Source organism: Palaemon carinicauda, chromosome 2, assembly GCF_036898095.1.
Source record: "Palaemon carinicauda isolate YSFRI2023 chromosome 2, ASM3689809v2, whole genome shotgun sequence".
Taxonomy (NCBI): domain Eukaryota; kingdom Metazoa; phylum Arthropoda; class Malacostraca; order Decapoda; family Palaemonidae; genus Palaemon; species Palaemon carinicauda.
The window spans coordinates 42,267,847-42,339,935 of record NC_090726.1 but is presented as its reverse complement, the minus strand read 5'-3'; the positions used below and the strand labels follow the sequence as shown (position 1 = coordinate 42,339,935).

Genomic DNA, 72,089 nt, shown 5'->3' with positions numbered 1-72,089 from the left:
GGGTTAGTGCTAGTATACACTAATTCTAACTCTAGAAGTTAGAACCCTTCTCCTCTGGTTTTCCTTTAGTAAGGAAATTCTAATATTAATATTGGGGGAGGTCACAGCAATTGGCTGGACAGGAGGTACATGTGTCTTCCCTATTTCCTTTCTAGCTTACTATCCTAAGCTATAATGGTTAAGATAATACCAAAAATTAATGCATGACATTTTAGTAATTTATCAAGTGTGATAAATTACCGCATACTCACTTCAATTTCCTTTCTTTACAGGAGGACCAGAAAGTGAAGTGTGAGGTTACTTACTGTAACCACAAAAGTAGGAACTTTTGTGGTCACACTATGTGCAGGTCTCATGCCGCCTGCGTAGTGACAACCGAAACCTTGAGGTATTGGGACCCAGAGGACTGTAACGTCTGCTCAGCCTTGGTGACCGAGGGTTTCGGCGACCCCAAGTCAACGGAGTCGAGGGATGCAGCATTCGAGAAGCTTCGGAAATGGGTACGAGGGTTCCAAAAGAACTCTCCTGGACCGTACCTCCCCAATGATAGGATACGAAGCTTGCTGTTCCCGAAGGCAACAGCTGATGCCGTTGTACCCCAGGCATGACCCGGGCCTCCCTGCGTCCAGATCGCAGTCGAGGCTGATGTCAGTGAAGCCATGCAAGGCATGGACATCCACCAAGAGGAAAGGATGTCAGAAGTGTCCACGGACATGGAGAAGGGTCTTCTTAGAGACGATCCTGAAGAAGAGTCTACTCTACCACCCGGATGAGATGAGGACTACGACTCGACAGAAGCGAAGGAGCCCCTTCTGCCTGTGCAGGCAGGCAGCAGAGCCAACACCTTCTACGTCTTCGGCTCCTACCCTTCCATTAGACGCGATGGGTCACGCAGTTTTGGCCCACATTACCACCCTAATGGAAAACGTACGTAAGGAGAACGTAGGTATGCAAGAAAAGATGACGAGAGTTTCGTGAAGTGACTCGAATAGTCACCTCCCGAGGTTCTTACAAGCGACCCAAAGTGCAGGACCTGCCACCCTGCTCCGAGACCAATCTCTGGAGGTATGCGGAGTTCATGCCAATCACGAACGGAAAACTCTACATCTCGGAGAAGTTGGGAGCCGTCCACCCGGACGACATTGAGTTTTGGCCTAACTTTGTGGCTTATCCGGAGTGCTTCATCCGGCTGAAGAATGAGACAGCGTTGAGAGAAGAGACGTAACCAAAGGAGGTCATGGTATTCGACCACGACAAGGCACAGGCTCTCTTGACTAGTAGCCTGAATAAGGCAGGATACACTAACTCACGAGTTTCTGCACTGAGCAAGAAACACCCTATCTTTCTTGCTCATTCTTCGAGAGCCTTCCCCTTCACGTTGAAGGCTTTTATGAGTGTCCTCAAGGCCGCTGAGGCAGGCAAACCATGCCCTACACTAGAGGAGTGTAGGCCTTTGTCTCTGGCCTTGCCCACAGATGAGAAGGAATGGAAGGAGGTCCACCTAACCTTCTCAGTAGGAAAGCTTGACGATGACATCGCAGGACAGCAGTTCAGTGAGAACCTACCAAAGCTATCGGACTTTCTTTTGCGAAGGGAGCAAGAGACAAAGAAGAGGCTAGCCGCTTCTCTTTCCCTCAAGAACTGCATAGAGAAGTGTGCAGGTCACAACAGCACCCCAGATATGCTCACGGTCCTGGCCAAGATGCACATAGACACCCTCGTAAAGGACCTGTACGCCTTTGTGAAGGCCAGGAGAGCCTGTAGGGAGTTCGTGTTTGCTAGTGCAATGGTGAAACATGAACCCAGGAAGCTGATTTCTTCCAATATCTGGGGTAAGGACCTCTTCCCAAAAGAAGTGATCCAAGAGGTAGTGGAGAAAGCCACCACGGAGAATAGGAACCTTCTCCAAAAGTGGGGCATCTCTTCAAAGAGGAAGTCTTCCCCGGATGCTGGTCCCCAACCCAAGAGGAAGACAAAGAAGCCAAGACTACTTTCTCGGCCTGCTCAGCAACATCCCACGGTCACCATGACTGAGATGCCCCAAGTGGTCGCTCAGCCACAGACCACCTTCCAAATGGTGCCTCAACAGCTGGTTGCCCAGTCACCAGCTTTCAGCCCAGGGTTTGAGAGGCAAAAGGAAGAGGATCTCGACGGGGCTCCTCAAGACATCCCTCACGAGGCAGGGGAGGACGCGGTCAGGGTGGCTAGCCCTCCGGACCATCTAAGCAATGAGATGCTCCAGGTAGGAGGGACTCTCCAACACTTTCGGGATCGTTGGACCTTCGATCCCTGGGCCCACAGCCTAATAAAAAATGGACTAGGATGGAAATGGAACAGATCTCCACCTTCATTTCCACAATTCTTCCAACACTCCACCCCCTTACTGGAAGAATATACTTTAGAACTCTTGAATAAGAAGGTTATAAGGAAAGCAAAGTCCATCAAATTCCAGGGAAGGCTGTTCTGTGTTCCCAAGAAGGACTCGGACAAACTCAGAGTCATTCTGGACTTGTCTCCACTCAACAAATTCATCGAGAACAAGTTCAGGATGTTAACCCTTCAACACATCAGGACCCTGTTACCGAAAGGGGCGTACACAGTCTCAACAGACCTGGCAGATGCTTACTGCCACCTTCCAGTCAGCCGGCACCTCTCCTATTACGTAGGATTCAACTTACAGAAGACAAAGTATGTCTTTAGGGCCATGCCCTTCGGACTAAACATAGCCCCAAGGATCTTCACGAAACTTGCAGACGCAGTCGTTCAACAACTACGCCTAGAAGGTGTTCAGGTAGCAGCGTACCTGGACGACTGGCTGGTGCGGGCAGCATCCAGAATGGCTTGTCTGCAAGCATCCAAGAAAGTGATCCAGTTCCTGGAACATCTGGGATTCAAGATAAACTATAAAAAGTCTTGCCTCTCTCCAGCTCAGGAGTTTCAATGGCTGGGAATCCATTGGAACTTGAAGTCACACCGCCTCTCCATTCCACCAAAGAAGAGGAGAGAGATCGCAGGTTCTGTCAAGAGACTACTGAAATCCGACAAGATCTCAAGACGCCAAAAGGAAAGAGTACTGGGCTCTCTCCAGTTTGCAGCAGTAACAGACCCAGTGCTAAGAGCACAGCTGAAAGATGCGTCAGGAGTCTGAAGAAGATACGCATCAAACGCTCGAAGAGATCTACAGAGACCGGTACCGACCTTACTACGATCACTTCTCAAGCCGTGGTCGAAGGTCAAGAGCCTAACAAGGACCATTCCCTTACAACCACCTCCCCTATTGGTGACCATCCACACGGATGCCTCGACGGAAGGATGGGGAGGTCACTCCCATCAAAGGAAAGCCCAAGGAACCTGGTTATCCCTGTTCAAGACCTTTCACATCAATATTCTGGAGGCTATGGCAGTCCTCTTGATGCTGAAGAAACTATCCCCTCACAGATCAGCCCACATCAGGCTGGTCTTGGACAGCGAAGTGATAATGAGATGTCTGAACCGACAAGGCTCGAGATCGCCCCATATCAACCATGTGATGTTAGCCATCTTTCGTTTAGCGAAAAAGAAGAGATGGCACTTATCGGCAGTTCACCTACAAGGGTTCCGCAATGTGACGGCGGACGCTCTATCCAGGCTAAAGCCGATAGTCAGAATGGTCCCTAGACGCAGACTCATTCTCCTTCATCTTGAAGAAAGTCCCAGAACTGCAGATCGACCTTTTCGCGACGAGCGACAAAAAGAAACTACCTCGATATGTAGCCCCGTACGAGGACCCTCTGGCAGAAGCGACGGACGCCATGTCCTCGATTGGAACAGATGGACCCAGATCTACCTGTTCCCTCCAACAAATCTCCTGCTGAAGGTCCTCAACAAGCCGAGATCCTTCAAGGGAACTGTAGCAGTAGTGGCCCCCAAGTGGCCCAAGAGCAATTGGTTCCCTCTGGTGATGGAACTGAAACTGAAGCTGGTCCCTCTACCAAACCCAGCTCTATCCCAATTGGTTCAGAAGTCGACTGTCTTCGCTTCATCACAGAGAACCCAAAACCTTCATCTCATGATTTTCTCACCTTAGCAGTCAAGAAAAGATTTGGGATCTCGAAAGGCAGTATAGACTTCCTAGAAGAATACAAGTCAAAGTCAACCAGAAGACAATACGAATCGTCTTGGAAGAAGTGGGTTGCTTTTGTTAAAGCAAACAGGCCGAAAAAAATCTCAATAGACTTCTGGCTGTCCTTCTTCATCCACCTTCATGAACAAGGCTTGGCTGCCACCACGATAACTATGTGTAAGTCAGCTTTGACTAGACCTCTTCTATACACCTTCCAGGTGGACCTGGCGAACGAAATCTTCAACAAGATTCCGAAGGCATGTGCTAGACTTAAACCAGCAGCCCCTCCGAAGCCCATTTCATGGTCTCTGAACAAAGTCTTACACTATGCTTCAACCCTGAACAATGAAGATTGTTCTCTCAAGGATCTAACACAAAAAGTGATATTCCTGTTTGCTATAGCCTCAGGGGCTAGAGTTAGTGAAATAGTAGCCCTATCAAGAGACGAGGGGCATATTCAGTTCACAGAAGTGGGAGAGCTGAATCTCTTTCCTGATCCTACTTTTCTTGCCAAAAATGAGCTACCCACCAAAATGTGGGGTCCCTGGAGAATCTGCCCTCTGAAAGATGTCTCTCTATGTCCAGTAGAGAGTCTAAAGGTCTATCTCCGAAGAACTTCAGACTTCAAGGGAGGACAGCTTTTCAAAGGCGAAACCTCAGGATCAAACTTATCCCTAAAACAACTGAGGGTGAAGCTCACCTACTTCATTCGCAAAGCGGATCCTGATAGTACACCCGCAGGTCATGATCCGAGAAAAATTACTTCCTCACTGAACTTCTTTCAGTAGAAAGACTTTGAGCGTCTGCGCTCATACACTGGTTGGAAATCCTCCAGAGTTTATAAACATTATGCGAAGCAAGTGCACGCGTTGAAACATTTTGTGGTGGCGGCAGGTAGTGTGGTGAAACCTGTCGTCTAGTGCTGCGAGGAACAGTGAATTGATTAGGACTGTTTCAATTCGGGTGAAAAGGTATTGACACCTTCCTGTGCAATACCCTTTTTATTAAGTGTCACCCTGGTGACACTAGGACTGTTCTTTTTAGGTGCAGAATTATACCAATGACACCAGTGCCATGTGTACACTTGTACGCAGTGTTGATAGTTATCCAACATTTACAGTGAAATTATCTTAATAATTTTTCAACTGATTTTGAGTGGCAACTAATTTTTCTTCCCTTTCAGGTAGAAAATATTTTTATCTGTTATATGTTGAATGTATAATTCTATTACAAATTTTAATACACCTTCAGTTACATTTGATTATCTATTCAATAAAATGTAGAAAGTGTATTTGCGTCATATTTCACCCCAAATGTACCTAAATAAACTTAGCCGGAGTTTTTTGCTTATTTTCCTAAGTAAAGTTCATACTTAAGGTACTTAAATATATGAACAAAAAGATCTGAATGATATCCATATTTGTTCCCATATGAATACAAACCTTGTGCTTCTACTGCCGAGTACGACATTTCCCTGCAGGGGGCAGGAAGCCCTAACATTGTTCCATGCTTAGTGGTGATGACATATAACGGTATCATCATATATTTCAGTGGTCTGAATGACCTTATAGAAGCTGACCCAAGGTTGAGGCACTTATACAAACCCACAGATACAGTACTTTCAAGTAATTCTTTGGTAAACTTCCATCAGGACGACATGACTTGTGACCAAAAAAAACGGATTTTGAAGCAAAGCGAAAAATCTATTTTTGGGTGAGATGGCCATGTCGTCCTGATGGACTCACCCTCCTTTTCTGAAGAAAAGGATTATGTAATAATCCCCTCCCGAAACTACTCTATCTGTAGCACCATGCTTAATTGCTACAAGGAATGAGCGGCCATTTTGGGCCCTGTAATAGTAGGGGAAAAAGGGTAACTTTGATAACGGCTTCCCTTCAATTTCGCCACTCTTCCCCCTCAGAGCGAAAACTCTATTCTGGGTGAAGATTGCCATGTGTCGTATCAAGATATACGTCCCCTGATATTATGCGATATCCTTAAGAAAAATTTTAAGGATACTCGCACCCGGAGTTAGAATTCTGGAGACCTATGGTCAATTCTCTGGGAGTATCACTGTAGCCAAATATCCCTTGGAAAGCTGCCAATAGGAAGCTTCCATCAGGATGACATGGCTAACTCACCCAAAAATAGATTTTTCACTTTGCTTCAAAATCTGTTTTGCGTGTTTTTTTTTTTTTTTTTTTTTTTTTTTGTATGTTTCGCTCTCCTCTCGCACTGATAACTTGTTTATGCCCGTAAATGCTTGTATCGATCTGCTTGAATTTTTGTGACCTTCTTTCACTGAAACTGTTGTTATCAAAGCTCGCTGTCTGTGGAAGTATAGTTAGTTGCACTTGCGCTGTCTCTGTTACCACATCATAACTAATGATACGCACACCTGCAACGATAAGTTCAGCAAAGGACACACTTTCTTATCTCTCCCTTTTCCAAGGCCCAACTACACCAATTTATAATTCAAACAAACTTATCTTTGACACTCACCTTTCGTATATCGCAGTTTACTAATAACCAGATTAATTAGAATTGGATCACTTTCTTCAATAGTTTTTGTTAATAACTTGCTGCTTTCCCTGCATTACATGCCTTAGAATGTATGCGATAAAATTAATTACTAAAGTTCCTGTAGGGAGTCGGGATCCCTTGCCGTATAGGACCTGAAAAGCAGTACTTAAAAGTAAAGCAAGCAAGTGAAGGTATGATTCTTTTTCATTCAAAGTAGATTATCAGGATATAAAACCTTTCAAGATTCAGTCAAGGAAAATACACAATGTAAATTTATTTAAATGTACCAAAAATGAGGCATTATGACTGTGATTTCCTACTGGAGAACACAAGCCCAAGCAAATTAAGATGTCCTAAGCCCATGAACAGTGATTTACTTTTGATAATTTGAGTTACTTTGCCTTGAGTGTATAATTTCCACAGCTGTTTTTACCCAAAGTAATACAATACCTCCATTCATGTCGGTTCCAACTTTTCATTGCTCATTCTTAAATATTAAACACAAATATAAAATCCAACTCGAGACATTTTAACCAACACACCAACGTACAATACTTCCCATGGTAGCTTATTAATGTCAGTATCTGGCCTTTATCAATTGAAAGCAGGTCAATCAGTACAGTAGTTCTTCATGCTCACAATATGTATAGGGAGCCATCAAGTCCCTTTACAGTTCGAAAATCCGACATGCAACCAATCTTTGGGAACCAATTAACGACATAGGGTGTGGTATTAGTTACAAATACCTTGCACATCACAAGATTTTGTTGGCCAAGACACCAGCTACCCGTTTAGATACTACCAGACAGTACTACTGTACATTGGATCCATCTCTCTGGCTACGGCTCATTTCATCTTTGCCGACACATACGCAGAATAGCCTGGCCTATTCTTTACACATTCTCCTCTTTCCTCATATACTTGACAACACTGAAATGACCAAAACAATTCTTCTTCTCTCAAGAGGTCAACTACTGCACTGTAATTGTTCAGTGGCTACTTTCCTCTTGGTAAGGGTAGAAGAGACTCTTTAGCTATGGTAAGCAGTTCTTATAGAAGGACACTCCAAAATCAAACCATTGCTCTCTAGTCTTGAGTAGTGCCATAGCCTCTGTACCATGGTCATCCACTGTCTTGGATTAGAGTTTTCTTGCTTGAGGGTACACTCGGGCACACTATACTATCTTATTTCTCTTCCTCTTGGTATTTTGAAGTATTTATACGCTTGTTATTTTCAAGTTTTTACAGTTTATATATAAAAGATTTATTTTAATGTTATTATTGCTCTTAAACTTCTCTTGCAGTTTTTCCTTATTTCCTTTCCTCACTGGGCTATTTTCCCTGTTGGAGCCCTTGGGCTTATAGCATCCTGCTTTTCAAACTAGGGTTGTAGCTTAGCAAGTAATAACAATTATAATACCACCTAAGCTACAAAACTGCTTGGGAAAACAGGATACTTTAAGCCCAGGAGGTCCAACAGGGAAAATAGACCAGTGAGGAAAGGAAATAACCAAATATAGAATAGTGTGCTTGAGTGTAACCTCAAGCAAGAGAACTCTAACCCAAGACAGTGGAAAGCCAAAGTCTATGATACTACCCAAGACTAGAAATCAAGAGTTGTGTTTTGAATGTCCTCCTAGAAGAGCTGCTTACCATAGCCAAGTCTCTTTACTACCCTTACGAAGTGAAAAGTAGCCCTTGAAAGAGGAGAAAGTAGAAGGAATAGGCCAGACTATCCAGTGCATGTATAAGTAAAGGAAAAAGGAGCCCTAACCGAAGAGTAGAAGGAATAGGCCAGACTATCAGGTCTATCTATCGAGTCTTTAGTATCCTCCTTGGTCCTAGCTTGGGTGGAGAGGGGGCTCGGGCACTGATCAAATGTGTATATGGTCAGTCTCTAGGGGCATTGTCCTGCTCCGATAGGGCAATGCTAATGTCCCTTGCCCCCATGAGTGACCTATAAACCTGGTTCCCTCTGGTTGTAGCCTTGGTGATGGGGAGTCTTGGGTACTGAACAAATGTACGTCTGCATGATCGGCCTTGAGGAGATTTTGCAACGGTGCAATGACCTGTAAACAACTCTAAAACAATTTCATGTGCTCAGAATTAAAAGAAATCCAAACTCAAAAGTCATGTACAGTAAAATTATTTTTATTAAAAAAATCAAGAAAATAAAAAAACAAATGTGGGCTTAATTCTTTTATTATAAAAGTAAAATGACTAAAAGACAATTATACATTACAACTATCAGCAATTACAATTAAAATATGAATTTCATTAAAAATATTTCCAATGAACAAACACTAAAAAAACACATGCAAAAAAAAAAACCAATATATATCCCCATTGATGAAGGGATTATCTAAATGGAAGACAACCTGTGAATAGTGGTTTTTCACACGCCTTTGTTTAATACACGACACCTACAAGGTGTTCGCGCGAGGGTTGTAACCTCTGCATTCCATGCTTTTATCTTTCTCTAGTATATTTGGAAGATTTATATTAGGAAAGGTATAAGGAAGGACCTTTCTCACCGGGCGTCACAGGCCTCTTCCCAGAAATAGATTTTTCCTTCGTCAAAATCCCTTTTCTAGGTCTGAATAAAGTTTCTCCAACAGAATTCATGTTATGATTTGGTGAAATAATATGAACGTTTTTGAAGCAAAGTGCTGTACAATACACTGTATATAATTTCCTTGGCGATTTAAGTGAACAAATCTTGAAGAGAATACATATCCTTGAATCTAAATTTTTGTCTTTTCATAAACATGCCTTAACCTTCAAAATTAAAATTTTTCTTATGATTTATACATTAAAAATATAGGTAACACCACTTTAGGGAATAAGATTGCATCGTTCTACAATACTTTGGTTGATATAAATATTCTAAAAATTCCAAAAATATATATATTTACACTTACACACACGAGCAAATAAATGAAAATATGAGTACAGGTACATATATTGTTTTTACAAAGAATTTCATATAAGTACAAGTACATATATTGTTTTTACAAAGAATTTCATATAAGTACAAGTACATATATTGTTTTTACAAAGAATTTCATATAAGTACAAGTACATATATTGTTTTTACAAAGAACCTATCACCTCACAAAATTACATAATGTATCCAAAGGTTTTTTTCTTAGTTCACCAAACTTTCAACTGGGCTCCACAAGGCACTAGAAGAGTTGGAAGACCCAGACATGGGAGATGTTGAATGGAGAAGTATTGATTTTAGAGCTCAAGATAGAGACGACTGGGGAAATCTAACCGAGGCCCTTTGCGTCAATAGGTGTAGGAGATGAGTTGGAAGACCCAGACATGGGAGATGTTGAATGGAGAAGTATTGATTTCAAAGCTCAAGATAGAGACGACTGGGGAAATCTAACCGAGGCCCTTTGCGTCAATAGGTGTAGGAGATGAGTTGGAAGACCCAGACATGGGAGATGTTGAATGGAGAAGTATCGATTTGAAAGCTCAAGATAGAGACGACTGGGGAAATCTAACCGAGGCCCTTTGCGTCAATAGGTGTAGGAGATGAGTTGGAAGACTCAGACATGGGAGATGTTGAATGGAGAAGTATTGATTTTAGAGCTCAAGATAGAGACGACTGGGGAAATCTAACCGAGGCCCTTTGCGTCAATAGGTGTAGGAGATGAGTTGGAAGACCCAGACATGGGAGATGTTGAATGGAGAAGTATTGATTTTAAAGCTCAAGATAGAGACGACTGGGGAAATCTAACCGAGGCCCTTTGCGTCAATAGGTGTAGGAGATGAGTTGGAAGACCCAGACATGGGAGATGTTGAATGGAGAAGTATCGATTTGAAAGCTCAAGATAGAGACGACTGGGGAAATCTAACCGAGGCCCTTTGCGTCAATAGGTGTAGGAGATGAGTTGGAAGACCCAGACATGGGAGATGTTGAATGGAGAAGTATCGATTTGAAAGCTCAAGAAAGAGACGACTGGGGAAATCTAACCGAGGCCCTTTGCGTCAATAGGTGTAGGAGATGAGTTGGAAGACCCAGACATGGGAGATGTTGAATGGAGAAGTATCGATTTTAGAGCTCAAGATAGAGACGACTGGGGAAATCTAACCGAGGCCCTTTGCGTCAATAGGTGTAGGAGATGAGTTGGAAGACCCAGACATGGGAGATGTTGAATGGAGAAGTATCGATTTGAAAGCTCAAGATAGAGACGACTGGGGAAATCTAACCGAGGCCCTTTGCGTCAATAGGTGTAGGAGATGAGTTGGAAGACCCAGACATGGGAGATGTTGAATGGAGAAGTATCGATTTGAAAGCTCAAGATAGAGACGACTGGGGAAATCTAACCGAGGCCCTTTGCGTCAATAGGTGTAGGAGATGAGTTGGAAGACCCAGACATGGGAGATGTTGAATGGAGAAGTATCGATTTGAAAGCTCAAGACAGAGACGACTGGGGAAATCTAACCGAGGCCCTTTGCGTCAATAGGTGTAGGAGATGAGTTGGAAGACCCAGACATGGGAGATGTTGAATGGAGAAGTATCGATTTGAAAGCTCAAGATAGAGACGACTGGCGAAATCTAACCGAGGCTCTTTGCGTCAATAGGTATAGAAGATGATGATGATCCAAAGGTATCTTTTATTTCAAGGGACATAACTCACAGTTTAAGCATTTATTATGACTGAAAATGAATGACAATGATGTCATAGCTTGAATTCCTACCTGATCATTACCCACCGAAACCAAATGACACAGCATGCGGGCAAATAAGGGGAAATTTTACCATTGTAAAATGTCTTATCTAAAGAACTGTTGCACTGATAATGAAATAACAAATAACTATACTCGCAGAACTTATCCCACTCCCTGTTGATCACAGAGACGATGACAAGGTTTCATCCAAATAACAGTCTCTACGATGCGATACCGTATCAAAAATCGAGTTTTCAAGATATAAAATAATCTTCAATGGAACTAAAAGTCTAGGGACAAGTGGACAACTGCAAAATGGGAATACGAGAATAAAGCTGAAGTTAGCTAATGTTAGGCTACCTCAAAACCATAGCCCAATCTTGCAATTTATTTACATATGCAAGCAAACACTCAAGAAAAATAATTGAATCTATAGAAGCCAAGAGAGAATAATGTAGCACTGCAATACAAATGACACACCTTAGAAAATGAAAATATCCTCCTACAGATAAGTAAGCCTTAAGAATTGTATGAATGTATTGTGTTGTATACATTACAGAATAATGAACAAGTTCAGTAGTATTTTCTCTATGTACAGTACTCTCCTAATTCTACTTATACAAATGACATTTCCAAAGTCATTTTTCCTATTGTTTATTTCATGTAACTCAGTTTTATAGAACAGTGTCAAAAAACATTTGTATGGAATGTTTTGCACTGAGTTATGGATTTGATTTAAGAATTTGGGTCAGCAATGGGGCTTGGGAGGCCATTAATCGCTACCACGACCCATAACTATTGGGTCAGCAATGGGGCTTGGGAGGCCATTAATCGCTACCACGACCCATAACTAAGGCATACAGAGAACCGAGTGAAACTTATAAGCACCCCTCTATCATCGCTAATATAAGTCATTCAACAATTAAATTCTTATGTTGTCTTTCTAATATATTTATAATTTTAGTTGTAAAGAATGTATAGAATGCAAAAACAAAAGTGATGAAGTAAAACCCAACTTAAACTAGAAAAGCACTCTGGGGGTGCAGACCTCCAACACGGCCGCTTTATTTCTCAAAACCAGCTTGCCTTTCCCAGAATCACTTTGGACCATAGGCATATTTGAAGTCTGTGACATCCATGTGCGAACTTAGGGGTTAATGTTAATTCAGTCGACCCTGACTTTTGACCTAGGACTTTCAATCAAAATGGAATCACTTCCATGTCTCAACATAACATTTAATCCCCAAAAGTTTCACTACTCTATAAGTAAAATTGTGGCCAGGAAGTTGTTCACAAACAAACAGGGGCAAAAACATAACCTTCTCCCAACTTCGCCGGCAGAGGTAGTAATGATATGGATTACCATGAGGTGTGACTTTATATACAAAATCTCATCTTATTGCCCCATTCTTACATAAGTCAGACAGGCGATTTCTCTTCAGACACATCTGTGCATGATGGTCTAATCTTATACTAAGTTTGACTGGAAACCCTTCAAGTATAAGAGTTTTGATGACAAAACGAGTGGGACAGCTATGCCGCTGATCTCCCTTCAGACATTTCTATGTAGAATGACCTACCTTTGTACCATGTTTGATGTAAATCCCTTAGGCAGCAGGGGAGGAACTAAAATGACAGGATAAGTACGCCAACTATATTGACGGAAGAACAAAGCAACCTTTTAACGATGGTTTATGCTCATCATTTCACCGAAATTCCCTCACCTATGTAGGGGAAATTGTAATGACTAAGAGACAGGCATACTGGCTGATGGACATAGACGTTTCAATATGCACATTCATGATTGAAGGTCTACCTTTGTGTGAAGTTTGACAGAAATTACATCAATAGATTATGGTAGCCTATTAGAAACGTCCCTGGGGTTTGAGTCATGCTCAAACTTGTTATTTTCAATATTAAACTTACCCGATAATCATGTAGCTGTCAACTCCGTTGCCCGACAGAATTCTATGGAGGGATACGCCAGCTATCACAATACTAGAAGGGGGTGTACTTACCAGCGCCACCTGTGGCCAGGTACTCAAGTACTTCTTGTTGACACCTCCTCAATTATTCCTCTGTCGTGCTTCCGGCAAGACGTTCTGGGATACGCTTATGGTCTTCGAGTTTATTCACGGATATTTGGTGAAGTATTTTCTCAGATTAACGGCTGTCGCATTACTGGAATCCTTCTTATATTAGCTAGATAGCTTTTATATAGTTCTGATATAACGTTAACGATTTTTGCTTGTTTTTGGAACCCCCTTTGGCTAACTCTTTGGTTTACAAGATGTCTGACATTTCGCAAGCTCCCTCCCATAGACGATGTAGGTCTTGCAATAGACGTATTCCGAAGGCCTCGGTAGATCCTCACACCGCTTGTTCTGACTGTAGGGACAGGCCCTGTCAGTTAGAAAATCGATGTGAGGAATGCGCCGGACTTTCCGAATTGGAATTTGTCCGTCTTTTAAAATATTCAACTAAGTTAGAGAGAGGTAGAGTTAGGAGGAGTTCTTCTCACTCTTCTTTGTTTTCCTCACCTCATGATCCCCTACCTTTTCCTACCCCTGTAGTGGCTACCCCCGAACCTACTGTGTGCCCTCCGCCTGATATGTCAGTTGTTTTGCGTGCTATTCAGGCTTTAGGAGATAAAGTAGAGTCAGTGGTAAGTGACCATAAGTCTCTGATGGCCGAAGTTAAAGAGCTGAAGGTCAAGAGTGCAGTGGGTGGAGTTAGTGCCAGTGCTGTGACGAGTGCTAGTGTCGGTGCAGTGCCTAGTGCTAGTGTTAGTGCCAGTGTGGTGCGTGAGGATTTTTCTGTGCGAGCCTGTCGTCCTCCCAGTCCGGGACCTCTTGCAAGCTCCCATGCCCAGGGGAGAAGCAATGTCGAAGGGCATAAGGGTTCGGCAGGCCTTGTTAGGCGCACAGAACTATCCTCGGTGGTTGCGGGCGTGTCTTCCAAAGACCGTCACTCCCACCTGCAGACGATTGAGCCCGTCTTATTCTCGTCCGCTGATCAACTGTCGGGGAAGAAACGTTGGTCTCAGGTCTCGAGACCGCTTAAACGTAGAGTCCAGTCCGCGAGTGCTCAGCCAGGTTGCAGTCATTGGCTCAGCTCTGACTCGCCTCAGTCATCTGTCGACTGTACTCCGCCCAAGAGGAGTAAGGTTCTGCCACAACAGAGCTCGACTGTTAAGGCTTTACCTCAGTCTACTTTCGTTTCTGCCGATCCCAAGTGGACTCTGCTTCAGTCCATGCAAGCTCAGCTTTCGGACTTGATGCGTGAGTGTCGGGCTGAGAGTGTTGCACCTCCGCCTCCGCCTACACTCCCTCCGCCTGTTCTCGCTCCGCCTGTGCTCGCCCAGCCTGCGCTTGCTCCGCCTGGTCGCAGCGCTATCTGCCAGGCGTACGATGTTGAGCCACTTTCCGAGTTCGCTGTTCCCAGTGGTGTTCAAGCTCAGCCTTCTTTAAGGCAACCTTTACGTTGGGATCAGGAGGATTATTCCACTCTTCCTCCGCCTCTCCCTGCTGCTCCACCAGTGGTGCAACTCTCGGTTGAGGTACAACAACCTCTCCCGTCTATGAGTCAGTCTGCTCAACCATCGCTGCAGCGAGCTCAACCCTCCTCTAAGCAAGCTCCTCTACACCCTGGACTTGCGCCTCAGGAGCCTCAGCTTGCGAGAACTTTACCTTGTTCTGCGCAGCCTCAACCTCATCATGCTCCGCTTATATCACAGGAACAGGAACGGGCTGCTCCGCCTCCGTCCTCCGCTCAGCTAGCGCAACCCTTGGGTTCAACCTCTCTTGCTAGGAGTCAACCTCCTTCACCCATGCGCCTTCCTTCTGCTTCGTCTGTTGTTCAGCCTTTGCAGTCTGAGCCTCAGGTTTTCCCTCAACAGTTACTGGAAGAGGAAACCTCTGTTGTTGTTCCTACCCGTTCTGACTCTGCGGTTCAGCATTCTTGTCCGATCTCTTCGCCACACTCTGGTGATGAGGTGTCGGATGATGAGGAGGCACACTTTGATCCCTCATCGGACGTGGACGAATCCAAGCTTTCTCCACCGTCTATTGATTTTCGTAAGGTCTTGGCTCTACTCAGGGAGATTTATCCAGACCACTTTGTCTCTGCTATTCCCCGCTCTCCACCATCTGAGTTTTCGCTGGGCGTACAACAAGCTAAGTCCTCCTATACTAAGCTTGTCCTAGCTAGATCCTCTAAGAGGGCTTTAAGGATCTTAGGGGAGTGGCTACAGTCTAAACAACACCTTGGCAAGACTTCCTTCATGTTCCCTCCAACGAAGCTCGCTTCGAAAGCGAGCGTTTGGTATGCCACAGGGGAAGCACCAGGCTTGGGAGTACCTGCCTCTGCCCAGGCTGACTTCTCAAGTCTGGTGGACTCGCCTCGGAGAACTGCTATGAGACGCTCGAAGGTTTGTTGGACCTTCTCAGACCTGGATCACTTACTGAAAGGGATGTTCAGAGCATTTGAAATGTTCAACTTTCTCGACTGGTGCCTGGGGGCCCTCAGCAAGAAAACCTCTCCTGCGGACAAAGATTCTGCCATGCTATTAATGTCCTGTATGGATAAGGCCATCAGAGATGGATCGGGTGAGCTAGCGTCGTTGTTTGTATCAGGGGTGTTGAAGAAAAGGGAACAACTGTGTACCTTCCTTTCCGCCAGCATTACACCTTGCCAACGGTCACAACTCCTTTTTGCTCTGCTCTCGAAGTTCCTCTTTCCCGAAGAGCTAGTTAAGGACTTGTCTGCTGCCCTGATACAAAAGGATACACACGATCTTGTAGCCTCATCAGCTCGTAAGTCTAAGGTTGCCACCTCAGCCCCCAAGACTTATCGCTCCCCAGTTGCTGATACACCTGCGACTAGGTTCATACCGCCCTTTCGTGGTAGAGCCCCCAGCCGAGGAAGCTCCCGTCCAGACTCTCACAGAGGCAAGTCTAGGAAAGGATCCAGGACATCAAAAGGAAAAAACTGACTCTCCGTTTCTCCAGACAACAGTAGGAGCCAGACTCAAGATCTTCTGGCGAGCCTGGGAGAAGAGAGGTGCAGACGCACAGTCTGTCAGTTGGCTGAGGAACGGTTACAGGATTCCATTCTGCCTCAAACCACCTCTGACCACGTCACCCATCAACCTCTCTCCCAACTACAAAGAAGAGGACAAGAGGCTAGCATTGCAACAGGAAGTGTCGCTACTGGTGCAGAAGAAGGCAGTGGTTATAGTCCGGGACCATCAATCCCCGGGCTTCTACAACCGTCTCTTTCTTGTGGCCAAGAAGACAGGAGGTTGGAGACCGGTGCTGGACGTCAGCTCTCTCAACGAGTATGTCACCAAGCAGACGTTCACTATGGAGACGACCAAGTCTGTCTTAGCAGCGGTCAGACAGGAGGACTGGATGGTCTCGTTGGACTTGAAAGATGCATACTTTCACGTTCCCATTCATCCAGACTCCCAACCTTTCCTGAGATTCGTTTTCGGAAAGGTTGTCTATCAGTTCCAAGCCCTGTGCTTTGGCCTAAGCACAGCTCCTATGGTCTTTACTCATCTGATGAGGAATGTAGCAAAATTCCTACACTTGTCGAACATCAGAGCCTCCCTCTACCTAGACGACTGGCTGTTGAGAGCCTCCACGAGTCGTCGTTGTCTGGAGAACCTCAGTTGGACTTTAGACTTAATCAGAGACCTAGGTCTATTAGTCAATATAGAGAAATCTCAACTCATTCCCTCCCAATCCATTGTGTACCTGGGAATGGAGATTCGGAGTCAGGATTTTCGGGCTTTTCCATCGGCCCCCAGGATAAGCCAAGCCCTAGAGTGCATCATGAGCATGCTGAAGAGGAGCAATTGCTCAGTGAGACAGTGGATGAGTCTCACAGGGACCCTTTCATCACTGGCCCTGTTTGTCGAGCTAGGAAGACTCCACCTCCGCCCTCTTCAATTCCATCTTGCAGCTCATTGGGACAAGGGCTCGACGCTAGAAGCAGTCTCTATCCCTATCAACCAAGAGATGAAGACCACTCTCCTGTGGTGGAAGCACAACCTCCTTCTCAAGGAGGGTCTATCATTGGCCATTCAGACCCCCAATCTTCATCTCTTCTCAGATGCTTCGGACTCGGGCTGGGGTGCAACCTTGGACGGACGGGAATGCTCGGGAGTGTGGAACGAGGAACAAGGATCTCTCCACATCAACTGCAAGGAACTGCTAGCAGTTCATCTAGCCCTGTTGAACTTCAAGTCCCTCCTGCTAGGCAAAGTGGTGGAGGTGAACTCAGACAACACCACAGCCTTGGCTTACATCTCCAAGCAAGGAGGGACCCATTCGAGGAGCCTTTACGAGATCGCAAGGGACCTCCTCATTTGGTCAAGAGGTCTAAACCTCACTCTGGTCACGAGGTTCATCCAGGGCGATATGAATGTTTCAGCGGATCGCCTAAGCAGAAGGAATCAGGTCATTCCCACGGAATGGACCCTCCACAAGAGTGTGTGCAACAGACTTTGGACCTTGTGGGGCCAACCTACCATAGATCTGTTTGCCACTTCCATCACCAAGAGACTTCCGCTGTATTGTTCCCCTGTTCCAGACCCTGCAGCAGTTCATGTGGATGCCTTTCTACTGAACTGGTCCCATCTCGACCTGTACGCGTTCCCGCCGTTCAAGATAATCAACAAAGTTCTGCAGAAATTCGTCTCGCACGAAGGGACACGGCTGACGCTGGTTGCTCCCCTTTGGCCTGCAAGAGAATGGTTCACAGAGGTACGTCAATGGCTAGTCGACTTCCCCAGGACTCTACCTCTAAGAGTGGACCTTCTACGTCAACCTCACGTAGACAGGTTGCACCCAAACCTCCATGCTCTTCAGCTGACTGCCTTCAGACTGTCGAAAGACTCGCTAGAGCTAGAGGCTTTTCGAAGGAGGCAGCCAGTGCGATTGCCAGAGCTAGAAGAGTTTCCACTCGTAGAGTCTACCAGTCTAAGTGGGAGGTCTTCCGAAGCTGGTGTAGAGCCAATTCAATTTCCTCCACCAATACCTCTGTGATACAAATAGCTGACTTCCTTCTACATCTTAGGAATGAGAGATCCCTTTCAGCACCTACGATTAAAGGATATAGGAGCATGTTGGCTTCAGTTCTCCGCCACAGAGGTTTGGACCTGTCTTCCAACAAGGACCTTCAAGATATTATCAAGTCTTTTGAGACGTCTAAAGAACGTCGTCTTTCCACTCCAGGCTGGAATCTAGACGTGGTCTTAAGGTTCCTTATGACATCTAGGTTCGAACCTCTCCAGTCAGCTTCCTTCAAGGACCTCACCCTCAAGACTCTTTTTCTCGTTTGTCTTGCAACAGCTAAGAGAGTCAGTGAGGTTCATGCCTTCAGCAAGAACATTGGTTTCACAACCGAATCTGCGACATGTTCTTTTCAGCTCGGATTCCTAGCAAAGAACGAGCTTCCTTCACGTCCTTGGCCTAGATCGTTCGAAATACCTAGCCTCTCCAACATGGTAGGTAACGAACTAGAGAGAGTTCTTTGCCCTGTCAGAGCTCAATATTATCTCAAGAGGTCTAAACCTATTCGAGGACAGTCAGAAGCCTTATGGTGTGCCATCAAGAAACCCTCGAGACCCATGTCCAAGAATGGGCTTTCGTATTATATAAGGCTTCTGATCAGAGAAGCACATTCTCACTTAAAGGAGGAAGACCTTGCATTGCTGAAGGTAAGGACCCACGAAGTAAGGGCTGTAGCTACTTCGATGGCCTTTAATAAAAACCGTTCTCTGCAGAGCATAATGGATGCAACCTATTGGAGGAGCAAGTCAGTGTTTGCATCGTTTTATCTGAAAGATGTCCAGTCTCTTTACGAGAACTGCTACACCCTGGGACCATTCGTAGCAGCAAGTGCAGTAGTAGGTGAGGGCTCAACCACTACATTCCCTTAATCCCATAACCTTTTTTAACCTTTCTCTTGAATACTTTTATTGTTGTTTTTATGGTTGTTACGGTAGGCTAAGAAGCCTTCCGCATCCTTGGATTTGGCGGGTGGTCTATTCATTCTTGAGAAGCGCCTAGGTTAAAGGTTTGGTAGAGGTCCTTTAGTAGGGGTTGCAACCCCGTGTACTTTGGCACCTTTGGGTTGATTCAGCCTCCAAGAGGAACGCTGCGCTCAGTAAGGAAGACGAACTTAAATAAAAAGGCAGAGTAACGGTTCTATTCGACTTCCTTACCAGGTACTTATTATTTCATTGTTATTTGAGATAACTGTTATATGAAATATGGGATACTTAGCTATCCTTTAATCTTGTACACTGGTTTTCACCCACCTCCCTGGGTGTGAATCAGCTACATGATTATCGGGTAAGTTTAATATTGAAAAATGTTATTTTTATTAATAAAATAAATTTTTGAATATACTTACCCGATAATCATGATTTAATTGACCCTCCCTTCCTCCCCAGAGAGAACCAGTGGACCGAGGAATAATTGAGGAGGTGTCAACAAGAAGTACTTGAGTACCTGGCCACAGGTGGCGCTGGTAAGTACACCCCCTTCTAGTATTGTGATAGCTGGCGTATCCCTCCATAGAATTCTGTCGGGCAACGGAGTTGACAGCTACATGATTATCGGGTAAGTATATTCAAAAATTTATTTTATTAATAAAAATAACATGTTTCTTGTAGTGTCTGCAACCTCACCATCCTTGTGAGCTAAGAATGGGAGGTTTAGGGAAGCCTATATGTCTACCTCTTGAGTCATCAGCAGCCACTGCGTGGCCCTCCCTGGTCCTAGCTTGAGTGGAGAGGGGGTTTGGCGCTGATCATATGGATATATGGTCAGTCTCAAGGGCATTTTCCTGCTAGCTAGGCCATTTTTACTGTCTCTTTACTCTGTCATTCATAAGTGGCCTTTAAAAATAGATGCAATGAAAAGGTGAGCATGGCAATCACACTGACAAACTGGCAGACAAACAGATAGAAAAAATTGAATGGACTGTTAAAAACAGGAAAGATTCAAGGATGTTTCTGACATCAAGAAGGGCCCACAATTTTCCAACAGTGCTAGAACAAAAAATTTGAAGCATGTTACATTAATACTAAATATTTTGTTGTCATAGGAAGTAAAATCTAAAATGTGCTATATTACCATATCTTTAGAATAATCAAGAACAGTGTCTGTGACACTGAGTGAACTATGGACTGGGAACATTAAATAAATAGCAATATTATCTCAGGTTTGGACAAGGGAAGCTTTCCCACTTTTTAAAAATCAGTTACAAAGTCCTCTTGATAGACTTATCATGGAAATTTACTATCAAAGCCATCTTTACTGATATATAGTATATTTTTAGCAACTTACATTCTATCCAAGTTCTTACAATTGCTAATATCATAACGCATAAATTACCGGTCAGACATTCTCTCTCTTTTTTATTTCTTGCTGCACTGCAGGCACGAATGTCTAATTTTCTTAGTTGAGAACATTCTGTCGGAACATTTCAAACTACTCTATCGGGGAACATTCCACAGGCTCATTACGCTCCAGTGGTGTTCAGTCACGTACTGTATATTTGAAGATTCAATTATTCATTCAGAATCGACATGCAGTATGTTTGTCTGTCTGTCTGTATAGATTGCCTTGCCTTTGGGCAGCCCAGAAAAAGATTGTAATTTGAAATGGAGAGCATTATATAAGTATAAATGAACTTGTAACGTGAATAGGGTACACAGTATGTTGTTTTAGTTAATAAACAATCTAGGCTTATATTTCCACATTTATGAAGTTCTCCCATTTGATTAGTTTTTTGGCTCGACAAACACGAGACAAACATTCAATTGGCGTGTAGTGATTCTGCGTTGATCAGTCAAGCATTTTTGAGGATCAACTTACACATTGAGATTAAGCAAGTGTTCCTTTAGTTAATAAAACGTTCTAGCAATTATTGGAATACTGATAATTCAGGATGATTTAAACAATGTGAATTGAGGTGCTAGTAGAGTAATATCGCTATTATTCCCAATACTATTGTGCAGTATTTGTTTCTGTACAAACACAAAACTTAATCCTTTAAAATAGGAGACTTACTCCTTAGTGGGAGGAAGTTTCTATGAATTAACTGGTAGGTAACATTAGGAATTCCTGTAGTTGAGGGAGATCTCATCCACTAATAACCACTATTTCACTACTTTCAGAAGACACTTGGATGTTTGGAAGTCAGTTAGGCCATATCTATTGGATGTTGATGTGCGTAAAAGAAAATAATTCCTGTTTTTATAAAATGGATGAATTCTAATATGACAATTTCAAAGAAAATTGTATTTTTCCTAACATACTTACCACTGACCAATGTACTGTATTGGATAAGCTCTAGGGCGCACGTTCTCCGACCTGAGTTTTCCCCTCCAACAGGCGTATACCCTACCATGCCCCCTCTCCACGTGCGCGACCCTGACCTCTCTTGTTTCCCAGCATGCCCTAGAGGGACACCTCAGGTGACCTTCCCAGGTTGCCATCAACCATTCTACCCTGGTCCCGGAAAACAAAGGTTCCTATCAGCAGGGTTTACCGCAGGGAAGGAAGGGAAGGGGGGCAATTAAACTATTGGTCAGTGTTAAGTATGTTAGGAAAAATGAAATTTTCTTTGAAATTGTCCTTTGTTCTAACACAAATCCTTCCCACTGACCAATGTATAGGAGCTCAGAATTATGAGGCGGGGAATAGACCCCGGTAGGAGAGGTATGAGGGTCGCGGAGAAGGGTAAGGCCTGTCGAGGGAAAGTGCTACAATAGAGGTGAAATAAAAAAAGGGTAACCAAAGAACTCTCCCCAAGATAACATCTTCCTTCCTGGAGTAGTCCATGGTAGGTTGAGGGGATAGAGATTTGAGATGCTCTACCCCTCGCCGTTCTATATGGATTGAGTCATGTGTAGACCACCCTTAGATCATCTATTGGGCCACCACGACGGGACCGAGCTTGAACCCCTCCTGAGACCTGAGGGGACAGTCCTTGAGGTACTGGGTCATAAAGGCCGACTGTCTCCGCCATACACCTGCTCTTAGCACCTGGCCGACTGCCACGTTCCTTTCAAAGGCCACCGAAGTGCTGACAGCTATGTTCCTTTCAAAGGCCAACGAATTGCCAACATCCCTGATGTCACGAGGCTTGGCACACATTGGGAAGGGTTTACCCTTCGCCAAGTACGCCCTGCGGATTGTATCCCGGATCCAGAAAGAGATCGTGTTCTTCGAGACCGTCCTCTTCACTTTCCCCGTAGTCACAAACAGACTCTTGATAGCCGGGCGAAGGGCGGAGGTCCTTGAGAGATATTTCCGCCAGGTCCTCCGGGTCCGGGTCATTTTTCCTCGGGATGGCGGGGATAGAAAACTCATTGCACCGTGGGTCAGCTACCGCCAGGTTCTGTGTCTTCGTCACGAAGGAGGGGATGAACTTGAAAACCAGCTCCTTCCAACCGTGCGAGTGGGAGACATCCGCTGACAGCCCATGGAGCTCGCCTACCCTTTTGGACGAGGTTGGGGAGAGAAGGAGCACCATCCTCAGGGTAAGCTCCCTGTCCGTAATTTGCCATAGAGGCTGAAATGAAGGCTTCTTCAGGGCGTCAAGGACCTTGACGATGTCCCATGTGGGTGCCTTGAGGGCCCTGGTGGGGCATGCCTGCTCAAACCCCTTCATCAGCATTGAGAGCTGCTTGGAGGGACCTAGGTTCAACCCCTTGAGGAAGAAGACCTGACCAAGGGTCGCCAGGAATCCATTCACTGCTGGAAACGACATGCCCTGAACGAGGCGTAGATGGACCAGGAAGTCCACGATGACTGGGATTGAGGCATTGAGGGGCTCTATGCCCTCCATGGTGCACCATTTGCCGAGGGCCACCCACTTTGCCTAGTACAGTATATGGCTCTCTAGGATTGTCCGAGGTTACCCGTCATCTGACCGGCTGTCCTTCTGGAGTACCCCTCCCTTCTTAGCAAAACGCTGAATAGTCTCCACTCGTGAAGGGAGAAGTTTGGGAGGACTTCGTGGAACGCATCCTCTAGAGCTGCTGCTGGGTCTGGCACTGGAGAACAAAAGACTGGCATCTTTGCGTTCATCCTCGTCGCGAAGAGGTCCAGACAGGGAGAGCCCCACTTTCCTATCACTGTCTTTGTCCACTTCAGCTGAGGCCATCTACCACAGCATTCCTCTTCCCTGGAATGTATCTGGCCATCAGGGAGATGGTGTTGTTCTTGGCCCCTGAAAGGATCTCCACCGACAAGTCGAGAATCCGACGGTGGCCTTGTCGCTCATCAGGGCCGCTCTTCTCCCCACTAATGAGTTTACCTGCTTGACGAGGGCCCTCAGCAATGCCAGAACTTCGAGCTCATTTATGTAGAGGGCCTTTACATCCAGGGATCACAGTCCTGTGGACGTTTGGTCTGGAAGATGAGCTCCCCATCCCTCCCTGGATGCTTACGTGAAGAGGAGGATCTCCGGAGGAGGATCCAGTAGTGAGACCCATGCTAGGGTGTTCCTTGGGTCTAACCACCACTGGAGAGCTTCCCTGGTTGACTGGGCTGGTTGCAGCATCAGTCTTCCTTTAGGGACGAGTTTCTCCAGAGAAACCAGGTGCCCCAATAGCCTTTGCCACTCCTTCAAAGATGCCGGTTCTCCCTTGATGAGAGGCTTCACTATTTATTTTAACCTAACCACCCTGAACAGGGTCCTTTGGGTGCCCGAATAGGCCTCTTGCACCCAAGAGGTTGGATCAGTACCAGGGAGCGGTTGTCTGGGGGCTAAGGCCGCCGCCCCGAGGGCGTAAGGCGGGTCCCCTACCCGCGGAGGGTCAGAGGAGCCGGTCGCAGGCAGCAGAAGAAGGCCGGCAGGCCACGCTGCGCAGCAGATTGACGGTCATGTTGGCCATTTCCCGTTAGGGAAGCTTGAGAGGATTCTGGCTGGTTAGGCCAACGCGTCAGTGGTTGAGTGATTCGGGCCACGTGGTTTCCATGTGGCGCCAATAGCTGGGGCGGAGCACCACCCGCTGAGAGGGCCACCCTCGAGCAGCCGCTTACACCTTGACATTGTCTCTCAAGGCTCCTCCCACCTCCGCTGGTGACCGTGAGGGGAAAACGACGCCTGGGAGCCGTTGAGCGGAAGCTGGAGCCACCACCCCGTGAGCGGGTGAGGGAATATCTACTGGCAGCTGGGCGGAAACGTTACACTCCGTCGGCGGATAGAAAGACGGCAGTCCAACCTGGGCTGAGGCCTGCTGGCCAGGTTGGGCAACTCCAGACCCAGGCTGAGCGGAGGGGAACTGGCCCGGGCAAGATGGCGGCGCCTGAGCGTCGGAAACCTCCGCCTCGTGATGCTGCTAGTCACGGTAGGGGCGCTTGGTAGCCACTGAACGGGAGCTGGAGCTGCCATCCTGTGGGGGGAGTAGTTCCCAGAAGGGAAGTAAGGTGGCAGGACAGGCTGTGTGTCTGCCTGCCAGGTGCCTGGGCAGCCAAGATGGCGGGTGGCTGACCTGGTGCCGCTGACAGAGGCAGAGGCCCATCTGTGCAGGGACCGCTGCCCTTGAGTAGGTGCCCAAACCTGACCATCTCCGTCCCATGGCAGTAAATCACTTCGGCTGAAGCCGATGGCATCAGAGACAAAATTGTTATAACAACACAGTCACAGTGACCGAAGTGGTAATGTACTTGACTGGTGAAAGGCCAGACTGGGGCTTGAGTCCAGCTCAAACTCATTGTGAGCTAAGGATGGGAGTTTGAGGGGAGCCCACAGGTTTATCTGCTGAGTCATCAGCAGTAATCAGCCGGCCCTCCTTGGTCCCAGCTTGGGTGGAGAGGGGGCTTGGGTGTCAATCTCATGTATATATGGTCAGTCTCTTGGGCATTGTCCTGCTCAATAGGGCAAAGTCACTGTCCCTTGCTTCTGCCACTCATGAGCAAAATCTAAAGACCTTTAAAACCTGACAATGATCTATATCAGGTCGCAACTGAGGCAGAACGAAAGGCAGTTGAGGCCTACGTCACAATATAAAGTTTACTATAAGTAAGACAAACTTGATGTACATGAAAAAATGTATTGTCTAAACACACACTTACGTACCTTAAACATATATATACCTGTGTATATATATACATAAAAATATAATCTATATATACATATGCAAATGAAAAGGAAAATATCAATATCAACAACACACGCACACATAGAAATGTTACTGTACTGTACGTGCGTACATAGCTACAAGTATGCATGTCAAACATACTTCCACATATGCACATATATGAAGCAAGAAACTGATCTTTACAAGGGTTCAAAGAAATCAGAAGCATAAACATAAGACCCAATGATGAAAAAATAAATCCCAGAAGAAATTCCTTAATCCAAAGTGACGAATGACCCACGCTAATGATGAAATAATGAAAGTCATAGGTGTGCGAATGTTGCTACAACCTTCATTCAAGGTATATGAAAAATGTTAATACTTCTTAATCATTTCTTCTTCATGCATGAATCAGTATGAGGTTATACGTTCCACAGCACGTCCTCCTGCACTGGAACATCTGGGATGATTGGTACAGGAATAATGGACAATGGTCTCAGTAACAGACCGAGACCAGCACTAACTCAACTTCGTCCCCACCCTGGGCGGGGATAGGGGAAGATGCAGAACACTTGGAGGGATGATATCTCTTGGAAGAAGAACTGTCCTTATTCTTCCCGCTCCTTTCCATGTGGGACACGTCCCTTAAGCTCACAAGGAGAGATCGGCTCCTGGGAGCCACTGAGCGGAAGCTGGGACCATCAACCTGTGAGTGGATGGGGGAGCGTCTATCTGAGGCTGGAAGGAGGCCGCACCCGTGGTTGGCGAGTAGAAAGGTGGGTGGCCGACCTGCCCTTAACACCCCCACTACGACAGTGAAGGGGGGGTTCTCCCGGCCACGGATGGGGAAATGCGAGGGCCCGACCAGTCCTGTTACCTCCTCTGCCACCGTAGGCAGCCCTGGAGACAAAGAAGTTCCCGAAACACTGGGTACTGTCGAACACGCCTAAGAAGGACGAGTCCCACTACCATTCCATGAGGACGACCTGTCCTTCTTCGATTTCTTCCATATCATAGTGGCCATTGGCCACTGAATATCTCTACCCTTCCTCGAGGGGGCACACGTGTCCCTCAGGGAACACACACGACCTGGGCAAGAAGTACACAAAAAATGAGGATCAACCTCCACATGTAAAAGGGAACTGCATACAACTTCCCGTTAACACCAGGGCAATGACGTTGCACATGCACAGATTCCATATAAGGAGATCATAGTAAACACGATACAACTCAAGTAACACACACTACGAGCACAAAAGAAAAACACTAGCGATCGCAAGAGAAGCAGAAGGTCAACCATGCACGCTTATGACCTTAGGTGGAATGGTTGATGGCGACCTGGGAAGGTCGCCTGAGGCATCCCTCTATGGCATGCTGGGAAACAAGAGAGGTCAGGGTCGCGCACATGGAGAGGGGGGTTGGGAGGGTATAGGCCTGTTAAGGGGGGAAAACTCTTGTAGGAGAAAGCGCGCTCTAGAGGTTATCCTATACATTGGTCAGTGGGAAGGATTCGTGTTGGAAGAAACCAAATTTAAACTAAAAAAGTATAACTGCACAGTATTAAGTTTTAGTTTTGTAATAAATCATACAGGTGCTAAATATAATTACTTTCTAAAATACTAAATAACTGAAGATTTCAATTATTCTGGAGGGAGCTCCACTGGTAGGTATGTTTTTTACCTACTGTGCATTCTGGTGACAAGTAGAACAAAATTATGGCTGAAGACTTGAAGCAACTTATTTTACTTTAATATAGGCTTTTATCTTCCATCAATGTAACGTTGTTTTATTTCACTAATACTCCCACACATATCATATTTAAACCTGATATCACAATTGGCAAACACTTTCTTTAAAAAAGATTTAAATATTTGTATCTTGTAAGTCTGAGTAATAAGAAAGTTAAACTCACTTATGTCTAAAATTATGTCCAACTTAGGTAAATGCTCAACATTTCTTAAAACCCAAAATATAAGGGCCAAAATATTTTCTAAATCTATGCTAACTACTTTTCCATGAAGGACAACGTGGCGCGGATAACGACACAGTGCCTTTAAAGACGAACCTACTTCACAAAGATCTAAAGAGAAAACATCAGTCAGAATGATGGAAGTTTTCGGCAGAAGCCGGTTCTCTTCGATCAAGCTTGGCTGACCTGGCTGAGAGTAATAATTACAGGGATCCAAAGCTACTACAAAAACCTTTAGTTTAGGAAGAGTCTTAATCAAATCTGACAGCTGAGAGAGATCATCACCCTGAAACTTAATCTTTAATTCTTGAAGATGGACAGCTTTCTTCAAAAGCAACAAAACCTCATTATCCACTGGACACCGCACTGTAACTAACCGACATGAGGATGATTCGTTAAGCAGCATCTCGAGACAATTCTTTGTGAACCTCAGCTCCTTATCATCTCTGCAGAAAAAGTAATGAAGATCAAAATGAATATCTAGTGGATATTTGACAAAAGCCTCTATGGTTCTGGTTAAAACTTCCAACCTATCAAAATTATTGGAGACACTATAACTTTCTCTATAACAATAGTGGATAAACACAGAATTTGGTACTACATATTGCAAAAACTTCAATGCTCCACGGAAGTTGTATTCTTCATAAAAAGACCAGGTTATATTCTTAATGTAAGTACACATCATCTTTGTGAATAAAGGGTCACAGGCTTCTTCTAATAAGTTGGGGAATTCCTCAAAATTGAGACTAAAAGGGTCTCTTCTTACAAGTATGAACACCAGTTGTTTCCGCCTTGACTCATTAAATTGTTTTTTAGCACCCAGATACCCCAAAAGGTATATAAGCCAATGACCTAATATATTACCTTTTACAAAACACCATACATTGTTTCCTACTAGTACCTGTACACCATTATCACTTATGCTTTTAAAACTATAATCTGTACCATTGCTGTTTCCATGTTCATGTAGAGGGCAGTGATCCTTCTTAGAAAAAAAGGCATTGGTAGACATAAAATAATTCTTGTCATGAATTCTTTCGAAGACATCATCGGGAAATTCTTTAGACAAGGTCTCAATACCAACCCAATTAGATAAGCTAATATAATTGGGATCATATTGCAATAACACCTTTCTCCTACTTTTAAAATAATACATGGCAGTAGTCATAACATCCCAATTTTCAGAGATCATTTTGTTGACAAATGCTCTGGCAGCTAAGAAATCTGATAATGTCCGATGGATAAAGGTAAATTCTTCTCTGATCTCAGAAGGTGTTGCTCTTTCAGCATATACAAAGAAAGCTGACATAGTATCAGTAAAAGGAAGATCGAGTTCTGAACACTTCTCTTCCAGATATTGCACTTCATACTTTTTTAAAGTAAATTCATGATAAAATGAATTACTCCATAAGACCTGGCCAAGGTGATCTAAAAATATTTTCAATTTGTTTTCATGAAAAGATTTTCGTTGATTCAACTTACGAAATGAGTCCCGTGCAATTAACCTTTGGACAATGTGGTCGATTAAAAGGCAATAAAGAGCTGTGCGAGACTTAACAAATGAAACCTTATCCGGGCTGTTAAGCCAAAGTATAACGATAATAGTGATGAATAAAGGAACATGAAATATATCCCAATGTATACGATTGTCCTTTTGACAGAAGTCCATAAAGTTCTGACATTTGATATCCCTTTCACCATCATCAGCTACAGAAACAGAAATTAATCTATTAGCACATTTTTCAACATTGTCTTTAGAAAAACCTCCTAGTTTGACAGTAAGGTAAGTTCCATGCACCTGATTTAGTGCAATTTCAATTTCATTTATAAATTCAGTTCTTGAAGTAATCAATATTCTAGAGTTTGGAAATTTCTTGTGTATTTCTTTAATCACTTGCCTGGTGCTAATACTTGCTTCATCGTAGCCATCTAGGAGCCAAAGTAGTGAGACATTTTTGAGAGCAGACATAACATCATCTGCTTTCAGTTGCTGTGAAACACCATGTAAAAGTTCATCTTTCAACAAGTCTTTGACGCTGGGGCTAAATACGTGCCGTAATTCGACTGGTATAATCAGTTCAGTGTTTTCCATTCCAAGCATTACTGGATGAGACGAAAGCCAATCATGGACTAAAAACCTGAATAAACTTGTCTTACCCATTCCCGGAGGCCCGGAAACTATTATCACATTTGGTAACTTGCCTGATGGTAGTGTTGAAGTAATCAAATGATGCATTTCAATTCTACCTTTACCCTCAATTAGTAGGTCAGTAAATATATGCTCTACATCCAGATTGGAATAACAGGAGTCAATAAGCCAAGAAAATGGATTCAATATTCTCAAGTTCATACCAAGTCTCTGTATGTCTTTTCTTCCTTCTCTTATGAGAACGGCTGTTTGTTCGTTCCTTTCTTTGAGAAGAGCTTCTTTATAGGGTTCCCAACGATCAACGCCACCTAAGAGTACCTCTTCAAAATCCCCTTCCATTTTATTTATGTCAGAAGTTACAGGCTGCCTGCTTCTCAGACCTGCAGTTATAAGAACACTTCTGCATAACTCTTCCATATCCTTGATCTTCTCCTGTAGATCACTAAAAGTGAAAGAAACTTCTTCATGAACACTTGTGTTTCGGTGCTCTTTCAGCTGTTTAAGATTGTATTCAAGAGATCCAGGTGTGCTCCACTTTGAATCGTTTGTGTCGGCTAACTCACAAAGAAGCTGTATAAGTTTGTACATCAGAGTTACATCAAACCCTTCACTAGGTTCATCATTATCCAACTTACTTCTCTGACTTGCGTTGAACTCTCTCCTGTATCTTGCCATTGAAAATCCATCCAAATCTAAAAGAAGCTCCTTAATGGTCTTACTATTTTGGGGTCTAAGTAACAAAAAGACTCTGTGTAATACTGGTCGAACAACTCGACTTATAGCAATCTTATGCCTCAAAATATAGTGGTCATCTGGTAGTAGAACTGGAGTCGTCACAGGAAGAAAAATATAAAGCATCACTTGCATAATCCCTCCAAACCACCTCAGTTTCCTCAACGCAATCTGTAAAACACCATCAATTAACAAGAGTTAACCCGAATCAGAACATTTTTTATGAGTTACATTACTTGCAAGCTTAAAGGAGAAAGTAAAATGTTATCTTTATGAATACAGTACAGTGTTTTGTAGAAAACCAAAATGGACACAGTATCTAAAGCAATTACTTGCTAGAATTAAAACCATTTCTAAGGAAACTGTTCACGGATACTCTCCATGGACTATCACCTATATTCGGTGTAGCCGAGTCATATACAATATCTCTCAAACAAAAGAATCATATCTTGTTCCTCTAACTAGACCCGATCAGACATATCAAACCAATATCTTATACTTTCCAAAGACATTTTCTTCCTACTTTATTCCAAAATAGAGAGTTATGGGGTCCTTTTGACTGGCCAGACAGTACTACATTGGATCTTTCTCCCTGGTTACAGTTCTTTCCCTTTGCCTACACAGACACTGAATAGTCTGGCCTATTCTTTACAGATTCTCTTCTGTCCTCATACACCTGACAACATTGAGATTGCTAAACAATTCTTCTTCACCCAAGGGGTTAACTACTGTACTGAAATTGTTCAGAGGCCACTTTTCTCTTGGTAAGGGTATAAGAGACTCTTTAGCTATGGTAAGCAGCTCTTTTAGGAAAAGGACACTCCAAAATCAAACCATTGTTCTCTAGTCTTGGGTAGTGCCATAGCCTCTGTACCATGGTCTTCCACTATCTTGGGTTAGAGTTCTCTTGCTTGAGGGTACACTCGGGCACACTGTTCTCTCTAGTTTCCCTTCCTCTTTTTTTGTTAAAGTTTTTATAGTTTATATTGGAAATATTTATTTCAATGTTTTTATTGTTCTTAAAATATTTTATTTTTCCCTGATTCCTTTCCTCACTGGGCTATTTTCCCTGTTGGGACCCCTGGGGTTAAAGCATCCTGCTTTTCCAACTAGGGTTGTAGCATGACAAATTCGTAGATAATTTGTATTTTACCTAACTATAAAAACATTAGCTATTTAATAGTGGTATTACTTTCGGCGTAGCTGAAATGACGAACCATTATTTTTAACGAGGGTTAACTACCCACACCGCTAGTTAGCGGGGGTAGGGAGGGTAGCTTGCTACCGCTCCCCCTCACACACCTGTGATTGAGCTCACTTTGCTTGGAGGTAGGACTTCAAGAGAGATAGGGCTGGCAGGCAAGTTTGGTTAAATAGCTAAGGTTTGTACAGTTAGGAAAAAAACAAATTAAACAGTATCTACGAATTTGTCATTTGTTCCGTGACTGGAATACAAACCACGCTATTTCATAGGGGTAACTCACCCATTAGGAAGGGTGGACGTCCCAGCCGGTCTGGCTTTTGGCTTTGTGCAGGGGCCGCTGCCCTTGAGTAGGTGCCAAAACCTGACCATCTTCTCCGTCCCATGGCAGTACTGTAATCCACTTCGACTGAAGCCGATGGCGTCAGAGACAAAATCTTGTTATAGCAACACAGTCACAGTGACCGAAGTGGTAATGTACTTGACTGGTGAAAGGCCAGACTGGGGCTTGAGTCCAGCTCAAAGTCGTCAGTTCCCCTGGTCACTGCAACCTCACCATCATTGTGAGCTAAGGATGGGGGTTTGAGGTCTATCTGCTGAGTCATCAGCAGCAATCAGCCGGCCCTCCTTGGTCCCAGCTTGGGTGGAGAGGGGGCTTGGGTGCCGATCACATGTATATATGGTCAGTCTCTTGGGCATTGTCCTGCTCAATAGGGCAAAGTCACTGTCCCTTGCTTCTGCCACTCATGAGCAACATCTAGACCTTTAAAACCTGACAATGATCTATATCAGGTCTCAACTGAGGCAGAACGAAAGGCAATTGAGGCCTACGTCACAATATAAAGTTTACTATAAGTAAGACAAACTTGATGTACATGAAAAAATGTATTGTCTAAACACACACTTACGTACCTTAAACATATATATACCTGTGTATATATATACATAAAAATATAATCTATATACACACATGCAAATGAAAAGGAAAATATCAATATCAACAACACACGCACACATAGAAATGTTACTGTACTGTACGTGCGTACATAGCTACAAGTATGCATGTCAAACATACTTCCACATATGCACATATATGAAGCAAGAAACTGATCTTTACAAGGGTTCAAAGAAATCAGAAGTATAAACATAAGACCCAATGATGAAAAACTAAATCCCAGAAGAAATTCCTTAATCCAAAGTGACGAATGACCCACGCTAATGATGAAATAATGAAAGTCATAGGTGTGCGAATGTTGCTACAACCTTCATTCAAGGTATACGAAAAATTTTAATACTTCTTAATCATTTCTTCTTCATGCATGAATCAGTATGAGGTTATACGTTCCACAGCACGTCCTCCTGCACTGGAACATCTGGGATGATTGGTACAGGAATAATGGACAATGGTCTCAGTAACAGACCGAGACCAGCACTAACTCACCTTGGTCCCCACCCTGGGCGGGGATAGGGGAAGATGCAGAACACTTGGAGGGATGATACCTCTTGGAAGAAGAACTGTCCTTATTCTTCCCGCTCCTTTCCACGTGGGACACGTCCCTTAAGCTCACAAGGAGAGATCGGCTCCTGGGAGCCACTGAGCGGAACCTGGGACCATCAACCTGTGAGTGGATGGGGGAGCGTCTATCTGAGGCTGGAAGGAGGCCGCACCCGTGGTTGGCGGGTAGAAAGGTGGGTGGCCGACCTGCCCTTAACACCCCCACTATGACGGTGAAGGGGGGTTCTCCCGGCCACGGATGGGGAAATGCGAGGGCCCGACCAGTCCTGTTACCTCCTCTGCCACCGTAGGCAGCCCTGGAGACAAAGAAGTTCCCGAAACACTGGGTACTGTCGAACACGCCTAAGAAGGACGAGTCCCACTACCCTTCAATGAGGGCGACCTGTCCTTCTTCGACTTCTTCCGTATCATAGTGGCCATTGGCCACTGAATATCTCTACCCTTCATGAGGGAGCACGTGTCCCTCAGAGAACATACGCGACCCGGGCAAGAAGTACACAAAAAATGAGGATCAACCTCCACATGTGAAAGGGAACTGCATACAACTTCCCGTTTACACCAGGGCAATGACGTTACACATGCACAGATTCCATATAAGGAGATCGTAGTAAACACGATACAACTCAAGTAACACACACTACGAGCACAAAAGGAAAACAGTTGCGATCGCAAGAGAAGCAGAAGGTCAACCACGCACGCTTATGACCATAGGTAGAATGGTTGATGGCGACCTGGGAAGGTCGCCTGAGGCATCCCTCTATGGCATGCTGGGAAACAAGAGAGGTCAGGGTCGCGCACATGGAGAGGGGGGTTGGGAGGGTATAGGCCTGTTAAGGGGGAAAAACTCTTGTCGGAGAAAGCGCGCTCTAGAGGTTATCCTATACATTGGTCAGTGGGAAGGATTCGTGTTGGGACAAACAAAATTTAAACTAAAAAAGCATAACTGTACAGTATTAAGTTTTTGTTTTGTAATAAATCATACAGGTACTAAATATAATTACTTTCTAAAATACTAAATAACTGAAGATTTCAATTATTCTGGAGGGAGCTCCACTGGTAGGTATGTTTTTTACCTACTGTGCATTCTGGTGACAAGTAGAACAAAATTATGGCTGAAGACTTAAAGCAACTTATTTTACTTTAATATAGGCTTTTATCTTCCATCAATGTAACGTCGTTTTACAGTATTTCACTAATACTACCACACATATATTTAAACCTGATATCACAATTGGCAAACACTTCCTTTAAAAAAGATTTAAATATTTGTATCTTGTAAGTCTGAGTAAAAAGAAATTTAAACTCACTTATGTCTAAAATTATGTCCAACTTAGGTAAATGCTCAACATTTCTTAAAACCCAAAATATAAGGGCCAAAATATTTTCTAAATCTATGCTAACTACTTTTCCATGAAGGACAACGTGGCGCGGATAACGACACAGTGCCTTTAAAGACGAACCTACTTCACAAAGATCTAAAGAGAAAACATCAGTCAGAATGATGGAAGTTTTCGGCAGAAGCCGGTTCTCTTCGATCAAGCTTGGCTGACCTGGCTGAGAGTAATAATTACAGGGATCTATAGCTACTGCAAAAACCTGTAGTTTAGGAAGAGTCTTAATCAAATCTGACAGCTGAGAGAGATCATCACCCTGAAACTTAATCTTTAATTCTTGAAGATGGACAGCTTTCTTCAAAAGCAACAAAACCTCATTATCCACTGGACACCGCACTGTAACTAACCGACATGAAGATGATTCGTTAAGCAGCATCTCGAGACAATTTTTTGTGAACCTCAGCTCCTTATCTTCTCTGCAGAAAAAGTAATGAAGATCAAAATGAATATCTAGTGGATATTTGACAAAAGCCTCTATGGTTCTGGTTAAAACTTCCGACCCATCAAAATTCTTGGAGACACTATAACTTTCTCTATAACAATAGTGGATAAACACAGAATTTGGTACTACATATTGCAAAAACTTCAATGCTCCACGGAAGTGGTAACCTTCATAAAAATGCCAGGTTATATTCTTAATGTAAGTACACATCATCTTTGTGAATAAAGGGTCACAGGCTTCTTCTAATAAGTTGGGGAATTCCTCAAAATTGAGACTAAAAGGGTCTCTTCTTACAAGTATGAACACCAGTTGTTTCCGCCTTGACTCATTAAATTGTTTCTTAGCACCCAGATACCCCAAAAGGTATATAAGCCAATGACCTAATAAATTACCTTTTACAAAACACCATACATTGTTTCCTACTAGTACCTGTACACCATTATCACTTATGCTTTTAAAACTATAATCTGTACCATTGCTGTTTCCATGTTCATGTAGAGGGCACCGATCCTTCTTAGAAAAAAAGGCATTGGTAGACATAAAATAATTCTTGTCATGAATTCTTTCGAAGACATCATCGGGAAATTCTTTAGACAAGGTCTCAATACCAACCCATTTAGCTAAGCTAATATGATTGGGATCATATTGCAATAACACCTTTCTCCTACTTTTAAAATAATACATGGCAGTAGTCATAACATCCCAATTTTCAGAGATCATTTTGTTGACAAATGCTCTGGCAGCTAAGATATCTGATAGTGTCCGATGGATAACGGTAAATTCTTCTCTGATCTCAGAAGGTGTCGCTCTCTCAGCATATACAAAGAAAGCTGACATAGTATCAGTAAAAGGAAGATAGAGTTCTGAACACTTCTCTTCCAGATATTGCACTTCATACTTTTTTAAAGTAAATTCATGATCTAATGAATTACTCCATAAGACCTGGCCAAGGTGATCTAAAAATACTTTCAATTTGTTTTCATGAAAAGATTTTCGTTGATTCAACTTACGAAATGAGTCCCGTGCAATTAACCTTTGGACAATGTGGTCGACTAAAAGGCAATAAAGAGCTGTGCGAGACTTAACAAATGAAACCTTATCCGGGCTGTTAAGCCAAAGTATAACGATAATAGTGATGAATAAAGGAACATGAAATATATCCCAATGTATACGATTGTCCTTTTGACAGAAGTCCATAAAGTTCTGACATTTGATATCCCTTTCACCATCATCAGCTACAGAAACAGAAATTAATCTATTAGCACATTTTTCAACATTGTCTTTAGAAAAACCTCCTAGTTTGACAGTAAGGTAAGTTCCATGCACCTGATTTAGTGCAATTTCAATTTCATTTATAAATTCAGTTCTTGAAGTAATCAATATTCTAGAGTTTGGAAATTTCTTGTGTATTTCTTTAATCACTTGCCTGGTGCTAATACTCGCTTCATCGTAGCCATCTAGGAGCCAAAGTAGTGAGACATTTTTGAGAGCAGACATAACATCATCTGCTTTCAGTTGCTGTGAAACACCATGTAAAAGTTCATCTTTCAACAAGTCTTTGACGCTGGGGCTAAATACGTGCCGTAATTCGACTGGTATAATCAGTTCAGTGTTTTCCATTCCAAGCATTACTGGATGAGACGAAAGCCAATCATGGACTAAAAACCTGAATAAACTTGTCTTACCCATTCCCGGAGGCCCGGAAACTATTATCACATTTGGTAACTTGCCTGATGGTAGTGTTGAAGTAATCAAATGATGCATTTCAATTGTACCTTTACCCTCAATTAGTAGGTCAGTAAATATATGCCCTACATCCAGATTGGAATAACAGGAGTCAATAAGCCAAGAAAATGGATTCAAAATTCTCAAGTTCATACCAAGTCTCTGTATGTCTTTTCTTCCTTCTCTTATGAGAACGGCTGTTTGTTCGTTCCTTTCTTTGAGAAGAGCTTCTTTATAGGGTTCCCAACGATCAACGCCACCTAAGAGTACCTCTTCAAAATCCCCTTCCATTTTATTTATGTCAGAAGTTACAGGCTGCCTGCTTCTCAGACCTGCAGTTATAAGAACACTTCTGCATAACTCTTCCATATCCTTGATCTTCTCCTGTAGGTCACTAAAAGTGAAAGAAACTTCTTCATGAACACTTGTGTTTCGGTGCTCTTTCAGCTGTTTAAGATTGTATTCAAGAGATCCAGGTGTGCTCCACTTTGAATCGTTTGTGTCGGCTAACTCACAAAGAAGCTGTATAAGTTTGTACATCAGAGTTACATCAAACCCTTCACTAGGTTCATCATTATCCAACTTACTTCTCTGACTTGCATTGAACTCTCTCCTGTATCTTGCCATTGAAAATCCATCCAAATCAAAAAGAAGCTCCTTAATGGTCTTACTATTTTGGGGTCTAAGTAACAAAAAGACTCTGTGTAATACTGGTCGAACAACTCGACTTATAGCAATCTTATGCCTCAAAATATAGTGGTCATCTGGTAGTAGAACTGGAGTCGTCACAGGAAGAAAAATATAAAGCATCACTTGCATAATCCCTCCAAACCACCTCAGTTTCCTCAACGCAATCTGTAAAACACCATCAATTAACAAGAGTTAACCCGAATCAGAACATTTTTTATGAGTTACATTACTTGCAAGCTTAAAGGAGAAAGTAAAATGTTATCTTTATGAATACAGTACAGTGTTTTGTAGAAAACCAAAATGGACACAGTATCTAAAGCAATTACTTGCTAGAATTAAAACCATTTCTAAGGAAACTGTTCACGGATACTCTCCATGGACTATCACCTATATTCGGTGTAGCCGAGTCATATACAATATCTCTCAAACAAAAGAATCATATCTTGTTCCTCTAACTAGACCCGATCAGACATATCAAACCAATACCTTATACTTTCCAAAGACATTTTCTTCCTGCTTTATTCCAAAATAGAGAGTTATGGGGTCCTTTTGACTGGCCAGACAGTACTACATTGGATCTTTCTCCCTGGTTACAGTTCTTTCCCTTTGCCTACACAGACACTGAATAGTCTGGCCTATTCTTTACAGATTCTCTTCTGTCCTCATACACCTGACAACATTGAGATTGCTAAACAATTCTTCTTCACCAAAGGGGTTAACTACTGTACTGTAATTGTTCAGAGGCCACTTTTCTCTTGGTAAGGGTATAAGAGACTCTTTAGCTATGGTAAGCAGCTCTTCTAGGAAAAGGACACTCCAAAATCAAACCATTGTTCTCTAGTCTTGGGTAGTGCCATAGCCTCTGTACCATGGTCTTCCACTATCTTGAGTTAGAGTTCTCTTGCTTGAGGGTACACTCGGGCACACTGTTCTCTCTAGTTTCCCTTCCTCTTTTTTTGTTAAAGTTTTTATAGTTTATACCTATTGGAAATATTTATTTCAATGTTTTTACTGTTCTTAAAATATTTTATTTTTCCCTGATTCCTTTCCTCACTGGGCTATTTTCCCTGTTGGGGCCCCTGGGGTTATAGCATCCTGCTTTTCCAACTAGGGTTGCAGCATGACAAATTCGTAGATAATTTGTATTTTTCCTAACTATACAAACCTTAGCTATTTAATAGGGGTATTACTTTCGGCGTAGCTGAAATGACGAGCCATTAATTTTAACGAGGGTTAACTACCCACACCGCTAGTTAGCGGGGGTAGGGAGGGTAGCTTGCTACCCCTCCCCCTCATACACACCTGTGATTTTTGCTCACTTTGCTTGGAGGTAGGACTTCAAGGGAGATAGGGCTGGCGGGCAAGTTTGGTTAAATAGCTAAGGTTTGTATAGTTAGGAAAAATACAAATTAAAGTATCTACGAATTTGTCATTTGTTCCGTGACTGGAATACAAACCACGCTATTTAATAGGGGTGACTCACCCATTAGGAAGGGTGGACGTCCCAGCCGGTCTGGCTTTTGGCTTTGCCCGGGGACTCCTTATTTGAGTGTGTTAGCACTCAAGAAATAAGGAGCCCCTGCACCTCACTAAAACCTTGCTAGTCTGCGGCCTACGCAAGCTGTGTGTGAAGGTATGTAGAAGTGTTACTCGTCCTAGAAAGTTGTTCCGAAGTTCTTTAGATGGAAACTTGTAGACTAGGACTTTCCCAATACCACCTCGTCAGGGTATGGGGACGTAACAGTATTAATCTTAATACTAGGAACACAAGGGAGCATGGTTTACCTGCAATGGTTTGAGGTCAGCTATGCAGAGAACCCAGGATGCTGCTTTCCCCAAGAGAGGGGATGATGAAGAAAAGAATAAGGGCCAGTCAAACCTTTTCATTCATGCAGACTAAAACTGGGTAATAATGCCCTCAACCTTCTGCTATTTGTCCAATAAGGAGCTTCAGGTTTTAAACCAGCTGTTGTGCAGCCACCACAGGACCGATAGAAAAAGTATCGAGTCTCCTGTGGGTCACGTCTTGCAGGTAGTGGGATGTGAATATATTCTGACGTTTCCACACCGCAGCTTGAAGAACCTGCGTCACTGAATAATTTCTTTTGAAGGCCAGGTACGTAGCTATGCCCCTGACATCATGTGCTCTGGGGCGACGTGACGGAGGAGGGTTTGGATTCAGTGCGAGGTCAATGACCCTGCAATGTTCTTGGTGACCCTCCTCTTGGTCCTTCCTGTGCTGACGAATAGTGCTGGCACACGAGGACGGGCTGTGGCTGTTCTCTTGAGGTACAACCTCAAGCTCCTTACTGGGCAAAGTAAGAGATGGTCTGGGTCATCTGTTACAGTACAGAGACTAGAAATCCGGAAGGAGTCGAATCGAGGATCTGCTACTCCCGGGTTCTGAGTCTTAGCAATAAACTCAGGGACGAAGTTGAACGTTACCTCTCCCCATCCCCTTGAATAGGCGATGTCATATGAGAGACCATGAAGTTCGCTGACTTGCTTGGCCAAGGCCAAAGCTAGCAGGAACACCGTCTTCTAAGTCAGGTGGCGATCTGTTGCCTGGTGTAATGGTTCATAGGGAGGTCACTTAAGAGACCTGAGAACTCCAACTATGTTCCATGGGGGAGGTCTCGCTTCCGACTTGGGGCAGGTAAGTTCATAACTCCGTATGAGTAGAGAAAGTTCTAGCGATGAAGAAATGTCCACTCCTTTCAGTCTGAAGGCGAGGCTTAAGGTTGAGCGATAGCCTTTCACTGCCGAGACTGATAGGCGCATTTCTTCACGCAAATACAAGAGGAACTCCGCTATTGCTGGAATAGTGGCATCGAGTGGAGAGATACCCCAACCACAGAAGACTTTCCACTTTGAAAGATTGACCGATGTTATGGTCTTGTCGAGTACCCTCCTCATCAGACAGAACGGGGGAAAGGCGTAAACGCCGATGTTGTCCCCTCGTTGTTGGAAAGCATCTTGCCAGAGAGCCTTGGGGTCTGGGACTGGGGAACAGTACAGCGGGAGCCTGAAGTTCAGGGCCGTTGTGAAGAGGTCCACAGTCGGAGAACCCCACAAAGTCAGGACTTTGTTGGCTACTAGATGATCCAAAGACCACTCAGTACTCACTATCTGAGACGCTCTGCTCAGGTTGTTGGTGAGCACATTCCTTTCGCCTGGAATGAAGCGTGCCGATAGTGGTATCGAGTGGATTTCGGCCCATCTCAGTATCTCTACTGCTAGATGGGATAGTTGCTACGAAAAAGTACCTCCTTGTTTGTTGATGTAGGCCACTACTGTGGTGTTGTCACTCCTCACCACCACAGAGTGACTTGCCAGGTACTGTTGGAACTGTTGAAGGGCCAGAAAGACGGCCTTCATCTCAAGGAAATTTATGTGGAGGTACTTTTCTGACTCTGACCAGAGGCCTGAGGTTGTGTGGTGCAGCATGTGGGCCCCCCACCCTTTTTTTTTGGAGCGTCTGAAAACAGCATCAAATCCGGGGGGAGGACGAGAAGATTCACTCCCTTTCGTAGATTCTCGTCTGTCACCCACCACTGGAGGTCTGTCAGTTCCGCAGGTCCCATGGGGATCTGGATGTCCGGGGAGTCATATGCTTGATTCCACCGGGACTTCAGTCGCCACTGGAGGGATCTCATCCTGAGGCGACCATTGGGAACTAGACGGGACAGCGATGAAAGGTTACCGAGGAGACGTAGCCCCGATTGGGCTGGAAGTTCTTCTCGTCTGAGAAAAGGTCTTGCAACCTTTCTCAGCCTTGCTATCCTGTCATCTGATGGGAAGGCTTTGTGGAGAATGGTGTCTATAATCATGTCTAAGTATACCAGTCTTTGAGTGGGAAGCAGAGAGGACTTCTCGAGATTTACCATGATCCCCAGATCCTGCCAAAGTCTCTGAAGTTTGTCTCGGTGTTGAAGAAGGTTTGACACCGAGTCTGCTAGGATTAGCCAGTCATCCAGATAACGGAGGAGACAGATGCCAATCCTGTTTGCCCAAGGTGATACTAGGGTGAACACTCTGGTAAAGACTTGTGGTCCTGTGGAAAAACCAAAGCACAGCACCTTGAACTGGTATATTCTGTTGTCCAGGCTGAATCTTAAGTACTTCCTTGAAGACGGATGGACTGGGATCTGGAAGTACGTGTCCTTTAGGTCCAGTGTGCACATGAAGTCTTGTGGTCTTACTGCTAGTCTGACCGTGTCTGCCGTCTCCATGCTGAACGGAGTTTGTTTGACAAACTTTTTTAGAGCTGAGAGGTCGATGACTGGTCTCCAGCCTCCAGACGCCTTCTTTACAAGAAAGAGTCAACTGAAGAAGCCTGGGGATCCGTCGATGACCTCTTGGAGAGCGCCCTTCTTCAACAGGGTCTGGACTTCTGCTCGAAGGGCTCGCCCCCTTGCCGATCCCATGGCAAGGGAGTTCAATGATACTGGATTCCTGGTCAGGGGACGTAGAGATGTTATGAACGGGACACGATATCCTAGACTGATCACGGAGATTGTCCAGGAATCGGCCCCGAGTTGCTTCCACCTGTTTGCGCAACTCTGTAGGCATCCCCCCACTGGTGGAAATGCAGGAGCATTTGTGGCCTCGGCTGCTCCCTCTAGGATTTTTACCTCCCCTGGAGGACTTTTTTCCTAGGCTTAGACACCGTTGTCTTCGCTGCAGCTGTCGTCGTAGTGGTCTTGGTTGGACAGGAATGCTGTGGTGCTGGAGGTTTATAGGGCTTAGATGTTAAAGCCCTATGGAGGAGGGAGTCTTGATGGGACTTCCTCCACCTCTCAGCAGCATTTTCCACATTCCTAGGTTCGAACAGAACAGACCCCTCTATGGAGGAATGTCTGAGCCTATTGATCTTGGCGTTAGGAACCTTCTGGTGGAATCTCTCAGCTACTGCATCCCGACATTTCAGGATGGTATTTGCCCGCAAGTTCGAGACTTGGTGGGCAAGAAACTCGATCGTGCACATACCTGAGAGAAGGAACGTTTCCATAGCTTTCCTGGTACATTCCTTGGAGAAATCCTCAGATCATATCAGGATACCTAAGGTCCCCAACCATTTATCAAGCCACGAAGTAGCTTACATAGCACACTTCGCGACCTTCTCGTGGTTGAGGATCTCGGCTGCCGAGAACGAGATCTGCCGGTTGGAGAGTCTCTCAAGAGGGACTCCCCTGGTTAGCTCTTTCAGCGAGTGGTGAAGCAGAAGAGCTGAACAAGGCTCCTCCAGGATCTCGAAGTACCTCCTCTGCTCTACGTGAGGAGGTGGGAGGAGCTTGTTTGTGGTACCGGAACGGTTGGAGGAGGACATCTCGGAGAGCTGCTGGGCGATCTTGTCCCTGGTACTCTTTACCCCTTGAGACCAGGGCAGGGCTGCACTGGTCTTAGAGGGTTTTTGAGTACCAAAGACGCGGTCTAAGACTGCGTCTTAGCCTTCTCGAGGGAGGATCTCCGGGTCGGAAAACCCGTTAAGAACCCTCATTAGTCAGAACCTGCCAAAGTGCGTGTTCTGACTCCTGCTGGTCTCTTCCTGTTGTAGGACTTGCAGCGAAGTCTCCTTCTATCCCCCAAAGGCTTTTCTTGGGGAGAGTCGCAGACATTCCTTGAGTGGCTGGCTGGCTGGCTCCATCCTAGCCCTAGTGAAGGACTTTGGCAATGTTTTGGAGTCTTTAGATTCCTTCCGGGGAAGGATGTAAGACTTCAACATTGATGAGTGTTGCATGTCCCTTCTATTCCCGGACTGTGAGGAACTCTCAGCATGATGAGAGGTTTTCTTCATTGGTGTGATGGGGGAAAATCTCTCTTCGAGTGGTTCCCTTGGTGACGGGAGATCTTCATCCGAAAGGGATGGAGAGTTAGTCCGAGAAATAGGAGGAACTTGCCTTGATGGTCTGAGTGGAATCAGTTTCGCCCTCGGGGAAGTGACCGCATCCAGAACTCCTCTTTTCCTCTTCAAAGGGGTAGAGAAAGCCATGGTTCCATGTCCTAGAGAGGACAGGCTTGAAAGCCTGGGTTACGGCTCTGATCAGGGCGTTGAACCAGGGCTGTTGGCTGACAGACGCATGGTCAGACATACCCCCTGAAGGGAAAGGGACCAAAGGATCCCTGGGAGGAGTTACTGGAATGGGTGGGTTCACCTTAGGAAGTAGCTTTGGGATCCTGAACCCCTCTGCATGTTTCCCTTCTCCCACAATGAGCGGTGTATGCGCTTGCGGGGAGGGGAATGAGGCGATGGCGACCTTGCCGGACGTCGTTTCTGATGGTGCGCAAGCTCGCACATGGGAGAGTATTGGCGCTCGCGCGAGGGCAAGTAATGGTGCTCGCATGAGGGAGAATATTTGTGCTTGCGCGCGGGAGATGGTTGGTGCGCGCGGCCGCGCAGGAGAATCCCGATGTGCGCGGGGGAGAGTGTTTGTGTGCGTCTGTCGAACAATTAGGGCGCGCGCGCAGGAGAATGTCTCCGACCGCGCAGGAGAATGTTGGCACGCGTCTTTAGGAGAGAGAGGGCGCACGTGCGTATCTCTGTGAGTGCGCGCAGGAGAAAGATGGTGCGCAGGTGAGCGTGAGGCTGGTGAGCGCTGACGCACCAGTAAAAGATGGCGCGCAGGTAAGGGCAACAGGGTTGTTGCCTCACCTACGAACTTGCGTGCAGGAGGTTGATGGCGCGCAGGTTTTGACTGGCGCGCAAGATGGCGCTCAGGAGAGCGTGATGTGGGGCGCACATGTTGGCACGCGGGAGAGCGCTGTTGCGCAGGAGAACGTTGACGCGCAGGTAACTGGCGCGTAGGTGAAATGTTGGCGCGCAGGTGGGCGCTGGGGCGTAGGCGCAGGGCGCGTCGGTGCTGAGAGCCCTGGCACGTGTGCGCATGTGTACACGCATGGTAGAACTCTGGTCTAGTAGGCGCGTAGGCACATGTTGGCGCATGAGGTTGTTGCCCTACGTAAGGGCGAGCAAGATGAGTGGTGTGCCGCAGTGTTGGGGCCTGACGAGCTGCTAGTGAGTGCTGGTCAGGTTGCGTGGATGCGGGGTGCGCGGTACGTTGGCGCGCAATAGTGCACTCAGGTGGAGCCTTGTTAGGCCCATGCAGGAACGGTGATGGAAGGTTGGCAGGTCTGTCGGGTAGATGGTCGACGAGTCCTTTAAAAGGACGACCATCCACCGAAAGAGATCGCGAACGATCGGCAGAGAGGTCCAGGACCGAAGTCACAAGACTGGTTGTAGGTGCAGTGATGGACGATCAGTCTAGAGGCTCCTCTGCGGGGGACTGCATAGACGACGTTGAACCAAAGAGGCGCCTCCTCACTGCCAGTGAAGGAAGGCCTCTAAGGCGAAGAGGAAGGTGAGCCTTCAGACGGATGCGCCCTCTGGGGGCCGTTGGATCAGCAAGCTGACCGTCAGCAGTCCTCCAAAGAGGAGTCTGTAAGTGAACTCCCCCCGAGGGAGAGAAACACTAGCAGGAGAGACTGATAAAGAACTTAGTTTCCCCCTCGAAGGATGGTCAGGAACGGGGGAAACTAAGCCGCCAGCTACCGTAGAGCTTGGAGTGGCAGAGGAGATGGGTGACGCCGCATGAGACACCTCTAACACAACAACGTCGACAAGTGTCAGGGGATCTACCTCTGACGGTGACGATGACTGCTTGACAGAAGCACCCAGGCGGATGTAATCAAGCAAAACCTCCTTGGAGGGCGAACCCGTGAGCCCCAAATAGGACCAAATCTGGAAAAGGGAAGTTAGTGACACGGCCTCCCCAGGGGGAGGTGGTGCTGCTTCGCTAGGGGAAGCAACGTCATCTCTCGAGACCCGAGGTTGGACAGAAATAATTCAGTCTACGCTACTACTCGACGGTCTCTCGAAAGAGACCGACCGAGTAGGAGCTTCAGGGAGGTTTGGGCGACGGAAGAAGAGGCCTTGGGTTTTTCTTCCTATGAAGCAACCTTCGAAGGAGAAACATCCCGCCTGGACTTCTTCCGCCGTCGCGAAAACCTCTCCCACTGGGAGGAAAACCACTCCCTATACTCGTTGACACTATCAAACTGTTGGCCCCTGCAAGGACAAAGGGCGTGAGGATCGGTCTTGACCACCGACATGAATGTTCCACAGGGGCGGTCGGGAAGACCAGGGCAGGTGAGCATGGTTGCAGAGGCCAACTTCACGTACACAATCTAAGGAAAAAGAAAAGAACAAAAAGCATTAATGGCTGCCAATTGTCGGCGAGGATGAGAGCGGCAACGTCCGATCACCATTCGAGCCGAAAGCAACGTGAGCTCAATTACAGGTGTGTGAGGGGGAGCGGTAGCCAGCTATCCTCCCTACCCCCGGTAACTAGCGGTGTGGGTAGTTAACCCTCATTAAAAAATTAATGGCTCGTCATTTCAGCTACGCCGAAAGTAATACCCCTATTTAATAGCGTGGTTTGTATTCCAGTTACGGAACAATTAGCATTTAATAATAATAATAATAATAATATAACATTTTGAATAAAAATTACTAATTTGTATAAAACCCATAACTTTTGCTACAGCTTAACTGTGTGGTACACAAAATACCAGACACCCTATTTCTTGTTAAGTGAAATTGATACATATCTCTACAGTACTTATGCCAATGGATCATTAGTTCTAGTAGCTGACCGAATCATTTTTTGTGGTCTGGATAATTCATAGCAAAAAGTAGGGTTGGAAAATGGGAGCTTTAATCACAGTCTAAGTAACGAGAATGCAAGAAACAAAGACAGTATTTATAATAAAAACACAACCCTAAAAATAAAATCTATTATTTCCATACTTACCAAACATGACAAATTCGTAGGTAATTTGTATTTTTCTTAACTATACAAACCTTAGCTATTTAATAGGGGTATTACTTTCGGCGTAGCTGAAATGACGAGCCATTAAAATTTAACGAGGGTTTACTACCCACACCGCTAGTTAGCGGGGGTAGGGAGGGGTAGCTTGCCAACCCCCCCCCTCATACACACCTGTGCTTGAGCTCACTTTGCTTGGAGGAAGGACTTCAAGGGGGATAGGGCTGGCGGGCAAGTTTGATTAAATAGCTAAGGTTTGTATAGTTAGGAAAAATACAAATTATCTATGAATTTGTCACTTGTTCCGTAACTGAAATACAAACCACGCTATTTAATAGGGGTCACTCACCCATTAGGAAGGGTGGACGTCCCAGCCAGTACTGGCTTTTTGGCTTTGCCCGGGGACTCGTTATTTGAGTGTGACAGCACCCAAGAAATGAGTCCCTGCACCTCGATTGAACCTTGCTGCGCAAGGACTGCGGCCTACGCAAGCTGTGTGTGAAGGTATAAAGAAGTGTGACTCTTCCTAGGAAGTTGATCTGAAGTTCTTTAGATGGAAACTTGTAGACTAGGACTTTCCCAATACCACCTCGTCAGGGTATGGGGACATGACAGTATTAACTTAATACTAGGAACATAAGGGAACATGATTTACCTGCAGTGATTTGAGGTCAGCTATGCAGATAACCCAGGATGCTGCTTTCCCCAAGAGAGGGGATGATGAAGAAAAGAATAAGGGCCAGTCAAATCTTTTCATTCATGCAGACTAAAACTGGGTAACATTGCCCTCAACCTTCTGCTACTTGTCCAATAAGGAGCTTGAGGTTTTAAACCAGCTATTCTGCAGCCACCACAGGACCGATAGAGAACGTATCGAGCCTCCTGTGGGTCACGTCTTGCAGGTAATGGGCTGTGAAGGTTGTCTGACGCTTCCACACCCCAGCTTGAAAAACCTGCGTCACTGAAAAATTTCTTTTGAAGCCCAGGGACGTAGCTATGCCCCTGACATCATGTGCTCTAGGGCGACGTGACGGAGGAGGATCTGGATTCAAGGCCAGATGAATCACCCTACGAATCCATGCCGAGATGGTGTTCTTGGTGACCCTCCTCTTAGTCTTCCCTGTGCTGACAAATAATGCTAGCACATGAGGACGGACTGCAGCTGTTCTTTTAAGATATAGCCTCAAGCTCCTTACTGGGCATAGTAAGAGATGGTCTGGGTCATCTGTTACAGAACGGAGACTAGAAATCCGGAAGGAGTCGAACCGAGGAGTCGAACGGAGGATCCGCTACCCCAGGATTCTGAGTCTGAGCAATAAACTCAGGGACGAAGTTGAACATTACCTCCCCCCATCCCCTTGAATGGGCGATGTCATACGAGAGACCATGAAGTTCGCTAACACGCTTGGCCGATGCCAAAGCTAGTAGGAACACCGTCTTCCAGATTAGGAGGCGATCTGATGCCTGGCATAATGGTTCATAGGGAGGTCTCTTAAGAAACCTGAGAACCCGAACCACGTTCCATGGAGGAGGTCTCACTTCCGACTGAGGGCAGGTAAGTTCATAACTACGTATGAGTAGAGAAAGTTCTAGCGATGAAGAAATGCCCATTCCTTTCAGCCTGAAAACTAGACTCAAGGCTGAGCGATAGCCTTTCACTGCCGAGACTGAAAGGCGCATTTCTTCTCGCAAATACACGAGGAACTCCGCTATTGTTGGAATAGTGGCATCGAGTGGAGAGATACCCCTTCCACGACACCAACCACAGAAGACTTTCCACTTTGCCTGGTAGACTGCTGCAGATGACTTCTGCAGATGTCCAGACATCCTGACAGCAACTTGCTGCGAAAATCCTCTCACAGCGACGAGATGCTCGATAGTCTCCAGGCATGAAGTCGTAGCGAAGCTACGGCTTTGTGGAAGATGTTGGCATGTGGTTGTCTGAGCAGATTGTGCCGTGAAGGGAGTTTTCTCGGTAGCTCCGTTAGGAGTTGCAGAAGGTCCAGAAACCATTCCGCGTGATGCCATAGCGGAGCTATGAGGGTCATTGAGAGATTGACCAATGTTCTGGTCTTGTTGAGCACCCTCCTCATGAGACAGAACGGGGGAAAGGCGTAAACGTCGATGTTGTCCCACTGTTGTTGGAAAGCATCTTGCCAGAGAGCCTTGGGATCTGGGACTGAGGAGCAGTACAGCGGAAGCTTGAAGTTCAGGGCTGTTGCGAACAGATCCACAGTCGGAGAACCCCACAAAGTCAGGACTTTGTTGGCTACTAGATGATCCAAAGACCACTCGGTACTCACTATCTGAGACGCTCTGCTCAGAGTGTCGGCGAGCACATTCCTTTTGCCTGGAATGAAGCGTGCCGATAGTGGAATCGAGTGGGTTTCAGCCCATCTCAGTATCTCTACTGCAAGATGGGATAGCTGCTCCGAAAAGGTACCTCCTTGTTTGTTGATGTAACCCACTACTGTGGTGTTGTCGCTCATCACCACCACAGAGTGACCCGCCAGGTATTGTTGGAACTGTTGAAGGGCCAGGAAGACGGCCTTCATCTCTAGATTTATATGGAGGTACTTTTCTGATTCTGACCACAGGCCTGAAGTCGTGTGGTGCAGTACGTGGGCCCTCCACCCTTTCTTTGAGGCGTCCGAAAACGGCATCAAATTCGGGGGGAGGACGAGAAGATCCACTCCTCTTCGTAGGATCTCATCTGTCACCCACCACTGGAGGTCTGTCAGTTCCGCAGGTCCCATAGGGATCAGGACGTCCGGGGAATCGTAACCTTGATTCCACAGGGACTTGAGTGGCCACTGGAGGGATCTCATCCTGAGGCAACAGTTGGGAACTAGACGAGCCAATGATGAAAGGCGACCGAGGAGACGTACCCACGATTGGGCTGGAAGTTCTTCTCGTCTGAGAAAAGGGCTTGCGACCTTCCTCAACCTTGCTATCCTGTCGTCTGATGGGAAGGCTTTGTGGAGATTGGTGTCTATAATCATGCCTAGATATACCAGTCTTTGAGAGGGAAGCAGAGAGGACTTCTCAAGATTTACCATGATCCCCAGATCCTGGCAAAGTCACAGAAGTTTGTCCCGGTGATGAAGAAGGGATGACACCGAGTCTGCTAGGATCAACCAGTCGTCCAGATAACGGAGGAGACGGATGCCGATCCTGTGTGCCCACGAAGATATTAGGGTGAACACTGGTAAAAATGTTATTTTCATTAGTAAAATAAATTTTTGAATATACTTACCCGATGATCATGTAGCTGTCAACTCCGTTGCCCGACAGAAATCTACGGTCGGGATACGCCAGCGATCGCTATACAGGTGGGGGTGTACACAACAGCGCCATCTGTGAGTAGGTACTCAAGTACTTCTTGTCAACAAGAACTCAATTTTCTCCTCGGTCCACTGGTTCTCTATGGGGAGGAAGGGCGGGTCCTTAAATTCATGATCATCGGGTAAGTATATTCAAAAATTTATTTTACTAATGAAAATAACATTTTTCAATATTAATCTTACCCGATGATCATGTAGCTGATTCACACCCAGGGTGGTGGGTGGAGACCAGCATACATGTTAACAAAGAAGCTAAGTATCCCGTATTTCATTTTAGCAGTTATTCAAAATAACAAACATAAAATAAATAAGTACCTGGTAAGGAAGTCGACTTGAACTATTACTCTGCCTTTTTTAAGTACGTCTTCCTTACTGAGCCTAGCGGTCCTCTTAGGATGCTGAACGACTCCTAGGTGCTGAAGTATAAAGGGCTGCAACCCATACTAAAGGACCTCATCACAACCTCTAACCTAGGCGCTTCTCAAGAAAGAATTTGACCACCCTCCAAATCAACCAGGATGCGGAAGGCTTCTTAGCCTTCCGTACAACCCAAAAACAACAATAAAAAGTATTCAAGAGAAAGATTAAAAAGGTTATGGGATTATGGGAATGTAGTGGCTGAGCCCTCACCTACTACTGCACTCGCTGCTACGAATGGTCCCAGGGTGTAGCAGTTCTCGTAAAGAGACTGGACATCTTTGAGATAGAATGATGCGAACACTGACTTGCTTCTCCAATAGGTTGCATCCATAACACTCTGCAGAGAACGGTTCTGTTTGAAGGCCACTGAAGTAGCGACAGCTCTAACTTCATGTGTCCTTACCTTCAGCAAAGCAAGGTCTTCTTCCTTCAGATGAGAATGTGCCTCTCTAATCAGAAGCCTGATGTAGTAAGAAACTGCGTTCTTAGACATCGGAAGAGAAGGCTTCTTGATAGAACACCATAAAGCTTCTGACTGTCCTCGTAATGGCTTTGACCGTCTAAAATAGTACTTAAGAGCTCTTATTGGACAAAGTACTCTCTCTAGTTCGTTCCCCACCAAGTTGGACAGGCTTGGGATCTCGAACGACTTAGGCCAAGGACGGGAAGGAAGCTCGTTTTTAGCCAAAAAACCGAGCTGCAAGGAACATGTAGCCGTTTCAGATGTAAAACCTATGTTCCTGCTGAAGGCGTGGATCTCACTGACTCTTTTAGCTGTTGCTAAGCAGACGAGGAAAAGAGTTTTTAATGTGAGGTCCTTAAAAGAGGCTGATTGGAGCGGTTCAAATCTTGATGACATTAGGAACCTTAAAACCACGTCTAGGTTCCAGCCTGGTGTGGACAACCGACGTTCCTTTGAGGTCTCAAAAGACCTAAGGAGGTCCTGTAGATCTTTGTTGGTGGAAAGATCCAAGCCTCTGTGGCGGAAAACCGCTGCCAACATACTCCTGTAACCCTTGATCGTAGGAGCTGAAAGGGATCTTACGTTCCTTAGATGTAACAGGAAGTCAGCAATCTGGGTTACAGTGGTACTGGTTGAGGAAACTGCATTCGCCTTGCACCAGCTTCGGAAGACTTCCCATTTAGACTGATAGACTCTGAGAGTGGATGTCCTCCTTGCTCTGGCAATCGCTCTGGCTGCCTCCTTCGAAAAGCCTCTAGCTCTTGAGAGTCTTTCGATAGTCTGAAGGCAGTCAGACGAAGAGCGTGGAGGTTTGGGTGTACCTTCTTTACGTGAGGTTGACGCAGAAGGTCCACTCTTAGAGGAAGAGTCCTGGGAACGTCCACTAGCCATTGCAGTACCTCGGTGAACCATTCTCTCGCGGGCCAGAGGGGAGCAACCAACGTCAACCGTGTCCCTTCGTGCGAGGCGAACTTCTGAAGTACCCTGTTGACAATCTTGAACGGCGGGAACGCATACAGGTCGAGATGGGACCAATCCAGCAGAAAGGCATCCACGTGAACTGCTGCTGGGTCTGGAATCGGAGAACAATACAGCGGGAGCCTCTTGGTCATCGAGGAAGCGAATAGATCTATGGTGGGCTGACCCCACAGGGCCCATAGTCTGCTGCAAACATTCTTGTGAAGGGTCCACTCTGTGGGGATGACCTGACCCTTCCGGCTGAGGCGATCTGCCATGACATTCATATCGCCCTGAATGAACCTCGTTACCAGCGAAAGCTTTCGATCTTTTGACCAAATGAGGAGGTCCCTTGCGATCTCGAACAACTTCCTCGAATGAGTCCCTCCTTGCTTGGAGATGTAAGCCAAGGCTGTGGTGTTGTCGGAGTTCACCTCCACCACCTTGTTTAGCTGGAGGGACTTGAAGTTTATCAAGGCCAGATGAACTGCCAACAACTCCTTGCAATTGATGTGAAGTGTCCTTTGCTCCTGATTCCACGTGCCCGAGCATTCCTGTCCGTCCAGTGTCGCACCCCAGCCCGTGTCCGATGCGTCCGAGAAGAGACGGTGGTCGGGGGTCTGAACAGCTAATGGCAGACCTTCCTTGAGAAGAATGCTGCTCTTCCACCACGTTAGCATAGACCTCATCTCTTCGGAAACAGGCACTGAGACCGCCTCTAGCGTCATGTCCTTTCTCCAGTGAGCAGCTAGATGATACTGAAGGGGGCGAAGGTGGAGTCTCCCTAACTCGATGAACTGGGCCAGCGATGATAGTGTCCCTGTTAGACTCATCCACTGCCTGACCGAACATCGGTTCCTTCTCAGCATGCTCTGGATGCATTCTAGGGCTTGATTGATCCTTGGGGCCGACGGAAAAGCCCGAAAAGCTCGACTCTGAATCTCCATACCTAGATAGACAATGGTCTGGGATGGGACGAGCTGGGACTTCTCTATATTGACCAGGAGGCCCAATTCCTTGGTCAGATCCATAGTCCATCTGAGATTCTCCAGACAGCGACGACTTGTTGGAGCTCTTAAAAGCCAGTCGTCCAAATAGAGGGAGGCTCTGATGTCTGCCAAGTGAAGGAATTTGGCAATATTCCTCATCAGTCTGGTAAACACAAGAGGTGCCGTGCTTAGGCCAAAGCACAGGGCTTGGAACTGGTACACAACCTTTCCAAAGACGAACCTTAGGAAAGGTTGGGAGTCTGGATGGATGGGGACATGAAAGTACGCGTCTTTCAGGTCTAACGAGACCATCCAGTCCTCCTTCCTGACCGCTGCTAGGACCGACTTCGTCGTCTCCATCGTGAACGTCTGCTTGGTGACAAATGCATTGAGAGCACTGACGTCCAGCACCGGTCTCCAACCTCCTGTCTTCTTCGCTACCAGGAAGAGACGGTTGTAGAAGCCCGGGGATTGATGATCCCGGACTATGACCACCGCTTCCTTTTGTAGCAAGAGCGACACCTCTTGTTGCAACGCTAGCCTCTTGTCCTTCTCCTTGTAGTTGGAAGAGAGGTTGATGGGAGATGTAGCTAGAGGGGGACTTCGGCAGAACGGAATTCTGTACCCCTCTCTTAGCCACTTCACAGACTGAGCGTCTGCACCTCTGCTCTCCCAAGCTTGCCAGAAGGTCTTGAGTCTGGCTCCCACTGCTGTCTGGAGAGGAAGGCAGTCAGAACTTGCCTTTTGCGGACTTGGAACCCTTCTTGGATTTGCCACGGTTACTGTCGGCACGGGTACCTCCTCTGCTGGAGGTTCTGCCACGAAAGGGCGGGATGAACCTAGTAGCAGGTGTGTCTACTGCTGCAGGGCGGAAGGGTCTAGGCACGGAAGGTAAGGTTTTAGCCTTACGTGCGGAAGATGCCATAAGATCATGGGTATCCTTCTGGATAAGGGAGGCAGCCATCCCCTTAATCAGCTCCTCCGGAAACAGACGCTTGGAGAGCGGAGCAAACAACAACTCTGACTTCTGGCAAGGAGTGATACCAGCCGATAAGAAGGAGCAAAGATGTTCTCTCTTCTTAAGCACTCCCGACACGTACGAAGCCGCAAGCTCACCAGACCCATCCCGAATGGCTTTGTCCATGCTAGACATGATCAGCATGGCAGAGTCCTTATCCGAAGGGGAAGTCTTTCTGCTTAAGGCTCCCAAACACCAATCGAGAAAGTTGAAGATCTCGAAGGCACGAAAGACTCCCTTCAACAGATGATCCAAGTCAGAAAAGGACCAGCAGATCTTCGATCGTCTCATAGCCAGCCTGCGGGGAGAGTCAACCAGACTTGAGAAGTCGCCCTGGGCAGAGGCAGGAACTCCCAAGCCGGGTTCCTCTCCCGTGGCATACCAGACGCTCGACTTGGAAGCAAGCTTGGTAGGAGGAAAGATGAAAGCAGTCTTTCCCAGTTGCTTCTTGGACTGCAACCACTCTCCCATAACCCTCAAAGCTCTCTTGGATGAGCGTGCGAGAACAAGCTTGGTGAAGGCAGGAGCAGCAGACTGCATGCCCAGAGCAAACTCGGAGGGAGGAGAGCGAGGGGTTGCAGACACAAACTGTTCAGGATACAAGTCCCTGAACAAGGCAAGGACTTTACGAAAGTCTAAGGAGGGAGGCGTAGACTTGGGCCCTTCAAAGTCGGAGTGCGGTTCATCCAAATGTGCAGCTTCGTCATCTGATACTCCATCATCCGAAAGCTGAGTAGGAGGTGGCAAAGGCAGAGCAGAAAGCTGAACGGCTGAATCCGGCAGTACGGGTGCATGCGTAGCTGCTGCGGATCCAACATCATGCCGCTGCTGGTCAGTCTGCGAGCTGGCAACAACAAAAGCAGAGAGCTGGTGCGTGGGAGGGGTTGCGGTGGGTTGCGGAGCATGCTGTATGGTATGCGGAGCATGCTGTATGGTATGCGGAGCATGCCGCATGGGTTGCGGAGCATGCCGCATAGAGTCAGAACCCGGCAGCTCTACAGCACCTTCCCACTGCTGATGCGGTAGCTCATGCATGTCAACGGATGGTGCGACAAGAACATGCGTCTGGCAGAGTGGACTGCGCATCGGTGGTGGAGCTCTCACAGGTGGAGTGTGGGAGCAGGCAGCCGCAGTATCTGCTGAGCGCACAACCTCGGCGGGTTGTAGGTTAACAGGTGCAGTGTCAACCTTCTCAGCATGATACTCCTGCATGAATGCCGCAAGCTGAGACTGCATAGTCTGCAGCATGGACCACTTAGGGTCTACCGTGGTTGGAGCAGCAACAGACGGAGCAGTAGCCTGTTGTGGAACCACCCTACCTCTCTTGGGAGGTGTGCAGTCATCGGAAGACTGCGGCAAGTCCGAACTGACCCAGTGGCTACACCTGGGCCGTTGGACTCGCTCGGAAGGGACCTTACGTTTGAGCGGTCGTGAAACCTTGGTCCATCGTTTCCTCCTGGAAACTTCTTCCACAGACGAGGAATGTAAGGGCTCATTCGTCTGTTTGTGGATGGGACGATCTTTGACAGATACGTCCGCAACCACTGAGGATACATCCGTGCGCTGATCAAGGCCTGCCGAACCCTTTGGTCCTTCGACATTGCTTCTCCCCTGGGCTTGGGAGCTTGCAAGAGGTCCCGGACTGGGAGGACGACTGGCACGCACAGATGTACCCTCATGCGCAACACTGACACTGACACTTTTCACATCACTAGCACTGATAACACTTCCCACTGCACTTTTCGCTTTCAGCTCTTTGACATCTGCCAAAAGCTGATTACGGTCATTAGCCAATGACTCCACTCTGTCACCGAGAGCTTGAATGGCACGCATCATATCCGCAGTGGATGGCTGAGCACTAGTAGCAGGTTCGGGAGTCACCACTACAGGGGAAGGAAAAGGTTGAGGGGCATGGGGAGAGGAAAAATCCACAGAGCGAGAAGAACTCCTCCTGATTCTCTCCTTCTCTAACCTACGTGCATTTTTAAGGAATTCGTTAAAATCGAATTCCGAAAGCCCAGCGCATTCCCCACATCGATCTTCCAATTGACAGGATTTACCCCTACAATTGGAACAAACGGTGTGAGGATCTATAGAGGCCTTCGGAAGACGCCTAGCACAAGTCCTAACGCTACACTGCCTGTACTTAGGGACTTGAGACTGGTCAGACATCTTGAATTGTAGAAGTAGTCAAGGGGGAATTCCAAAATCTAGCAAAGTTCGTTAACAATTAATCCAAATTAATTCCAAAAGCTTACTAAGCTAATGATAAAGCTTCCTGAATAGCGAAGGCTAAACTCTAGAGTGAATACATCACCAAATCGTGAACAACAACTCCAGAATCAACAGCGTATCCAAGTAGGTCTTGCCGGCGGCACGACAGAGGAAAAATTGAGTTCTTGTTGACAAGAAGTACTTGAGTACCTACTCACAGATGGCGCTGTTGTGTACACCCCCACCTGTATAGCGATCGCTGGCGTATCCCGACCGTAGATTTCTGTCGGGCAACGGAGTTGACAGCTACATGATCATCGGGTAAGATTAATATTGAAAAACCTGTGGTGCTGTGGAGAGACCGAAACACAGCATCTTGAACTGGTACTCTTTGTTGTCTAGGCTGAATCTTAAGTAATTCCTTGAAGACGGAAGCTAGGATCTGGAAGTACGCGTCCTTTAGATCCAGTGTACACATGAAGTCTTGAGGTCTCACTGCTAGTCTGACCGTGTCTGCAGTCTCCATGCTGAACGGAGTTTGTTTGACAAACTTGTTCAGGGCCGAGAGGTCGATGACTGGTCTCCAGCCTCCAGACGCCTTCTTTACAAGAAAGAGTCGACTGAAGAAGCCTGGGGACCTGTCGAGGACCTCTTGGAGAGCGCCCTTCTTCAACAGGGTCTGGACTTCAGCCTGAAGGGGTTGCCCCCTTGCTGATCCCATGGCAAGGGAGCTCAATGACACTGGATTCGTCGTCAGGGGAGGTAGAGATGTTGTGAACGGGACGCGATATCCCTGACTGATTACGGAAATCGTCCGGGAATCGGCCCCGAGTTGTTGCCACCTGTCTGCGCAACTTTGTAGGCATTCCCCCACTGGTGGACATGCAGGGGGACTGCCAATCCTAGCGTTTGCGGCCTCGGCTGCTCCCTCTAGGATTCTTACCTCCTCTGAAGGACTTTTTGCCTTTCCTATCCTTGACAGGAAAGGGTTTAGACACCACTGTCTTCGCTGCTGCCGTCGGTTTCGTGGTCTTGGTCAGACGGGACTGCTGGGGTGCTGGAGGCTTATAGGGCTTAGATGTCAATGCCCTATGAAGGAGGGAGTCTTGGTGGGACTTCCTCCACCTCTCAGCGGCCTGTTCCACATCCTTAGGCTCAAACAGGTTCGTTCCTTCTAAGGAAGAATGCCTGAGCCTATTGATCTCGGTGCTAGGGACCTTCTGATGGAACCTCTCAGCCACCGCATCCCGACGTTTCAGGATGGTGTTTGCCCACAAGTTCGAGACTTGGTGGGCCAGAAACTCGATCGTGCGAGTGCCTGAGAGGAGGAACGTCTCCATAGCTTTCCTGGTACGTCCTTTGGAGAAATCCTCAGAGCGAGACCTGCCGGTTGGAGAGTCTCTCAAGAGGTACTCCCCTGGTAAGCTCTTCTAGCGAATGGTGGAGAGGAAGAGCAAAACAAGGCTCCTCTAAGATCTCGAAGTACCGCCTTTGCTGTACGCGAGGAGGTGGAGAAGCTTGTCGCCGGCACTGGAACAGTTGGAGGAGGACAACTCGGAGAGCTGTACAGCGATCTTGTCCCTGATACTCCTAACCCCCTGAGACCAGGGCAGAGCCGCACTGGCCTTGGCAGGTTTTTGAGTGCCAAATACGTGGTCCAAAACCATGTCCTTGCCCTCTCGAGGAGGGATCTCTGGGTCGGCAAACCCATTGAGAGCCCTCATTAGAGTCAGAACTTGGCCAAAATGCATGCTCTGACTCTTGTAGTTCTCCTCCTGACGTCGGACTTGCAGCGAAGTCTCGTCCCCAAAGGCTCTTCTTGGGGAGATTCGCGGACGTTCTCCGAATGGCTAGTTGGCTCCGTCCTAGGTCTTGTAGAGAATTTTAGTACCGTCTTCGAGTCCTTCGACTCCTTCCTGGGAAGGATGATAGACTCCAACATAGACGGTGGCAAGTTCTTTTCAGCCCCTACCCGGGAAGACTTCTCAGCGCGAGGTGGGGTTTCCCCATTGGTGCGATGGGGGAACGTCTCACCTCACGTGATTCCCCTGAGGACGGGAAGTACTCGTCCGACAGGGAAGGAGAAAAAGTCTGGGGGGGTGAAGGAACCTGCCTCGAAGGCTTGCGTGGAGTCAACTTAGCTCTCGGAGAAGCTACCACGTCCGGAACTCCTCTTTTTCTCTTCAGAGGAGTAGAAACAGCCAAGGATATATGGCCTAATTCAGAGAGAACAGGCTTGAAAGCCTGCGTAACCGCTCTGATTACAGCACCGAACCATGGTTGTTGGCTGACAGTCGCGCTGTCAGACACTCCCTCTGGAGGGACAGGGATCGACGGATCCCTGGGAGGAGTTCCCAAAGGTGGGTTCACCTGAAAAGAAAAAGGGATCCTGGACCTTTCTGGATGTTTCCCTTTCGCCGCAATGCGTGCTGTTATGGGTTTGCGGGGAGGGGAATGCGGCGATGGCGACCTTGCCGTGCGTTGTCCCGCAGCCTCGCACGCGGGAGGGTATTGAAGCTCGCGCGGGGGCGCGTGATGGTGCTCGCGCGATGAAGAATACCCGGGGTTGCGCGGGAGACTAGTGGCGCGCGCAGGAGACTGCTAATGCGCGTGCAGGCGATTGCGAGCGTGCAGGAGAATGATGGCGCGTAGGAGCGCGCGGGGGAGACTGTGGGCGCACAGGAGAGTGCGCAGGAGACTGATGGCGCGCGTGTGTGGGCGCGCAGGATCAGGGCGTTGAACACGCGGGCGCGCGGACGAGTTCGCGCGCCCCAGCAGATGTCATAGGGCGCGCGCGCAGGATACCCCTGTCGCGCGGGCGCGCAGTTGAAGCCTGTGCGCGTGGGCGCGCGTCAGCATGGTGGTGCGCAACTGCAGGAGAGAATGGGCGCTGGCGCATATCCTCGTGGGCGCGAGTAGGAGACTGCGCGTGTTGGCGCGATGGCGAGCGCTGGCGCCCTGGAGACAGCTGTTGGCACGTTGTTGAGCATAGGAGAAGTCACCTAAGACTTCCCAACAGCGCCCAGATCTGAAGATCGTGAGCGCGCAGGAGAGATGATCGCTGTGCGTGGGCGATGGCACGCAGGAGAGTGCTGGCGCGCCGGAAATCGCTGTTGTACAGAAGAGCGCTGGCGCGTTGGAGAGCGCTGACGTGTAGGAGGTTGCTGGTGCGCAGGCGGTTGATGGCGCGTAGTAGCGCGCTGACGCGCAGGTGAGCGTGGGCGCGCTAGCTCAGGCAAAGCCTGGCGTGCAGGAGAACGTTGGCGCGTATGCCTATCATCGGAATGGCGCGTGAGGGAAGTATGCGCGCGATGGCGCATACTCCCTTGATGCCCCTTATTAGGGTTTGATGCCTGACGAGCATGAAAGTCAGGATTTGTTGGCGCGTAGCGCGCATCAGCCCTCAGGAACGGAGACATCAGGTTGGCAGGTCTGACGGGTGGAAGGTCGACGTGTCCTTTAAAAGGACGATCTTCCACTGAAGGGGATTGCGAACGATCCGCTGAGAGGTCCAGGACCAGAGCAGGAACAGTCGGTGATCGCTGAAGAGGCTCCTCTGCGGTGGACTGCAACGAAGATGACGAACCAGAAAGGCGCCTCCTCACCGCAGGTGAAGGAAGGCCTCTCTGGCGAAGAGGAAGGTAAGCTTTGCGGCGGATGCGCCCTCTGGGGGCCGTTGGATCAGCAAGCTGACCTTCTGCAGTCCTCCGAAGAAGAGTCTCTGTAAGTGAATTCTCCCGAGGGGGAGAAACACCAGCAGGAGAGACTGTTGGACTTAGTTTCTCCCTCGTAGGTTGAGCAGGAACGGGAGAAACTAAGCCTTCAGCTACTGCGGGATTTGAAGAGGCAGAGATATTAGGAGATACCGCACTGGATACCTCTGACACCACAACGTCGACAATCGACAGAGGATCAACCTCTGCCGCGGTCGTCGATTGCTTGACAGCGACATGAATGTTCCGCAGGGGCGGTCGGGTAATCCAGGGCAGGTGCACATAATCGCAGAGGCCAACTTCACACACAAACCTGTCACGAAGAACAAGCAAAAAAAGCATTTATGGCTGCCAATGAGCAGCGAGGATGAAAGCGGACACGTCCGACTTCCATCCGAGCCGAGGGCAAAGTGAGCTCAAGCACAGGTGTGTGAGGGGGGTGGGGGGGTGGGGGGGTGGGGGGGTAGTAAACCCTCGTTAAATTTTAATGGCTCGTCATTTCAGCTACGCCGAAAGTAATACCCCTATTAAATAGCGTGGTTTGTATTCCAGTTACGGAACAATTAGCATTTAATAATAATAATAATAATAATAATAATAATAATAATACTGTAAAACATTTTGAATAAAAATTACTAATTTGTATAAAACCCATAACTTATGCTACAGCTTAACTGTGTGGTACACAAAATACCAGACACCCTATTTCTTGTTAAGTGAAATTGATACATATCTCTACAGTACTTATGCCAATGGATCATTAGTTCTAGTAGCTGACCGAATCATTTTTTGTGGTCTGGATAATTGCATAGCAAAAAGTAGGGTTGGAAAATGGGAGCTTTAATCACAGTCTAAGTAACGAGAATGCAAGAAACAAAGACAGTATTTATAATAAAAACAGAATCCTAAAAATAAAATCTACTATTTCCATACTCACCAAACATTCATTTTGCTATACTATACAGTACATGTACATTTTTCAAGCTTAGTTAAAAAACTCAAAATCAGACTAGTAGTGCGTAGATATGACTGACCCTACTATCTAATACATTGTGAAATAAACCTGCACTAAATGTTCTTTAGTCCATCATCTTCAAACCGTCATTCTCGTTTGTCCCCATTAATTGTGATCCAATTTGCATCTATCGTCTAAGTAAACCAACTGGCAGAAGTCCCACCAATTTTCTCGGACAGCATCAATAATGTTTAAAACTCTTCTAGAAGGTTAGGTTAAAATCAATGCCAGATCTTTGCCCAGGCAGCCTCTATAGTGTTTACAATGCTTCCAAAAAGCTAAAATTACTGCCAGATCTTTTCTCAGGCAGCCTCTATAGTGTTTACAATGCTTCCAAAAAGCTAAAATTACTGCCAGGTCTTTTCTCAGCCTCTATAATATTTACAATGCTTCCAGAAGGCTAGAATTACTGCCAGATCTTTTCTCAGGCAGCCTCTATAATGTTTACAATGCTTCCAAAAAGCTAAAATCAATGCCAGATCTTTTCTCAGACAGCCTCCATAACATTTACAATGCTTCCAGAAGGCTAATAAGGTTGAAAACCACTGCCCTAGGAGGAGAATGAGGAGAATTATCTATTAATTAGAGGAAGGAATGTCCTTTCTGGCATTCAAGGAAAATGCCAGAAAGGACAATCCTTCCTCTAATTAACAGAAGATTCTCCTAATCCTCCTCCTACTAGGGCAGTGGTTTTCAACCTTCTTAGCATTCTGGAAGCATTGTAAACATTATAGAGGCTGAGAAAAGACCTGGCGGTGATTTTAGCCTTTTGGAAGCATTGTAAATGTTATAAAGGCTGCCCGAGCAAAGATCTGGCGGTGATTTTAGCCTTCTGGAAGCGTTGTGAACGTTATAGAGGAGCCTTTGTATATCAGCGGCCAGTTGCTCCAGTGTGGATTAAAAATGGACGTCAACTAACCTAAACCTTCAACCCTAACCTAACCTACAATCCGTGTCCTTACCTACTTGCTTAATGGGGGGGGGGAGGGTTAACGCCCCCTGCGACCCCCTTACACTGCCGTAATTTAAGTTAGCTACAATAATACATACAGGTGGCCGCTTTCATGCATACACCTCGCCCTAACCTATCCTATAAATCATGTCCTTACCTACTTATCTCACTGGGGGGGGGGGGGTAGCCCCCCCCTGCGAACCCCCCTACATTGTCGTATTCTAAGTTAGCCGTAATCATACATAGAGGTGGCCGTTATCATACATATACCCAGAGTTGGAGAAGTTAGGTAACATTATTTAACATATATTATATTATAGGTTCGGTCAGGATAAAATTTTAAGGTAATAAATAGAGAAATATATTCAAATATACCCCACAACTCACTATTGCAATTTCCTGCAGGAAGCCGTTATCATACATATACCCAGAATTGGAGAAGTTAGGTAACATTTAACATATATTATATTATAGGTTCGGTCAGGATAAAATTTTAAGGTAATAAATAGAGAAATATATTCAAATATACCCGACAATATTGCAATTTCCTGCAGGAAAAAAAATTCTTAATCACAACGAAAACATCGCGTTTCATACCTGAATCAAGTGACGTTTTAGGCCTTCTAAGAATTGTACATGCTTCATTATGGATTAATTGTGGGTAATACTTATATATGGAGTTAATTTGCTTTCCTAAATTCCTTAAGTTGTATCAACTCATCCCACATCAAATTCAAGCACTAGTGTTTGAAGTTTGACCTTGAAAACATTATCAGTCATTCTAGTTCAAGCGAATTTTCCATCTTAAAGTGCGCCATGATTTCATGAATTATATAATTATGCTTTTTCTTGAGGGGATAATACTTATACATGATTTTATTATGATTTTTTTTATCAAAATAATTAATTTTATTCAGTTCATAAAATCTTGTAAACAAAACTTCGAGGAAGGCAGGGTTACCAGACTATCATACATGAACCTTAAAATTATCGTTTTTTAAACCAAAATTATCGTACACACTTTGAACAAGTTTATTAAGGAGTAACATATATAGCTTATTTCAAGGTATTTTAGTATAATTGCTTAATCAAACACACACACATACATTGTATATACCTTAGGTATGTATCGTACATCGTACCGGACCCAAAATAATCGTACATGTACGATTATTATCGTACGAATGGCAACCCTGGGGGAAGGTTTTTATCCCATTCAACCTTGATATCAGTTGGGATAATACCTTGCTATCATCAGTTTTGGCAACCTTACGTGGTCAGTTTGGACTTTTTAACTTCTTCTAATCTTATTCTTACTATTGGATTAACCTTATTTTACCTGTACCATAAATAAACTAATAATGATATTCCTAATCTTTACTTTTATCCCCCTCAACCTTGATATCAGTTGGGATAATACCTTGCTATCATCAGTTTTGGCAACCTTACATGGTCAGTTTGGACTTTTTAACTTCTTCTAATCTTATTCTTACTATTGGATTAACCTTATTTTACCTGTACCATAAATAAACTAATAATGATATTCATAATCTTTACTTTTATCCCATTCAACCTTGATATCAGTTGGGATAATACCTTGCTATCATCAGTTTTGGCAACCTTACGTGGTCAGTTTGGACTTTTTAACTTCTTTTCAACGCATTGCATTACTTATATATATATATATATATATATATAACCAGATCTCTGCTAAGATTGTGCAACATACCTACACTTATGTGTAGTTTCATTAACTCTTATAATTTTGGGGATAAAAATAAATGTTCTATAATATCTTCTCCATCTTTGCAAAGGTCACACACATCTACATATTTTCCCGTGAATTTTGCTTTAAGATTGAGCATATTTAATCTTGCCTTCTTTACAAGAGTTGCCTTATCCAAATTTATTTTTCTGATATATGGCTGTGGGCCATTTCTTTCTATAAATCTTATTTTTTTTCATAACTTTCTTCTTTACTTCAATATTTTCTTCTATCTTTTTCATAATTCTTATCTTGATTTTTTTTCAGGGTCCTTTTCCCCCAAATTCTTATTTCTTCAACTTCCATCCCACATTTTATTATTATTATTATTATTGTTATTATTATTATTATTATTATTATTATTATTATTGTTATTATTATTACTTGCTGAGCTACAACCCTAGTTGGAAAAACAGAATGCTATAAGCCTAAAGGCTCTAACAGGGAAAATAGCCCAGTGAGGAAATGAAATAAGGAAAAACTACAAGAATTCTAAGAATAATAATAAGATTAAAATAAGTATTTCATATATAAACTATAAAAAACATCACACTAACAAGAGGAAGAGAAACAATATATAATAGTGCACCCTCGAGCAAGAGATCACCAACCCAAGACAGTGAAAGACCATGCTACAGAGGCTATGGCACTAATCAAGACTAGAGAACAATGGTTTGATTTTGGAGCGTCCTTCTCCTAGAAGAACTGTTTACCATGGCTAGAGAGTCTCTTCTACCCCTTACCAAGAGGAAAGTAGCCACTGAACAATTACAGTGCTGTAGTTAACCTCTTGAGAGAAGAAGAACTGTTGGGTAATTTCAGTGTTGTTAAGTGTATGAGGAAAGAGGAGGATGTGTAAAGAATAGGCCAAACTATTCAGTGTATATGTAAGCAAAGATGAAATGATTCGTAACCAGAAAAGAGAGGGATCCAATGTAGTCAAGCCTGGCCAGTCAAAGGACCCAATAACTCACTAGCGGTAGTATCTCAACTGGTGGCTGGTGTCTTGGCCAATTAACCTACTGCCTGCAACAGCACTTCCCACAGGGTTCTTTTTTTTCCAACTGATCCTCAATTATCTCTCTTACAAGTCTCTTTTCATTAGTTTATGATAGTACGTAAGAGCCATGATTATTTATATTCTATTCTGCAAGACACTGGTCATATTCCTCTTTCTGCAATGGATGCTCCAATATGTAGTACTTATAGGTTGCTCATACATATTTCTTATTATCTTATATTGAAGATTTTCCAGGTTTTTCATATCTTTTTCACTTATTTCCCACCAGGTCTCTACATTAGCAAAGAGTAGGATTTTCTTCTTGTTTTTTCTATTATGTTTCTACATTTCTATTTGTTTATTCGTTCGTTCTACACTAGAGTATATTAATGCCTTTTTTTTTTGTATGTGCAGATTCTTCTAGAATCAGAAATCAGAACTTCAGGATTATTTTCTCTTGCATTTTTAGCTCCTTCAGCCTTCAGCCTAACCAGGGACTCAACCGAGTTCAGCTGGTACTGCTAGGGTGCCACAGCCCAACCTCCCACATTTCCACCACAGATGAAGCTTCATAATGCTGAGTCCCCTACTGCTGCTACCTCCGCGGTCATAAAAGGCACCAGAGGAAGCAGCAGGGCCTACTGGAACTGCGTCACAATCGCTGAAGGAACGTAGAGAGTAGAGGTCCCCTTATATGTTTTGTTTCATTGTTGGTGTCGGCTACCCCCCAAAATTGGGGGAAGTGCCTGGGTATATGTATGATGTATGCATTTTCAGCTTAAATTAGACCCTTCAAAATTGGGAATAGTGACTGGAATGTTGTTCGTGCAAATTAATATAGTCAGTTGAAAATTGGACAGAGTATAAAAAAAAAAAAATGTGCTGCTTTTTCATAACATCATAACATAAGATGACAAACCACTATAGCCAATTCCTTTTAGTGAGGCAAGTTTTGCACCGACTCGCAGGGGTACCCTTTCAGCTCGGAAAAGTTTCCTAAAAGCTGATTGGTCGGAAGTATATTTATCCGACCAATCAGCCATTAGGAAACTTTTCCGAGCTAAAAGGGCACCTCCGTGAGTCTGTGCAATTCTGCTTCACTGAAAGGAAATTACTATAAAAGACCAAATAAGGGAACCATATGGGGAATGTTGGGAGAAAACGTCTTATGGAAATATGCAATAAATATTACAGCAAGAAAGTGTAAAAAGCAAGAACTTAAAAGGGAAATAAAAAGTAAAGTGGTAAATTAAATAGAAAGAAAAAATAGAAGAATAGAAAACAGAGATGACCAAACTGAGGTTTGTGAATAGAACAGCTAAAGAATGTAGAAATAAGTTTAGGTATGCTGAAAAATCCTAGCAGGGATCTGGCTGCATTTATAGATAGGGCAATGAATATAAAAGAAGAGTTTAAGAAGCCCAAACTGATTACCACAACAGGTTGCCAAAACTGATGATAGCAAGGTGTTATCCTATCCAATTTCAAAGTAGAAGGGAATAAAAGTAAAGATTGTGAACCTCATTATGATATTAATTTATTTAAGGCACAGATGATATAAACTTAATAATAAGAACCAGGAACCAGGAACCATGAAAACAAGGTTGATTATGATAGAATTAAAAGAAAAATATTAGTAACAGGAATGATAAGGATAGGCTTCGTGTGTTGTGTAGTGAAGCAGATGATACTTCGGAGAATATGTTTTCCTGTAATGAATTAAGAAAAATTTAGAAGTAATGGCATAGAATTGGGAAATTTGGAAACACCAAATAAAGATTTTGCTCGGTATATTAGAAGCAAAAGTGTGTAAAATGTGTTGTCTGTGTAGGATGTAACTAATGATAATATATTTTCTGCAGATCGCAGCACTTGGCACCTAAGACGCTTCTAGTAGTGAGAGAGAGAGAGAGAGAGAGAGAGAGAGAGAGAGAGGGGCCAATACAGAAAAGTATTGCGTTTTACAAAAGTCGCAAAACAATTACGCATCGTTTCTTTAAACCAGAGACTTATTTACTGTAACGCTGGATGATCTGAAAATGAATAATTTCATTGTCTAAAATAGTACACGATAAATGTATAATGACACATCATATAACAAAAGTTAGAGCCTGGGAATTCATTTTGTGGTGTTTTTTTTAAGAGACTTTACAACAGACGATTCATAAGACCTGTTTCTGAATCTCCTGTGTCAACCGAGTATGACCATCTCTCTCTCTCTCTCTCTCTCTCTCTCTCTCTCTCTCGCTGAGGGTGTCACGAATATTAACATCAATGCGGAGACGACAAAGACTAGTCTCCCACTTTCGGGGCATCATGATTTATTTCATGATTTATAGCATTCGTTATTTCTCTCATCTCATTTTCAACCAAATTATCACAATGTTGTTGCCAATTATCATAAACCAAATTTGGGGCATCATGATTCATCTCATGATTTATAACATTTTTTTCTCTCATTTCATTTTCAACCAAATTATCATAATGTTGTTGCCAATTATCATAAACCAAATTTGGGGCATCATGATTTATCTCATGATTTATAGCATTCTTTATTTCTCTCATCTCATTTTCAACCAAATTATCATAATGTTGTTGCCAATTATCATAAACCAAATTTGGGGCATCATGATTTCTCTCATGATTTGTAGCATTCTTTATTTCTCTCATCTCATTTTCAACCAAATTATCATAATGTTGTTGCCAATTATCATAAACCAAATTTGGGGCATCATGATTTCTCTCATGATTTATAGCATTCTTTATTTCTCTCATCTCATTTTCAACCAAATTATCACAATGTTGTTGCCAATTATCATAAACCAAATTTGGGGCATCATGATTTATCTCATGATTTATAGCATTCTTTATTTCTCTCATCTCATTTTCAACCAAATTATCACAATGTTGTTGCCAATTATCATAAACCAAATTTGGGGCATCATGATTTATCTCATGATTTATAGCATTCTTTATTTCTCTCATCTCATTTTCAACCAAATTATCACATTGTTGTTGCCAATTATCATAAACCAAATTTGGGGCATCATGATTTATAGCATTCTTTATTTCTCTCATCTCATTTTCAACCAAATTATCACATTGTTGTTGCCAATTATCATAAACCAAATTTGGGGCATCATGATTTATAGCATTCTTTATTTCTCTCATCTCATTTTCAACCAAATTATCACAATGTTGTTGCCAATTATCATAAACCAAATTTGGGGCATCATGATTTATCTCATGATTTATAACATTCTTTATTTCTCTCATCTCATTTTCAACCAAATTATCACATTGTTGTTGCCAATTATCATAAACCAAATTTGGGGCATCATGATTTCTCTCATGATTTATAGCATTCTTTATTTCTCTCATCTCATTTTCAACCAAATTATCACAATGTTGTTGCCAATTATCATAAACCAAATTTGGGGCATCATGATTTATCTCATGATTTATAGCATTCTTTATTTCTCTCATCTCATTTTCAACCAAATTATCACAATGTTGTTGCCAATTATCATAAACCAAATTTGGGGCATCATGATTTATCTCATGATTTATAGCATTCTTTATTTCTCTCATCTCATTATCAACCAAATTATCACAATGTTGTTGCCAATTATCATAAACCAAATTTGGGGCATCATGATTTATCTCATGATTTATAACATTCGTTATTTCTCTCATCTCATTTTCAACCAAATTATCACAATGTTGTTGCCAATTATCATAAACCAAATTTGGGGCATCATGATTTATCTCATGATTTATAACATTCTTTATTTCTCTCATCTCATTTTCAACCAAATTATCACAATGTTGTTGCCAATTATCATAAACCAAATTTGGGGCATCATGATTTATCTCATGATTTATAGCATTCTTTATTTCTCTCATCTCATTTTCAACCAAATTATCACAATGTTGTTGCCAATTATCATAAACCAGATTTGGGGCATCATGATTTATCTCGTGATTTATAGCATTCTTTATTTCTCTCATTTCATTTTCAACCAAATTATCACAATGTTGTTGCCAATTATCATAAACCAAATTTGGGGCATCATGATTTATCTCATGATTTATAACATTCGTTATTTCTCTCATTTAATTTTCAACCAAATTATCACAATGTTGTTGCCAATTATCATAAACCAAATTTGGGGCATCATGATTTATGTCATGATTTATAGCATTCTTTATTTCTCTCATCTCATTTTCAACCAAATTATCACAATGTTGTTGCCAATTATCATAAACCAAATTCTTAATGCTAGGGAAAAAAATCATTACAGAGAATGGGATACCTTTTTGGTAGCAACTCAGCTTTAGCCTTTATTTTTTGTTTTTTTGTTTTTGGCAATAATTAAATCTGACTTCTCATTTCCAGAGACATCTACGTGTGCTGGAACCCAACAAAATCAAACTGTTAATCCACTTAGTTTGATAATAAAATGCCACTCTAAAATCTTTAAAACTAAAGGGTTACTGGAATTTAAAACCTTCTAAAGCTTGTAGGACACTTATTGCATCACTAAAAATGGTATAATTGCCCCCTTCTCTTTTAACGATATTTTCTCATTATTATTATTATTATTATTATTATTATTATTATTATTATTATTATTATTATTATTATTATTATTATTATTATTATTATTACTTGCTAAGCTACAACCCTAGCTGGAAAAAGCAGGATGCTATAAGCCCAGGGGCTCCAACAGGGAAAATAACCTAGTGAGGAAAGGAAACAAGGAAAAGATTAAAGTATTTTGAGAAGAGTAACAACATTAAAATAAATATCTCCTATATAAACTATATAAACTTTAACAAAACAAGAGGAAGAGAAATAAAGATAGAACAGTGTGCCCGAGTGTACCCTCAAGCAAGAGAACTCTAACCCAAGACAGTGGAAGATCATGGGACAGAGGCTATGGCACTACCCAAAAGTAGAGAACAATGGTTTGATTTTGGAGTGTCCTTCTCGTAGAAGAGCTGCTTACCATAGCTAAAGAGTCTCTTTAGCTAAGGTAAGGGTAAAGGTGTATAGTTTCAGTTCCAGTTCCATCAGAATGGATACTCACCAGCACGTCAGCCGGGGAGACCCAATCCCCTACTGTGGTGCCCAACCACAGCAGTGGCCTCCCCAGTAAATAGCTTTTAAACTCGCCGTTCCGGGTGGGGATCGATCTGCTGCCACGTAAATGCTAGGCGAACACGTTACCACTGTACTAGTCAGGAGGCCATATATCTATTACAGGATAAGAAAAAAAAATCTGATAATTTCACCTTTCTACTTCTAGACTTAAAGCATCTTGCTTTTCCAATTAGGGTTGTAGCTTAGCTAGTAATAATAATAATAATAATAATAATAATAATAATAATAATATTATTATTATTATTATTACTATCCAAGCTACAACCCTAATTGGAAAAGCAAGATGCTATAAGCCCAGGGGCTCCAATAGGGAAAAATAGCCCAGTGAGGAAAGGAAATAAGGAAATAAATAACTGAAGAAAACAAATTAACAATAAATCATTCTAAAAAAAGTAATGTCAAAAGAGATATATCATATATATACTATTAACAATGTCAACAACAAAAATGTCATATATAGACTATAAAATAATGATAATAATAATAATAATGAAATCGAAGTCTTGTATATAACGGCTTAGCTAAAAAAAAAGAAAGAAAAAAAAAAAAAACGTAAGGCATATTCTCAAAACCGTATATCTTAAACATTTCAATAAAATAAAACCTTACACGTCTATCTTCAAAAGTATTTAAACCCAATTCAGTAAGTCTGCCTTCATATGACATGTGTTGTAATACTAAAACCAGCATAGTTACCCCTCCCTGTACTTTTTTTAGTTTTATCATATAGGCCTAATCTTATCTTTCTCCAGATAGGACGACTGAACCTGTACACAATACTCGAGGTGGATTGGGGTTCGAAAAAAAAAAAAAACTTTTATACAATATAATAAAAGATTCCTTATCTACAAAAGAAAATGTCCTCTTGGTCATATCCAAAATATCACCAGCTTAAGCTTCTGACGTATCAGTGTGTATTGAAAATGCCAGATTATTCCAACCACCTAGGGCAGTGTTTCTCAACCTTTTTTAAATGATTATTTTATTTCCAACTAATTGATTACCCCATTGAACATATACACGGTAACATCAAATGTTTTTTTGCAGCCTCCTGATGAACTGTATGGATCATGTAGCCAGCTATTGGCTGCTTATAGTTAAGGATCCAAAACAAATGCAAACTTTTCCATTTTAATGGATATCAAAATGAACCATCATCAGTGCAGAATATTCAATGTAACAATATTAATAGATACTCTTTTTAGTAACGACCTCAAACTTTTTACCTCTCACAGTAGATTCATAACCTCTATTCATCTTTCCTACTTGTAACTCTTTACATTTGTTTTCATTAAAAAATTCTTTACATTTGTCTTCGTTAAAACCTCGTGGTAGTGTCCTTGCCTTGTGTTTGCCAGACTGGGGTTCGAGTCCCGCTTAGACTCGTTAAGTTCCTCTGGTCGCTGCAACCTCACCATAGTTGTGAGCTAAGGATGGGGGGGAGGGTTTGGGGGGAACCTATAGGTCTATCTGCTGAGTCATCAGCGGGAGCCTATAGGTCTATCTGCTGAGTCATCAGCGGGAGCCTATAGGTCTATCTGCTGAGTCATCAGCGGAAGCCTATAGGTCTATCTGCTGAGTCATCAGCGGGAGCCTATAGGTCTATCTGCTGAGTCATCAGCGGGAGCCTATAGGTCTATCTGCTGAGTCATCAGCGGGAGCCTATAGGTCTATCTGCTGAGTCATCAGCGGGAGCCTATAGGTCTATCTGCTGAGTCATCAGCGGGAGCCTATAGGTCTATCTGCTGAATCATCAGCGGGAGCCTATAGGTCTATCTGCTGAGTCATCAGCGGGAGCCTATAGGTCTATCTGCTGAGTCATCCCAAGCCATTGACTGGCCCTACTTGGTCCTAGCTTAGATGGTGAGGGAGCTTGGGCGCTGGTCATACATAATATGGTCAATCTCTAAGTCATTATCCTGCTTGATAGGGTAATGTCACTGTTCTTTGCCTCTGCCATTCATGAGTGGCCTTTAAACTTTATACCAATTTTGAGACAATCTAAAGAATTTATGTCATTTAGCAACACTTCCAGATCGACTAGAGAAACAATGCGATGGTATATATACCTTTCAGTCATCTGCCAAATTGTTAAATTTTATCTCAGATACATCTGGCAGATCATCAATAGAATAGAGAATAATAGACCTACAGGCAAGTACCAGTTAGGCCTACTCTTCGTTTCCTGTCCATTAGAAAACTCTCTATAGGTTGGCCAGGGCACCAGCTGCCCGTTGAGATACTACCGAAAGTAGGTCGAGGACAGTGGCTCCTCAACATCCAAATCTCAGTAATAATAATATTTCCTTAACTCTGTAAGACTTAAAATTTCAGATGTGATCCTGGACAGAAATTTTTCTTTTGAGAAACACATTAGGTCTGTATCTTCTTAAATTGCACAAAAAATTGGTATTTTCGGTGATCAAACTATGATGAAGAAGTGTTTTAATTCTTTCATTCTACCTTGTTTTGAGTATTGTTCTCCTGTCTGGTCTTCATCTGCTGATTCTCGTCTTAATTTATTGGAGAGGAACTTAAGATCAATCAAACTTCTTATTCATGACCTATATATTAATCTCTGGCACCATCATTCAATTAGTTCATTATGTATGATGCATAAGATTTTCCATAATCGGGAAGATGAATTGATTGAACTTCAAAAGTTCAAACCTATAGCAAATGTTTTGATGTTGAACTGGCTGACACAAGTCTCATTTCATAGTTTATATGCGAAAGATCTGTTTTCATGTTACTGTTCTTAAAATATTTTAATTGTTCATTACTTCTCATATAGTTTATTTATTTCCTTAGTTTCTTTCCTCGCTGGTCTATTTTTCCCTGTTGGAGCCATTGGGCTCATAACATCTTACCTTTCTAACTAGGATTGTAGCTTAGCTAATAATAATAATAATAATAATAATAATAATAATAATAATAATAATAATAATAATAATAATAATAATAATAATAATAATATTTCTCAGTATGCTCATCACGTCCATACCCTTCAC

General features: G+C 44.4%; 3 protein-coding genes across 3 annotated transcripts; all 3 read right to left on the bottom strand.

Moving 5' to 3' along the window:
* Window positions 1-19,989: 19,989 nt before the first annotated feature.
* LOC137624200 (uncharacterized) lies at window positions 19,990-30,978 on the bottom strand. The gene has a single exon (XM_068354714.1). The coding sequence runs from the start codon at window positions 30,401-30,403 to the stop codon at window positions 27,179-27,181; it is 3,225 nt and encodes a 1,074-aa protein (XP_068210815.1). The 5' UTR covers window positions 30,404-30,978; the 3' UTR covers window positions 19,990-27,178.
* Window positions 30,979-32,060: 1,082 nt separating this feature from the next.
* LOC137624184 (uncharacterized) lies at window positions 32,061-61,966 on the bottom strand. The gene is made up of 2 exons (XM_068354713.1): window positions 61,744-61,966; window positions 32,061-37,401 (listed from the first exon to the last, which is right to left on the bottom strand). The coding sequence occupies exons 1-2, from the start codon at window positions 61,789-61,791 to the stop codon at window positions 34,165-34,167; spliced, it is 3,285 nt and encodes a 1,094-aa protein (XP_068210814.1). The 5' UTR covers window positions 61,792-61,966; the 3' UTR covers window positions 32,061-34,164.
* Window positions 61,967-66,203: 4,237 nt separating this feature from the next.
* Window positions 66,204-68,027, bottom strand: LOC137616242 (asparagine-rich protein-like). Its single transcript, XM_068345861.1, has one exon. It carries the CDS (start codon window positions 68,025-68,027, stop codon window positions 66,204-66,206), a length of 1,824 nt encoding a protein of 607 aa, XP_068201962.1.
* Window positions 68,028-72,089: the final 4,062 nt, after the last annotated feature.

Excerpts from the sequence above, each read along its gene's own strand:
- LOC137624184 (XM_068354713.1), bottom strand. The coding sequence starts at position 61,791 with ATGAAGCATGTACAATTCTTAGAAGGCCTAAAACGTCACTTGATTCAG. Across the intron at positions 37,402-61,743 it reads TAAAACGTCACTTGATTCAG|ATTGCGTTGAGGAAACTGAG; the intron begins GTATGAAACGCG and ends GGTGTTTTACAG.
- LOC137624200 (XM_068354714.1), bottom strand. The coding sequence starts at position 30,403 with ATGCAAGTGATGCTTTATATTTTTCTTCCTGTGACGACTCCAGTTCTA.
- LOC137616242 (XM_068345861.1), bottom strand. The coding sequence starts at position 68,027 with ATGAGAGAAATAACGAATGTTATAAATCATGAGATAAATCATGATGCC.